The 70674-nt window shown below is 50.7% G+C and overlaps 1 protein-coding gene across 1 annotated transcript; it reads left to right on the top strand.

Moving 5' to 3' along the window:
* The first annotated feature begins 27755 nt into the window (after positions 1-27755).
* On the top strand, positions 27756-69324 carry SYT13 (synaptotagmin 13). The gene is made up of 6 exons (XM_043581033.1): positions 27756-27980; positions 54638-54863; positions 57307-57441; positions 58612-58913; positions 63864-63993; positions 65654-69324. Exons 1-6 carry the CDS (start codon positions 27801-27803, stop codon positions 65956-65958), a joined length of 1278 nt encoding a protein of 425 aa, XP_043436968.1. The 5' UTR covers positions 27756-27800; the 3' UTR covers positions 65959-69324.
* Positions 69325-70674: the final 1350 nt, after the last annotated feature.

The raw sequence follows: 70674 nt of genomic DNA, 5'->3' as shown, positions 1-70674 counted from the left end.
GGAGGGGAGGGGACCCATCGGTCCCTAACAGAAAGCAGGCCGAGTGCCACCCCGGCTTCTTCTGGACAAACTCTGCAGGCGGGAGTCCATGTGACCCCATGAAGGCAGGAGCAAAGCGGTCTTCCAGGAGGCCCGGGAAGACTCGTCCTTTCGCGTGGGACCGAGAGCCCCAGGAATTAGCATGCAGGCTAAAAAGGTCATTGCCGGTAAGAGTGAGACTGTCGTATACAGTGCTGTGCCATTTCCTAAGTGCTTGCACGGGCGGTATCCCCCGGGGAGCCTCGCAAGCGCCTGGTGCCGCTGTGTCCGCCTTCCTCTATGGCTCACAGTGCCGCCCAGCGGCGAGACCCACTCCCAGCGCCACGGTTCTGTCCGCGGCGAGCCACGGAGGAAAGGGTCGATCTGATTGGAAGAACTCCAGAATCAGGGTCAGGATTCCAGAATTGGCTACCAGTTAACAGGGAATGTTGAGCAAGCCGTCGCCTGCTCGAAGGCTCAGATCTTTCCGCTGTGAAATGGGAGGATTGGATTAGATCAGAGTTTGCTGCACTGGGCTCTGTGGGACGCTATGTCCCAACAAGATGGGGCAATTTAGGGGAAAAGGTCCAGGGTCAGTTGTGGAAATTCTGACAGTGGCCTGTCTTTGCAATTCAAGTGCACATTAGGGTATTAGGAACTCTAAAAAGCCCACAGTAAAGAAACCTCTTTAGTTTCTTTCATCTGGTATCTCCAAGCTATTTTGACCTCAGAACAGTACCCTCCCTATTTTGTGGGAAATCAATTAAGATCTTGAGGAATATAATCTTTGACAGATTACTCTGGGAAGTTATGAATGAGGTGATCGCTAAATGCCTATTAAGCTTTAAACATCATAGTTTTGGAAATCGAGAGTCCAACATGAGGGGATAACATCTCGGTTCAAAAGAACTTGTTTTAAGATCAATGGCCAGTTGAAACCAGGATAAACATCAGTGCAGAGCCCGCCAGCAGGTGGAAGGAGACGCCCAGCCCAGCTCCGGGAGAGCAAAGCCCAGCCCACACGTCCCAGGTCCTTTCCTGGCTCCCTGCCACACCATGTCCCCTTCTCAGTCAGGAGTCTGGACAAGAGAAGGAGAGAAAGAGCCACCTTTGTTTCTGCCTAGTGTCCCAGAAGGTCACCTGCTTTCATTTTCATAAGAACATTGTTGTAAAAGGCCCTTCCTTATTTAAACGATGATTTTACAGAACTGATCTCAGTTGGGCGTGTTCCCATTTGGGTTTCTTTTTCCTACTGAGAGAATTGTTTTACGCTGACGTGTGAACTAGACCGCTTTCATCGTTCTTGTTCCTTAGCCTGCTGTGTGGCTGATTTCGCTCATTCGTTCATTCGCAGTCAATACCTGGTTAGATGTGAAATACACAGAGAATCATGATGGCTTTGCAGAATACGATGAAATCTATGTCCCGAGAGGTGTGGCCAAGCAGATCTTTTATTGTATACAAAGTGGATTTTTGACTGTTACTCGTTTAAAAACACAAGCATTGGAACAAGAAGATGTGAGCCTGAGAATAAATTCGGAACCATCGGGAATGAATTCTCAGATGCCCACATCGCCTTGGGAGCACGTTACACAGAATCCCAGGGCTGATTCTTACCCTGTGCCTTCTTAACTAGTGATCTTGGGCACATCGCTTCATTTGTCTGTCCTTCTTTTTCTTAACCTAAAATGGGGATACCGATACTCCCTTCCCAAGGATCGTAGTGAGATTACATAAGACTGTGTACAGAAGAATCAGCATATTACATGTACAGAGCATATTAATTCTGCAACTGAACTATATGAGCAGGTCAAAAAAGTCTAAAGGAGGGCATGGAAGGAAAAATCCCTCCCAATTTAGGATAAAATATAATTCAAAAATATAACAATATAATATAATCATTCTTTGGAACAGGAGAAGTAATTTAAAAACTCAGATGGAAGAATAAATATTCAAGAATGCCAAGAAAAATTTTGAAAGGTAATAGTAAGGAGGACCTCACCCTAGGAAATAATAAAACTTAGGCCTTAAGGTATCACGAAAAAGTAAGTCTGATTTTGGCACCAAAATACACAAATATATCATTGGCTCAAAATCTAGAGTCCAAAAAGAGACCCAAGGGTACGTGAGCACATAATGCATAATAAAGGTGACATTTCAGCTCACTGGGCCGAGTAGTTTATTTACCAAGTGGTGCCAGCATAAATGGTTCTACACCTGCATTGAATAAAGTTAGATCCTTTCTGTCTACTGTCTGCAATAATAAATTCCACACGGGTTAAAAACTTAATGTAACCATCTAAAACTTTTAAAAATTAAATTAAAAGTAGGTGAATAATACCTAATTAGGTAAGGTATGGACACCCGGGAGCCGCAAAGATAAGGCAGACCGATATAGTTTGGGAAGTACTCAATTTTTCGCTGTAAATAATAACAGCACAGAGTTGAAAGACAAAGACGGTGCTTGGGAGGGTAAGTCGATAATATGTATGCTAGTTAAAAGAGTGACTTGTAGAGATTTCCTACAAAATTATAGGAAAATGACAAATAGCCCAGTTGGGGACAAGAGGAAGAAGAAACTTCCATTTTCATAAATGTTCTGGAACAAGTATCAAAACAAAAACAAAAACAAAAACAAAAACAAAAAAACAAAAACACCACTTCTCGGGACACAAAGACCTAAAAGTGCTTGAGACAGCGTAAGTAAAATATTTTTGAAAGCATGAGTTAGCTGGCAGGAAAAGTCAGGGAAACCACCAGAGGGCAGGAACGACAAGAAAATGCTAACCAGAAGGTAAACAAATGCTGGAGTCCTCAAAAAATGTTCCTCGAAAACTGGAAACTAGAACTTCCATTCGATTCAGCAGTCCTACTCTGGATATATGCTCCCAAGGACCGGCATCAGGGTCTCCAAGAGATCTCGGCACCCCGTGTTCTCTGCAGCATTATTCCCAACAACCCGAGGCGTGGAATTGACCTAGGTGTCAGTAGACAGATGACTAAGTAAAGGAACTATGGTATCTACATGCCGTGGAATACTATTCAGCCCGCAAAAAGGGGGAAGTTCTGCCATTTATGACAACATGGATGAGTCTAGCGGACATTATGCTGAGTGAAAAAAGGCACGTTAGGACAAAAGCTACACAATACCACTCATGTGAGGAGTCTTAAATCGTCAAACTCCAAGAAGCAAGCAGTAGAATAATGGTTGCCAGGCCCTGGGGAAGGGGAAATGGGGTGGTGTTAGTCAAAGGGTACAAAGTTTCAGTTATACGAGATGAGTAAGTTCTAGAGATCTCCTGCACAGCGGAGTTTCTATAGTTTAACAATGGTTTTTTTTTTGTTTATTTAGAAAGCTGCTAAGAGGGGCGCCTGGGTGGCTCAGCCGGTTGAGCACCCGAATCTGGGTTTTGGCTCAGGTCATGATCCCAGGGTCGTGGGATCCAGCCCCGCGTCGGGTTCCACACTAGGCATGGAGCGTCCTTAGCATTCTCTCTCTCCCTCTCCCTCTGGTCCTCCCCTGCTTGTGTGCAAGCACTCTCTTTCTCTCTTTCAAAAAAAAAAATAAAAAAAATAAAATAAAATAAAATAAAAAAAATAAAATAAGTTAGCTAAGAGAGTAGACCTTTTGTCATGTTCTTATCACAAAAAATAGTAATTAATAATAATAAATAAAGAGGGTGGGAGGAAACTTTTGCAGGTGTTGGAGTATTTATGGCATAGATGGTGGTGGTGATGTTTTCATGGGTATATATTTATGTCCAAACTCATCAAGTTGTATAGATTAATTACGTACAACTTTTGTGTGTCAATTACACCTCAATAACATGGCTTTAAAAATCAAATTAAAGGGGTGCCTGGGTGGCTCAGTCGGTTAAGTGTCTGACTTCGGCTCAGGTCATGATCTCTCAGTTTGTGAGTTCGAGCCCCACATCGGGCTCTGTGCTGACAGCTCAGAGCCTGGAGCCTGCTTCAGATTCTGTGTCTCCCTCCCTCTCTGCCCCTCCACCACTTGTGCTCTGTCTGTCAAAAATAAATAAAAATGTAAAAAACATTTCTTATACCAAATTAAAAATTTTTTTAAGTCTTATTTATTTGAAAGAGACAGAGGCAGCGCGAGCAGGGGAGGGGCAGAGAGAGAGAGAGAGGGAGAGAAAATTCCAAGCAGGCTCCACACGGTCAGCGCAGGGCCCGATGCAGGGCTTCAACCCGTGGAACTGTGAGATCATGACCTGAGCCGAAACCAAGAGTCAGACGCTCAACCAACTAAGCCACCCTGGTGCCCCACATTAAAAACCTTTTTGAAAAGATATCTTTTCATCCTTGGTGGCTAGAGACTGGGTTTTAAGAGACCAGGAAATAACAAAAACAATACACAGGACCTGGAACCCAAGCAGGAGAGATGGCATGTTAGAGACCCCACATGAAGCCAAAATTCCAGAAAGGAAGGTATGGGCTAGAGCATACCTTCAATATAGAAGTCAGAACGTTTAGGTCGTGATCTTGCGGATCGTGAGTTTGAGCCCCACATCCTCCGGGGATCCTTTGGTCCTCCCCTCTCTCTGCCTCTCTGTCTGTCTGTCTGTCTCTCTCTCTCTCTCTCTCCATCAAAAAAAAAAAACTATTAAAAAATATCTAGATTATAAATAAGAAATTCCCTTCCTAGGTATATGTATCTGTCCACCAAGAGACATGTACCGGGATATTATTAGCAATACTGTTAATAATAGCAAAATACTGGAAATCACCCAAGGGCCCACCATTAAAATGGGTGAACAGATTGTGAAAGATCCGTGTGCTATAGAACACGACAAGGCAATAAGGGTAAACGAACTCTTGCTACATGAAATGGGATAGTTGAAGTTCACAACACGCTGATCAATGAGAGAAGCCAAGTCAAGAACCGAGGAAGATAAGGAAAACTACTGTAGACTAGGGGAGGCAAAAGAGACATAATAGCCAAATCCAGTGGGTGGAATCTGATTGAATTCCAGATTAAAAAAAATTATTATATACGTATATATAATATGTACATATATTATGTAAAATTATATATATTATATAAAATTATATATATATAATATATATAGTATGTTTTGAGGATATTGGAGACTTTGGAGTAGGGACTGTATGTTGGATGAAGTTACTGAATTAATATCAATGTTCTTTTTAAAATTTTTTCTTTACATTTACTTATTTTTGATAGAGACAGACACAGCACGAGTAGGGGAGGGGCAGAGAGAGAGACACAGAAGACACAGAATCCGAAGCAGGCTCCAGGCTCCGAGCTGGCAGCACAGAGCCCGACGGGGGGCTCGAACTCACAAACCCACGCCCAACCGACTGAGCCACTCAGGCGCCCCAGTATCAATGTTTTTAGATGAGGTTGTATTGAAAAACTCTTATTCTTGGGATATGCACGCTGCAGTTTGAGAGGTGAATACCTCGATGTTTGCGGCTTACTTTTGAATAGTTTGGTAAAAGGAAAGTGTGTGTGTGTGTGTGTGTGTGTATTTATATACATACAGGTGGAACCAGTGTGGCAACATGTTAATAGTTGATGAAGCTAGGTAAAAGGTGCGTGGGTACTGATTGTACTGTTCTTTTAACTTTTCTAGAAGCTTGCATTTTTTCTAAAGAAAATAAAAGGAAAAGTGAATGCAACACATGCCAGTTACAGAAAATGTGTAATATAAAACATAAAGAAAGAAAAAGGAAATAGAGAATCCAAATAGACTTTTTATGGTTATAACCTAAAAAGAAATTGCATCCGTAGAGAAGAGTGTCTTTATTCAATACTCAGTTGGAGGTTCTAGTCATGCAGTAATAAAAGAGAAACGAAATATAGATTGAACAGGAAGAAACAAAATCATTTACATAGAAAACCCCAAGAGAATCCATAGACAAATTATTAGAACTAAGCGTTTGGCAAAGATTGTTGCATATAAGATCAATAAGCAAAAATAAAATTCATTTCTATGTCCTAGCACCACTGAGCTAGAAAAAGTAATTTTAAGATTCCATTTATAATAGCTACAAAAATAAGTAAACACAAAATAAATCTAACAAAAGCTTTACGAGATCTTTATGTAGCAACCGGTAAGACTTGATTAGAAAGCATTGGAGAGAGCCACAGTAATGGAGAGGTAAGCTGTGTTCATGGATGGTAAGATTCAACAGTATAAAGATGTCAGTTTTCTCCAATTAGTTTCTAAATTCAATTCCAACCAGAATCTCCAAAAGATTTTTCATTGTACTTGACAAATAGATTCTAAATATATATATATATATATATATACATATATATATGTATATATATATATATGTATATATATATATATGTATATATATATATATACATATATTTATATATGGAGGAGGAAGCCAAGATAATTTCAAAGTTAGTGGAGTTTGTCCTGGCAGGTATTAAGATTTAATGTAGGGGCGCCTGGGTGGCTCAGTCGGTTGAGCATTCAACTTGGGCTCAGGTCATGATCTCCCAGTTTGTGGGTTTGAGTCCCGCATCAGGCTCTGTGTTGACAGCTCGGAGCCTGGAGCCTGCTTCAGATTCTGTGTCTCCCTCTTTCTCTGCAGCTCCCATGATCTCTCTCTCTCTTGCTTTCTCTCTCAAAAATAAACATTAAAAAAAAAATTAAGACTTAATGTAAAACCAGTGTCATTAAGATAGTGTGGTATGGGAGCATGAATAGAAATGGATAGAAGCATGGATCAATGGGACAGAATGGCAAACCCAGAAAGGTATCCAGAACTTTCTATTCCTGCCTGAATATGGAAACTTTATACTTGCCAGAGGGGGCATTGCCAATCAATATGAAAAGGATGGGCTAGCCAATTAATCAACGATCTTAGTGGAAAAAATCAAATTAGATCCTCACCTCCCACCAAACACATAAATACATCCCAGGTGGATTCATGACTTAAATGTGTGTGGGGGAAATAGTTTAAAACGTCTAGAGTAAAATATAGAAAAAGGTCTTTATTATTTCAGAGTAGGAAAGGTTTTCTTCGACAAAACACCAAACGTATGAGCCATGAAAGAAAAAATGGATAAATTTGACCATCTTCACATTAAAAATGTTTGTGTACCAAAATGAAAAGATGGTCACTAATTGGGAGAGGAAAAGTGCCATATACACAACAGACACAGAGTTGGGATCAGAGACATATAAAACAACTATGAAATAGTAAGGAAAAAAAAAGACAAATCCAACAATAAAATGGGCAAAAATCCAAAACAAGACATTTCTCAAATGAATCATAAGAGTCACCTATGAAAAGGCGATCAGTCTCTTTGACAATTAAGGAAATAAAAACTAAGTCTAACTATGAGTTCCCATTTTACTCCCCTTATTAGTGAAAATTAAGACTCGGGTAACAGCCGGGCGCCCAGGGTGGTGCAGTCAGTTAAGCGTCCGACTTCGGCTCAGGTCATGATCTCGCGGTCTGTGAGTTCGAGCCCCGCGTCGGGCTCTGTGCTGACGGCTCAGAGCCTGGAGCCTGCTTCCGATTCTGTGTCTCCCTCTCTCCCTGCTCCTCCCTTACTCATGCTCTGTCTTACTCATGCTCTGTCTCTCCCTCTCTCATAAATAAATAAAGACTCCGCTAACACCAAGTGATGGCGAGCATTTAGAGCTGCAGAAGCCCATTCACTGCTGGTGGGGACAAGCCCGTCAGACCGCATTGCACAACAACGTAAGGTGTGCGTGTCTTACAGCAGAGTGCCATCCACTCTTGGGCACGTTCTAGAGAAACTCATGCGCAGAAGGAAAACACACAAGAACGCTCAATTCAACATCATTTATTATAGCAAACATTGGAGACAACGTCACTCACCGTTCACTTTGTGACCAAGGAGGCGGAGAAACAAATAGCAGTTGAAAGGAGCACAGTTTTTGCCATCAAGGTGACAGGCTGGAGGGGAGGCAATGAGCCTTCCGCTAGTGAGCAGGGAAGTTAAGTATGTGTTTCCAGATCGTGACAAGTGCCATGAAGGAAAACCATGGAGTGCTCGGAGAAAGCCTGAGAAGGGATGCAGATCCGGGTTGGGAGTCAGGAAAATTTGCTGAGGGAGGGACATTAGAGCTGAGATGTGAGACTGGAGAAGGAGTTAGCCCAGTAAAGAGCAGGTTGAGGATCCTAGGCAGAAGGCTCCAGGCAGGAGGAAGCACCTGGAGATGGTGGGGGAAGGGAGAGGCGGAGGTTTTGCCCAGAAGAGGGCAGGGGCGAGAGGAAGAGCAGGGCCAGAGCAAGACCATGCGAGGTCTCCCGGGACGTGTAAAGATCTTTAGCTTAAAAGCAATAATAATAATAAAAAAAATTAAATCATGCTGAAATCACCGGATTGGCACCTTTACAGGTTCATGCTGGCCAGGATCCAGGGCACCTAGAACCCTCCTGCATCGGTGTTGGGAAGGCTAAATGGCACAGCCACTCTGGAAGACAGCTTGGCGGGGTCCTGTCAAGTTCAGTATGCACTTGCCATGTATCACCCAAGAGAAATGAAAGCTTATGCTCACACAAAATCCCGGACACGAACGTGTTAGTCGTAATGGCTAACAACTCAAATGTCCCTCAGAGGATGGCTGGACAAACAATCTGTGGGACATACGTAGACCACAATAAGCAAAATTAAAGGAATAGACTACTGGTCTATGTGACTATACAGATACATCGCAATCGTACTTGGCTGAGTGAAAGAAGCCAGATGCAAAGGACTTCATTCCGTACGATTCCACTCATGTAACATCCCGGGGAAGGCAAAACTATAGGGCCGGAAAGTAGACTGGGGATCCCCAGGGGTTGGCGTGATGGGGACGTTCTTTATCTCGATTGTGAGAGTGGCTATACAAATGCATGCCTCTATCAAAACCCATAGGTAGAACTGGATGCTAAAAGGGGGGGGGGATTTTGTAACTAAATAAGAATGTAAGAAGGAAGGAAGGAAGGGGAGGGAGGAAGGAAAGAAGGGAGGGAAGGGGAAAGAAAGAAAGAAAGAAAGAAAGAAAGAAAGAAAGAAAGAAAGAAAGAAAGAAAAAGAGAAAGAAAGGGAGAAAGAAAGAAAGAAAGAAAGAAAGAAGGAAAGGAAGGAAGAAAGGAAGGAAGAAAGAAAGAAAGAAAGAGAAAAAGAAAGAAAGAAAAAGAAAAAGAAAGAAAGAAAAAGAAAAAGAAAGAAAGAAAGAAAAAGAAAGAAAGAAAGGGAGAGAGAAAGAAAGAAAGAAAGAAGAAAGGAAGGAAGGAAGAAAGAAAGAAAGAAAGAAAGAGAAAGAAAGAAAGAAAGAAAAGAAAGGAAGGAAGGAAGAAAGAAAGAGAAAGAGAAAGAAAGAAAGAAAGAAAGAAGAAGAAAGAGAAAGAAAAAAGAAAAGAAAGAAAGAAAGAAAGAAAGAAAGAGAAAGAAAGGGAGAGAAAGAAAGAAAGAAAGAAAGAAGGAAAGGAAGGAAGAAAGGATGGAAGGAAAAGAGAGAGAGGAAGGAAGGACGGAAGGAAGAAAGACAGAAAAAAAGAAAGAGAAAAAGAAAGAAAGAAAGAAAGAAAGAAAGAAAAAGAAAGAGAAAGAAAGAAAGGGAGAGAGAAAGAAAGAAAGAAAGAAGAAAGGAAGGAAGAAAGAAAGAAAGAGAAAGAAAAAGAAAAAGAAAGAAAGAGAAAGAAAGAAAAAGAAAAAGAAAGAAAGAAGAAAGAGAAAGAAAAAGAAAAAGAAAGAAAGAGAAAGAAAGAAAAAGAAAAAGAAAGAAAGAAAGAAGAAGAAAGAGAAAGAAAAAGAAAAAAGAAAGAAAGAGAAAGAAAGAAAAAGAAAAAGAAAGAAAGAAAGAAAGAGAAAGAAAGAAAAAGAAAAAGAAAAAGAAAGAAAGAAAGAGAAAGAAAGAAAAAGAAAAAGAAAGAAAGAAAGAAGAAGAAAAAGAAAGAAAGAGAAAGAAAGAAAAAGAAAAAGAAAGAAAGAAAGAAGAAGAAAGAGAAAGAAAAAGAAAAAGAAAGAAAGAAGAAGAAAGAGAAAGAAAAAGAAAAAGAAAGAAAGAAAGAGAAAGAAAGAAAGAAAAAGAAAAAGAAAGAAAGAAGAAGAAAGAGAAAGAAAGAAAGGGAGAGAAAGAAAGAAAGAAAGAAAGGAAGAAAGGAAGAAAGGATGGAAGGAAAAGAGAGAGAGGAAGGAAGGAAGGAAGAGAAAGAAAGGAAGGAAGAAAGAAATCCAAGCCAAGCCAAGCCAAGAAAGAAAAAACCCCACTCTGGCCTGCCCACGGGGAAGTGATTAGAGAGACTTCTGGTCAGCACGGCGGCCTGCGTCCAGTTGGAGCTCCCCTCCTACTCCACAACCCGGGAGCAAGTCAGAGGAGCCGTGAGGGAGGATGGAGGGGAGGGAAATGCCCTCCTGGAGGCCCTGGCTTTCTGCTCATTAACCAGCCCGCAGGCATGGGGGGGAGGGTGTCTGGGGACCAAGGGGTGTTTACAGGTTGCGGTAAAAGTCATTTGATGGCTGGGGGTGCAGGCAGGAAGTTGGGGTTTTATGGGTCACTAAGCATCAATAGCGATTAATCTCAGAAACTCCATGGCCCCTCAGGGGTCTGAAGCACTAGACAAACGCTAAGCAAGAAAGTCATGTGTTCTACCTCCCACCTAGAAAAAACACGTCTGCCAAGTTCTCTGAAGCTAAGCCTTCCTCCTTCCCGTGGGAGCCGGAAGGCTCGCGTCGGTTTAGTTAGGTTCGGTTCGTTTTTGTTTCCCAAAGAAACAAAGATTACGCGATGCTTTTGCTTCGAAAAGAAAAACAAACCCCTACCCCACCACAAGGTTCAAATGAAAGGATGAATCCTTACGACTGCTTACATTTTATAGGATTTTACGGTGTTTCATGGGGTCATCACCCTCAGCCCCTCATCGGTACCCTTGAGGAACTCATCACCTTCATTTTACAGATGGGGAGACTGGGTTGTAAACGGTGGAGGGATTTGCCGAAGGTCCTTGATCGAGGACAGTGAGACCAGGTTCACCCATCAATAAGTTATGTATATAGCTCCTCAAGAGTTGCTTCATCCTAAAAAACGAGTAAGCCCTGGGGCACCTGGGTGGTTCAGTCGGTTAAGCGTCCGACTTTGGCTCGGGTCATAATCTCGAGGTTCGTGGGTTCGAGCCCCGCGTCGGGCTCTGTGCTGACAGCTCGGAGCCTGGAGCCCGCTTCGGAGTCTGTGTCTCCCTCTCTCTCTGCCCCTGCCCTGCTCACACTCTCTCTTCCTCTCCCTCTCTCTCAAAACTAAGTAAACATTAAAAAACAATTTTTTTTTTTAATTAAAAAAAATGAGGAAGCCCTCAGGGAGAAAAGAGAGAACATTTTGTACATTGGATCAAGAAAATCTCCCAGAAGATAGCACCAAAAAACAGAGATGGAAAATACGAGAAAAATAACAGACATGAAAGACTGATGGAAGAAGTATAACATCTGACCGATAAGAGTTCCAGAAGGAGAACTGGGACAAGGGAAGAGAATAAAAGCATTCCCCAGGGCTAAGGACACAAGTATGTACTTTTTTTTTTGAATGTTTATTTACTTTTGAGAGAGAGAGAGCGTGAGCAGGGGAGGGGCAGAGAGAGAGGGAGACACAGAATCCGAAGCAGGCTCCAAGGCTCTGAGCTGTCAGCACAGAGCCCGATGTGGGGCTCGAACCCATGAACCGTGAGGTCATGACCTGAGCCAAAGTAGGAAGCTCAAATGACTGAGCCACCCAGGCGCCCCTAAGGACACAAGTATTTAGATTGTAAGTGCCCATAGAATGGCCAGCAGAGTGAGTGGAAAGAGACCCACACATGTTGTGGTGAAATTTCCAAACACCAGGCAAAAAGAGTACACCCTGGAAAACTTCTAGAGAGAAACAAACAAAAAGGAATGAAACTCAGACCAGCATCAAAAACCTGAATGCTACGAATACAATGGAGCAAGCCTTTAAAATTGTGAGAGAAAATGACTTTCGATCTGGAATTCCAAGTCCAAGTCATCAGCAGTTTAATAGGGTCGGAAGTTAAAAAAACAAAATAAAAAAAGACATTTTCAGATTTACCAGGACTCTGACCTTGAGAGGCTCCCACACACATTTTTCCGAGGAAGTTACTTAGAGGATGTGCTCCAGCAAATTGCCTCCTCTTTCTTGGACCAAACAAAGAAAGGAGAAAATGTGGTGCGTGAACTACAAGAGGGATGAGAGGAAGCTCAGGTACCTCGAAAAGCAGGGATTGGAGAGATTGTATATATCCCGAGAATTTGGTGCCACATCAAAGAGAATATGACAAGTAATCAGTATACAGTAAGAAGTAAGGCAATGAACTTTAGGAATAGGGGCACCTGGGTGGCTGAGTCGGTTAAGGTCCGACTCTTTATTTGGCTCCGGTCATGAACTCAGGGTTGATGAGATCAAGCCCCAAGTCTGGCTCTGCACTGACGGTGTAGAGCCTGCTTCAGATTCTTTCTCCCTCTTTCTCTGCCTCTCTTTCTCTCTCTCTCAAAATAAATGAATAAACATGAAAAAAAAATTAAAAACTTTAGGAATATAAAACCCTGAGATGTTTAATATCGACCAGAGGCAAACGAGCTCAGAGCCAGACTGTCTGAACTTGTAAAATCCAGTTTGGAACTTCCCAGTTGGGTGATCTTACATAACCTCTCTGTGCCTCAGCTTACTCATCTGTATAACGAGGATGACATTAATGCATTTTGGATTGTTGCAAAAATTACGTGGATTAATACACGCAGAGCCATTAGCGACGTGTCTGTCACATAGCAAGAGCTCAGGAGATCTCAGCCGTTATTATTGTGGGCTTTTCTGCAACAGTCTACTTGTGGCTAAAACTAACCGTTAAAAAAAAAAAAAACCCCACAGAAGTGGAAAAACTGTAGTGATTATGGCGTCCATTTAATTGTAGGGGAAAAAACCAGATACTGACTGAGGTCATGCTAACCACCTTAACAAGCACGCCCCAAATATAGAAGGGCTCAAACATGATGCAACATTATTTCTGGGTCATTTAACGCCAACGTAGTTGTTTTCTGATTGGCAGGCAGCTCTCCTCTCAGCGGGGAGTCAGGGTTCCACGGGTCTGTCATCCTGTGGCCGGTCAGTACTCACGTGTACCGGGTTCCCACGCATCCAGCCAGCGGGCCAGGAAGGAGCACACAGGATGGCCCACGGAGCTTTTCACGGGCCACGCCAGCCAGCGAGCGGCACTCCGCTCTGCGGCTCCCGGACCATCGTCTAGAGCGCAGGCGCGTCTGGTCGCAGAGGAGGCTGGGGACTGTAGTCCGTCCGTGTGCGGGAACAAAGGCAGAGCAACTGGCTTGTGTTACAAAAGGCTTTGCGGTGCCAGAACACAACGTCAGTGCTATAAACTTGGACAAAGTAAATAATAACAGTATTCAGCGATGAGGAAGGAAGGTGGGAACATTATCAAGGGTTATTAATTTCTTCCTCTTTTTTAGCAGGGCACCAGTCTGCTGCTCCAAATAAAAACATGGTGTTAAAAAACAACTATAGGGGCGCCTGGGTGGCTCAGTCGGTTGAGCGTCCGACTTCGGCTCAGGTCATGATCTCACGGTTCGTGAGTTCGAGCCCCGCGTCGGGCTCTGTGCTGACAGCTTGGAGCCTGGAGCCTGCTTCAGATTCAGTGTCTCCCTCTCTTCTCTCTCTGCCCCTCCCTGGCTCACACTCTGCCTCTCTCTTTATCAAAAATAAATAAACATTAAAACAAAAATTTATGTTAAACCCACAACAACTATAGTGACTCTAATCTCCTAAATTTTCCACACTCTATTTTTTCACCATAAAAGAATAGTTTAAATTAGTATCTTCTAGAGAAGAGCATTTATCTGAAGTTCAGAATATCTGAACTTCAGATACATTTCCTTTTCTTTTGTTAAATTCGAGTAAAATGAAATGTAGCACTTGACAGTTCTTTAAATGAGTGCACAGCTTGATGGCAAAGCTTACTTTGCCTTTCCCAGAGCCTGGAAGTAAGGACCAGCGCAGACCTGCACCCTGGGAAAGCCCGAGTGGGACCCCATTAGCAACATGGAAATCCGTCAGCCATGGCTTGGCTGGACCATGCTCTGGGCTCCACTTCCAAGGCCTCTCCATCAGTCGCTGCACTGTGGGCTCACGAGGAGGTTCATGGAGGTGCTTTCCAAGGACAGCACCCCGCGCCTCTGCCCTGCACCCTCCCCGCGTTCTGGGTTTCACTGCCCTGTGAGAAGGAACAGTCAGCGTCAAAGGGAGAAGTTGAGAGGGGGAGCACCCCAGGCTCTCTGCCGGCTTGCATCCACGAAAGGGATGCTAGGCCAGAGTTAGGGGATTGCTGGAATTTGCTGATGTGGATTCTTTTCTTCTTAAAATTGCAGAAATGCTAGGGAGGTAGCACTTTCCAGGGCAGGAAGTAATCACTACATTAAAAAAAAAAAGGGGGGGGGGCGCCTGGGTGGCACAGTCGGTTAAGCGTCCGACTTCAGCCAGGTCACGATCTCGCGGTCCGTGAGTTCGAGCCCCGCGTCAGGCTCTGGGCTGATGGCTCGGAGCCTGGAGCCTGTTTCCGATTCTGTGTCTCCCTCTCTCTCTGCCCCTCGCCCGTTCATGCTCTGTCTCTCTCTGTCCCAAAAATAAATAAACGTTGAAAAAAAAATTTTTTTTTAATAAAAATAAAAAAAAAAGAAGAAGAAAAGAAAAAGAAGAAGAACCAGGGAACTGCTAGAATCAGCAGACTCCAGAGGATTTGCCCTGAGTGTTTTGCAAAGCTACCCTCGCACCATCTCCAGCCCCCACTAGGACAACCCAAAACTGCTGAGGGCTCCTAGGGGTCTGCAGCCCAGAAGGCTTCCATGAGCCCTGAGGGAAATCGCTGCTCAGGATGGCCACTGTGTGTGTGTCTTCTGACTGCTTTTCTGGAATGGGATGCCTGAGGTGGACTAAAGAACCTTCCATCTACCAGCCCTTCCACCCTCCCCTCCACCCCCCGCCCAGCCTTGGGATCCTTTCTCGGGAGTTTGGAGACTCCTCAGGCGGGGAAACAGGTCTGCACCCAAACATGAGTCCATCCAACTCCACAGACACTCCGCCCCCTGAGAAACTTGACTGTCACCCATTCATTCAACGAGTATTTATTGAGGACCAAGTTGTCTGCTGTGGTGTGGGGATACAGCAGTTGAGCACAAGCAGCAGTCCGTGCCCACATGGAGCTTAGATTCTAACTGGGACGGGGTTCCTCAACTTAGGCACTTTCGACATTTTGGGCACAGGAAGTTTGTTGGAAAGTGAAGGCTGTCCTGTGCATTGTAGGCTGTTCAGCCCTGTTGCCACCAATTAGATGACAGTAGCCACTCTCCCTGCCCCTCCCAACTGCAACCACCAAAAATGTCCCCAGACTCTGCCAAATGTCCCCTGGAGGGCAAAATCGTTCCAGTTGAGAAGCACTGAGTTGGAAACACACACACACACACACACACACACACACCTAACAATACATCTAGCATGAGGCTCACCATACAGAGGATTACCTAATCTGTTCCTGACGACATGACAACCCCCATATTAACCATCCTCCCCCCATGCTACACATGAGGAAACTGAGGCTTAAAGGTAGGTAAGCACCTAGTCATGGCTCTTAAGCGGAGCCGCTGAGATTTGACCCTGGCAGTCTGACTCCACACTGACCTCGTTAAGCTCCAGACACTCTGTAAATAGCGGCGTGTTCCCCTGAGCGGCGGCCCCAGGACACCGAGAAGCCGCAAGGACATCACGGGTAAGAACGCATAGGGAAAATGTTAGGGAGCGAGGTGCAAGGCAAAGCTGAGCTTTTCAAATTAGGGGGCCGGGCTGGCCATGACAGAAGGAACCTGGGGCCAACTTTTGTTTCTCCTTTTGGTGCAATGCAAAACACTTTATTTCGGAGCCAATAAAAATCTACGGTGGACAAGAATGCAAAATCACATAACTTTTTTATGGTAAAGCTGTAAAGGCTTCCAAGAAAATGCATGTTTGCTGCTATTACTTCCGTCCTTCAGGCCGATACTAGGTATGGGGGGAAAGCTGGAGAAACGCTGATTCATAATCATAACAACAATAGTCGTAACAGCTAGTATTCATGAGCCTCTTCGTAGCAGCGACTGCCCTTTACTTGTGTTAATTCATTTAATCCTTAACAGAGCCCATTAAATTCGTGCAAGTTTTTTTGTATATCAATTATACCTCAATTATGCTGTAAAAAAGAAATGAGGGTTAAGCAATTGTGCAGTGTCCAACAGATACACATGTCTCACGACTGCGTGATTGTAGTTATTTACCTATAAATAAAATACTGTGTTTCTTTTTAAATTTTTTTTTTTCAACGTTTATTTATTTTTGGAACGGAGAGAGACAGAGCATGAACGGGGGAGGGGCAGAGAGAGAGGGAGACACAGAATCGGAAACAGGCTCCAGGCTCTGAGCCATCAGCCCAGAGCCTGACGCGGGGCTCGAACTCACGGACCGCGAGATCGTGACCTGGCTGAAGTCGGTCGCTTAACCGACTGCGCCACCCAGGCGCCCCTGTGTTTCTTTTTAAAAAGCGCTGTGGGGTTGACTAGGGAAAGGGCTTGGAGAGGAGAAATGACTTTGCCTGAGGCCCCACAGTGAGACTGACCCACAGAGACAGGGCTAGTTCAGGCTCTGAGTTCAGCAGGTGGCTATGGATAGACAGCGTGGTAAGATGCCCGGAATTGAGCCAAGGGCAGTGGTAGCAGCAGGCAGTTGGGGGGGTGGGGAGAGGTGAATCTGGTCCTTGATTCTCTCCTGAACCCAGGTGAGTTTCCTTAGGGGCGGGTTGTAAAAGGCTGGAGAAAGATGCAGGCAGCTCCCCAGCGTGGTGTGCGAAGATGTAACTAGAAAGTTGGTGGCATGTAGGGAGACAACAAAAAAGAACCCAAGGCCCTGCCCTGCCCCTGAGGCACAGCCAAGGTCATGATGTCTCCCAAATTATTGTCCGCGGACCACCCACCCCAGTGCCATATATGAGGACTTGAGAGATATGTACAGTACTTCCCATGTGAATTTAAATGACAAAGGACTCTTCACTTACTTATTAAAATAAGAAATCTAATGGAATCATGGGCTTTTATTTTGTCCCCATTGTATATGTGGGAGAAGAAGAACGCCCAATAGCAAGAGCATCTGACAAATATTTATGCTCTTTGCAAATACAGAGACGCCCATCACAGCCTTACCACCAGAGAAACGGCTGGTCCAAATGGCAGGTTTCTCTCTTAAAGGTTATTTCCGCAGGACGCGGCGGCAATCGCGTTGAAGTCTGGTGGCCCATGTCCTTGGTCCTCCCAGAATCTGGAAGCCCATCACCTGTGAGTGTTCCAAGAGGCCCAGGCAGAAGATGGGAGGTTTAGCGCTGGGCGTCACTTCTGTGCATTCTGTTGTGCAGCAAACGACCAAGACCAGCCTGCTTCTATGGTGTGCGAAATGCACGCATTTGCACATTTATGGGGAGGAAAGGAATCGATGGGCATCTTTGGAGATTATCAACCACATCCCACCAAGACTGATATTCTCACGAATGATCTCAATGTCACAGGGCATCAAATCAGATTATTTGGAATAATAATAATAAAAAAAAAAAGACCTTGCCCGAATAATAGGTATAGAAGAGGGGCCATCACTTTCATTGGTTTCTGAGATACTTTTGTTAATTATGAACCCTTCCCGTTTTGAGAGTGAGACCTGGGATGTAATTAGTATTATAAGAAATCAACGAGTAACTCTGAACCCTAAGAAATGGGGCAAAGGAAGGAAGGGATTTTACTTAGGAGCAGGGATGTGGGGCACAGATTTCATTGCTCTCCAACACGGCGCCTACCAGTGACCCCGAATCAGCCTCTCTCCAGGTAGGGCCCAGAAATTGGCATTTTGTAACTTTCATCCAGGCCTTAATGCTTCTCCTGCTAATTAGAATCACTTGCAGGCCTGTTGACTAACGTGAAGGGTAATGATGATATTGACGACAATAAACATCTTGTCATTTACTTAGCACTTAGCAATCTACAAAGTACTTGTCGCTGATGCTTCGATTCTGTTTTCATAATCATCCCCCAGCCTCCTCTGGTGTCTTTGCTCCCTGACACCAGATTGACCCTGGCTTCGCCTACAGAGCCTCTCAAATCCACCCACTTGCTTTTGCTTCCGAGACCTCCTCCCTCGCACGCCATCAAATCTTCTTCAAAAACCTCCCTAATTCCTCCCGCTCCACTGGAAGCTGTGATGTAAATGAGGGGAAGGGAGATCACCCCTCCTGAGATCCCCTGGGGAGCTTTACTGACCAGCCTAGAAAAAACGTTGGGAGGTTTAGGGGGTCGCAGAGAGCCTGGAGTGGACCCTGGTCGTGGAGTCAGAAAGTCTGGGAGCTCGGCCCAGCTTAGCTAAACCAGGTGTGGCCTGGGCAAGGCCTCCTTCTCTCTGGACCTCGTGTCCCTGGCTGTAAAAGGAGGGTGTCAACTACCCTCAGGGACTTCACAGGAGTGGCTTTGAAACGCCTTGTGGGTGTGTCAGGTGGGGAGAGGGAGGCCTGGTGATGAGGGGTCGCAGGTTGATTCTCCTCATCCCTCCACCAGAGCGGCTTGTCTTCTGTTTACAAGTTGAATGTCCACAAAAAACTATAGGGAAGGGGGGGGGTGTCTTCAATAACAGCAATAAACAATGTTTCTCCTGGACCGTATGACCTCGGGTTTTCCTGTCCGTCCTCACATTTCGATGTAATGCTAATCATTTCCCACAGCCCAGCATTACCCACGTGTCAGGCGTGGGGCCAAGCCGTTCCCACCCGTTAGTATTACTTTATTCTCTCCATTTATAGAAGTCACGGTCAGGGAACCTCACTAAGATGAAGTGCTTTGGCTGGAGGCCACCCGTTCGGTTCCCCGGCTAGAACCCGGATTCACTCGGGGCAGACTGGTGCCACAGCCCTTCCGGCTGGACCACCACATAGTACAACTGTCCAGCTCATCTGGCCACTCACTGGCCCAGGCTATGACCGGGCGTCCCGGTCACAGCTGCTCCCATTCTCCTCAGCTCTGGTGTTTCCAGGGCCCCCTGTTGGGTGGGACTAGGGGTGGGTGGTGGGCAGGGACAGGGCTCCTCTCTGTCCACTCAACACATTTACTGAGGTGCTATTATGTGTCAGGCACTATTCTAGGGCTGGGGGTCACACAGATCCATATCCCTGCCTTCCTGGAGCCTATATTCTAAAAGGGAGACTCGGGCCATCAGCAAGGCAAACATGACAGGCAAGGAAGATTAGATTATATGGACTCTTAAATAATGTTAAAAGTAAGGCAGAAAGGGGCAACGGGGAGTGATGAGGTGAAGGACCGAATTCTGGTCATTTCACATAAGGTGGGCAGAGAAGGCCTCTTAGGGAAGGTGATGCTGGGAAGGAAGCAGGAAGTAAAAACCTGGAGGGGAGGGTCCACTTCCCCCTACATCCTCTAGGGGGCAGCATCCCCCCATCCATGCGGCAGCATAGCCGGAGCCTTCCCAGCCCCGGGGGAGTATCCCCTCGGAAACCTGCTTGAGTCTGACTCTTGTGGGAGCCAGGGCTGCTGGGCCCGCCATCTACAAATTCTGGTTAAAATGACGAATCCTGGCAAACAATGCATGAACAATCCCTGGGATGTGAGTATGTTCTGTTCCTTGATCTGGGTGCCGGATAGACAGATGTGTTCACGTTGCAAAAATCCACTAGGTTGTGATCTGTGCACCAACTGCCTAGGGTTACACTTCAACAAAGTTAAGCATGACGCACACACAGCTCAAGCATTTGCTTCTCAACCAAATCATAGTTTTAGTTATTTTGTGCATCCCTGGCTGATTAGAGCTCTATGCCATCATTTTTAAAGCTTATTATTTATTTATTTATTTATTCGTTTTTATTTTTTTATTTTAGAGAGAGCACAAGCAGGGGCGAAGAGGGAGAGGGAGAGAGAAGAGAGAATCCCAGGCAGGCCCCACGCTCGGTGCAGAGCCTGACAGGGGGCTCGATCCCACGACCTTAGGATCGTGACCTGAGCCAAAACCAAGAGTCGGATGCTCAACCGACTGAGCCACCCAAGCGCCCCCAACAGTTTAGCAAATACATTAGAACAGATAAGATGTTCAGACCCATGCCTGACACGCAGGAAGCTTTTCGTATTTAACACCATTTCCTTTCGTACACGTCACGATGCATCCTCTGTGAGACCACTCTTGCTCTCCTTGCGGTGGAGGAAGAACTTAGAAAAACTTGCCTAGAAGTCTACTGGCAGAATCCCAGAATTTTATGATGTTTCCCCACCTTTCCCAGGTAACTCGCCCATACCTATTTCAAGAGAACTTCTCTAAACGGCACTTAGCTTCATGGGTCTTTCCAAAGGACTCACCTTGGTTTTCGTGGAAGTAACTCTCCTTCATTCTTCTGTTTCAGTCGTTGACATATTAATTAAAGTATATAACTGAAAAATGAGGTCAGCTGGCGTTAAAGGATTTGGAGACAAGCACAACTAACCCCGAGTGGGTATACAACCCAGTTGGAAGGGGAGAGAAGGCTGAGGTCAAGTAGAGAGGGGACTGCCGGCCGTGAGACTTGTATCAGTGGGCATCAGACAGCAAGAGCTCCAGAAGGAGTGGAGGGCCTGGGCCAATCTGGAAAGTTGGTCCAGGGGAGGTTGAGTCGGAGGGCTACTGTTGCCCCCTTCTTAAGTGTCAGGGTCCCCGAGATCGATTCTTACACAATCACTATTAGCCTGGTGCACCCACTGAGCGTTACTGGAAGTATTCGGTCAGGCTGCCTTGGGGAAGCTGGAGTAATAATCACAGCCATGTACTGTGTAGCAGGCCCTGTGCTTCTTGCCTTACCTAGCCTGACAGTAATCTTACGAGGGTTAGATATCATTTAACACTTGAATCTGTTTACCTATTTATTTATTTATTTTTCTTGAGAGAGAGAGAAAGTGCAGGCAGGGAGGAGCAGAGGGAGAGGGAGAGAGAGAATTTCAAGCAGGCTCCGTGCCCAGGGCAGCGCCCAACGCGGGGCTCCATCCCACGACTGGGAGATCATGACCTGAGCCGAAATCAAGAGTCAGACGCTTTATCGACTGAGCCACCCAGGCTGAATCTGTCGATCTTGATGTGTAAGAAACACTGAAAAACTTAGTAGCAGCTTAACATAACCCCATCTGAATTTAGTTTGTAATTCTGTGACTGGCACTTTGTGGGGGCTCGGCTGGGTCGCTCTTCGAATTTCAGCCGGTCTCAGTCACGTGTTTGTGTGGAGCTCTGCTCCTGGGAACCGGCTAGCTGCAGGCTGGGGTGACAGAGACCCCTGGGCCACTTGGTGTCTCACCTTCTGGCAGACTAGCCCGGGCTTCTCCACCTAGGGACTGGGCAGGGGCCCACGACAGAGAGAGGAAGCTTCCGAGGTCTCTTGAAGCCGAGGCTTAGAACTGGCACGATGTCATTTCCAGCATAATCCATCAGCCAGGTCAACTCACGAAGCTAGCCCAGATTAAGGAGCGAAGCGATAGACGGCCACCTTTTTGCAAAGTTGTATTGCAAAGGGATAAGGGCACGGGCGGGGGAATAATTGTAGCCACCTTTGCAAACAATATACCTGAGGCTTTATACACGAAGACACTAAGGTTCAAGCGGGTTAGGCTGACTAATCTACCCAGGGTCTCTCAGCTAATAGCAACAGAGCTAGAATAACACACACCCGTGGGACTTCAATATGCACTCTTTCCCTGGGCTAAGTGGCTTAATTAAGAAATTAAAGGGTCTGGCGCAAATGATCATTTTAATTCTCAGATTACAATGAGTCGAGCATCCTCTCTTATTTATACAGCACTAGGCTTCGGGTCATCCTCACAGCACCTCCGCAAAGTAGAGATGATCATCCCCAATTTACAGATAAGGAAATTAAGGCTCAAGAAAGGTCACTCGCCGGTGCATCACGCAACCCTAGTGCACCTAAAGACAGGGATTCGAACCTATTTCTTCTGACTTCAGGCCCACTCTTCTTTCCGTCACATAAAAGACTACCCCTCTGGGGCCCACGAACTTCTAGAAGGTGTCATGTGGCCCGTGAACCATCTAGGCTTATATACAAAATTCCAAAAATATTGCACTCAAGCATTTTTCTGGAAAAAAAAAAAAGGAAATAGCTATCGTTAGCTTTTCAGAGGGCTCTGTGTCCCCCGCGAAGTTAAGCACCGCATCTCTGCATGGGTGCTATACTTCCTCCCAATGAGGCAGGCGGAACCCTTCAGACAAAGTCCCATAATCTTTGCATATTCTAGAAACAGAGAGAGAAAGGGAGCGTTTAGGCTTCGCCCAAGAAAAATCAGATGGAACTGAGGAGCTCCGAGAATCGGAATGTGTCGCCTCCACTGGTGTTGAGATGGCATCAGCCGGGTGAACGCACGCCGGGTTGTTGGAGATGATCTGCCGGGCTGGCGGTCACTAGCCGTGGTCACTAGCGTGCTGCAATTTGCTCCAACTCTAGAATATTCTTCTACCTTTTACGGACTTGGATTTCTGTATCAGGGGATCCCAGTCCCAACCCCTTTTTTCCCTTCTGCCTTAAGATGTGGTCCCAGAATTGCTCGGGGCCGGAGCAGGAGTCCTGGGAGTGGACCCGCTCCTGAGCCTCGACGGAGCGCCTTACCTTCTCGCCCGGCTGCCGGTCAGCTCTGCAGATTTTGCATTACCCTGCGGTGGGGCCCGGGATCTCCACGCCCTTATCCCAGGCAGTTTCCTCCTGCACATCCCACCTTCATCAGGGCCCAGGGCCGGGGAGCCTCGAAGTAGCTGCCGTCCAGCTTGGAGAACCACAGTCATCAGAGAAGAGAGTAAAGTGGGACCAGTAGAAAAGGGACTTGCCCACCATACTGCCCTCTCCTCACACCATCAACAACCTCAGCCCACCAAATGACTACACACGTCCTAGGGAAGCTTAGCATCCCTCTCCTGGATGCCTGCTATGGCAACGTGTCTGCCCACCAGCATTCACTTTGTCCCTCTCTGCTCTGTTCTCAATACTGCAGCCAGAAGGATCTTTTCAAAACACGGATCTGCTCATATCACGCTCCTCTGCCTAAAAATACCCAATGGCCTTCCAGGGTGGCCTACCAGCCCTGATGTCTGGCCCCTGCCTCTCCTTTCAGGATTTCTTTCTTTTTTTTTTTTTTTTAATGTTTATTTTATTTTTGAGAGAAAGAGACAGAGCGTGAATACGGGAGGGGCAGAGAGAGAGAGAGAGAGAGAGGGAGACACAGAATCCGAAACAGGTTCCAGGCTCCAAGCTGCCAGCACAGGACCGGACACAGGGCTCGAACCCACAAACCGTGAGATCACGACCTGAGCCACCCAGGCGCCCCATCTCCTTTCAGGATTTTCCCCGGGTCTGCCCTGGAGCTGGCTGCCACGGTTCACAGAGCCAGCTGGGAAATATTCAGGACTTCGTTGGTAGCCGGAACCTCACGATAGTGGGTTTCTTTTACACCAGAGAAATCAACAAACGCTGAGCATCGATTTTGCCCCGGAGCGCTGGCTGACGGGCACACTGCCCATGCCCACTGTGCGGTTCCACCACGGGGTCCTTGCCCCGTCCGCGTCTCTGCCCGGAACACCCCTTCTTCCTTCTTTGCTGAGTTAACTTTACTCTTTCAGGCCTCGGTCCAACTGTCACTTCCTCTGGGAAGGCCTCCACAAGTGTCTCAGAACAAGTCAAGTCCCAACCTCGAACCTGTCCTTCTGAGCTCGTAGTATAGTTGTAATTTCACAGGTATTCGTGCGATGAATCATAATGTTCATCTTCTCCACGTGAATGTAAACGCCACGGTGAGAAGGACCATGCCTGATTTTCCTTACTGTCGCTGCCCGGTCTATATTTCCCAGTCTCTTCTGTTGTTAGCTTTGTCGTGTTACCAGATCCTGGCCAATGCAATGCGGTGAGAGCTATGGACTCCGTTTCCAGCCGTGGCCTCTGCAAATGGCACACGCGGTCCCCAGTGGTCTCTTTCCTCCATCTGCATGGTGGGAAGCAAGAGCCCAGACTCCCGAGTCACTGCCTGGAGATGTACTTCCTGCTTGAGGCGCCTGACCCACCTTGAACTATGATAGGAGCAAGGGGTAACTTTGTTGGGTTAATCCCTGAGGTTTTGAGGTCATTTGTTGCTACAGCAGGACCTAACCTACCCTGACCTAAAAGACCTCAGCTCTGTCAGTAACTCCCCTATGGCAAGCCGCAATCTCTCTGGGCCTCGGTTTCCTTACTGGTCCAATGGAAGGATTCCACAAGGGGATCCCTGCTATCCTTCCAATGTTAAAATTCGGTTGTTCTGCCTGTTTATTTTCCTCCCTCCTGCTCAGCACTATATGCAGACAAAACAAATGCTTGCAAGGAAGAGAACCTTCTATATTTGAAAGCCTTTCTTCCCAGATAAAAGCATTTTAATACCTTAGAGATTCAGAGTGGATGCTCAGAATATTTCATCATCCAATGAGTAAAATATCGATCAAAATAACAATGGTGACATTTCATCGAGAGGTTAGGGAACCTCCTGAGATCTACGCCTCGGCCTTCCAGAAGCTCCCTCCAACCCCCGAGCATCTTGCCCTGTTCTTGGCAGTCTGGCGGCCCCAGAATCTCCAATTATTTGTGGACCTCCTCCTTAGACCATCTCAACCGCCTTTCTCAACAGACATGGCCCCATTTTTTCAAAGGAATCCACTAAGGCCTTTTCTTAGAAAGTTGTCGCTGGGGCGCCTGGGTGGCTCAGTCGGTTAAGCGTCTGACTTCAGCTCAGGTCACGATCTCGCGGTCCGCGAGTTCGAGCCCCGCGTCGGGCTCTGGGCTGATGGCTCGGAGCCTGGAGCCTGCTTCTGATTCTGTGTCTCCCTCTCTCTCTGCCCCTCCCCCGTTCATGCTCTGTCTCTCTCTGTCTCAGAAATAAATAAACGTTAAAAAAAAGAAAAAAAAAGAAAAAGAAAGTTGTCGCTAAAGGCTACTGCCTGGGTATCAGGAACCGAGAAGCCATAATCGCATCCTGGGCAGGATGTAGCAAAGGTGACACCGAGTTCTGATCACTGGGTTTCAAATTCCCTGAGGTCTACCCTAGCCCTGCCACGCGTTCCCTGTGTGCGAAAGAAGCCAAAGACAAGCAGTTCTCAGGCTGGGGTCCCTCTTCCCATTGAAAATGAAGGTCACTGCAGCTGCTGTCATCCCGGTAACCATAGTAACAATGAACCACATGACAGGTGTACGATCTCCATCAGACAATGTCTAAAATTAAGTGCTCATCCTTCCCCTCTCCCCCCACCCCAGATCCTGCTAGATGGTGTTAAGGGTCTCCCAGGGGAGCGGCTCAGGCATGGGAGATCTGGGCTGACATCATTAATTAAACCTTTGATTTCCCCAGAACATTTTGCGTTGCCAGGTCCAGGAGCCAAGAAAACCTCCCAGGGAAGCTCTTATGAGAGAGAATACCGAGTCTCCCGGAGGGACTTGAGTTCCGCGATTGGCAGCGAATGGAGCTCAGTAGGAAAATGTGCCTGGCATACAGCAGGCACAAAATAAATATTTGTGGAAGAGTCAGTTTAATCACATGGAGCTCATTTAGCAAATGGGATTCCCTCCAAGCCACTGGAAGTCCTCCATGAGATGATCAGGTGAACCGTTCCCTCTTTCAACAGTTACTGAGCACCTGCTGTTTGCACCCATGGGTGATGGTATGAAGGGTCCAAAGAGATTAGCTTGCCGAATGAATCCCAAGTTCCTGAGAGTATTGGGGGCTCAAAGGCATGTTGGGAAGTGTACAGAGGTGAGTCTGAAGGGATTGGCAGGAACCACATCACAAAGGGCTTTGGATTTTTTTTTCTTTCTTTTTTTTTTTTTAAGAGACAGACAGCAAGCGGGGGACGGGCAGAGACAGGATGGGCAGAGCAGGCTCGGGGCTAGAATTCGCCAACCTCGAGATCGTGTCCTGAGCTGAAAACAAGAGTCAGGCACTTAACCAACTGAGCCACCCAGGCGCCACTAGGGCTTTGGATCTAACTGGAGTCTTTGGGTTCATCACTGGAGAAACTCTGAAGGCTTTTATGCATGTGAGCAACAGGATCAGCACTGCATTTCAGAAACATCCTTTCTAATGCCTTGTAGGGAAAGAATTAGAGGGAGACTATTGCTTGACCAAAGGAGCAACGTTCTAGAACTTCTGAAGCCAGGCCTAAAGAGAAGTGGCCGCGCCCGCTTCCTTCCTCTTGGAACCTGGCTGCCGTGCAGCTCCAGCCACGTGGGGGAGAACCAAAGGGCACCCCCCTGGGGGACAGCCAGCTGTGCCCCCCGCGGCAGCCAGTGCCATGTGGTATGCCATCTTGCACGGCCCGGCCCAGCCGTGTGCAGTCGCGGGAGACATCCCTTGGAGCAGGAAGTACACCCAGCTGAGCCCAGTCAACCTGCAAGATCATGAGAAGCAACCACTGAGTCATGGGCGGTTTGTTACACGGGGGAGATAAGCCACGCACCAGGCGGTGGTCACTTCTGCAGGTCAGCACAGAAGGCCTGGCCAGAGCCATCATAGATTTAGGAGTCATCGGCGCCACGGGAATTTGAGAGCCCGGTTGTGGACGAAATCGTCCCCACTCCTTGTCACACGTGCCCAGCACGCGTAGAGAACTGCAGACACGGCAAACGCTTGCTGAATTCAACGAAACACTCCACACAATGCAATGCACTGAAAACCGTTGTTTTCTGCTCTAAGACGGTCTTCCTCGTGCCTGGAATTCAAATTTCCCTTCACTCCAAGCACAGTGCTTTTATTCCCCCCCTCTCCGGACCAGCTGTGGGCTCCTGGCTACTGCAAGTGACAGTCTTTGTTCATCCAAGATAAGTTCTTTCTCTGAGTGTGACACATGGACTTGGAATCTGCCAGCCTGCGTCTGGGCTCGGGATGACCGGATTTTTCTAGCTGCCCCCCATCCCCTGCCAGCCACAGCTTCCTCATCTGCAAGCGGAGATCCGCAGATCAGATGAGGTCATAGAGAACCCTAAAGGAGATGCGGAAAGCAGCAGAATTGTGGCGGTCCCCTTCGCCGGGACACGGGCGCAGTCTCCACGCCAGACAGAGACCAATTCCCTTCTCCCCGTCGCCTGCCCCTCACCCTCAGGGCATAGCCAACACCTGGCAAATTCGGCAGACCGGAAATCTCCAGCTTTTGTGTGTTTGAAAACCTCCTGGAGGACCCAAGTTCACAGCCTGCTGGGCCAGAGAAGGTGGGGAAGGAAGGGCTGGTAGTCTGGCAAAATCTGTACCCAGATGGAGCCCTGGTTCGCCAGCTCACACGGTGTGGCCTCCGCGAGCTCCCGCCCTTATCGGGGCAAGTGCCCGCCAACAGAAAGCGTGAAGATTGGCCTGGCACAACCCTAAGCTCGCATCCCTCTGGACGCTGGGCTGCGGTTGCGGTGGGGGTCCGGTCACGTGCCGGCGGGAGGGGGTGCGGGTTGACGTGGAGCCGAGTGCGGGCGCACCAGCCTGCTCCGGGCCGGCCTCCTCCTCTGACGTCCTCGCAGCCGTCCCCCCTCCCCGCCCCCCCCCCCCACCTCCGGCGGCGGGAGAGCAGCCGGCGCGCCCCGATCCCAGGAGCGGCCGGGGCGGCGGCGGGCGGCGGGCCCGGCCGGGGTAGGTGCGCGGCGGCCGCGGTGGCGGCGGCGGCGGCGGGGACGCGGGCACCATGGTGCTGTCGGTGCCCGTGATCGCGCTGGGCGCCACGCTGGGCACGGCCACCAGCATCCTCGCGCTGTGCGGGGTCACCTGCCTGTGCCGGCACATGCATCCCAAGAAGGGGGTGCAGCGGGAGCGGGACCCGGATCCGGAGAAGGCGAGACCCGGCGTGCTCCGGTCCGCACAACAGGTGAGCGGGGGCGGCGCCTCGGCCTCTCCCGGGCGCGGCGGGGTCTGGGCGGCCGCAGTCGCGGGGGAACGGGCTGGGGAGGGGGGGGGAGCGGTCGCCTTCTTTGCGCCACCGAGCGTGGCGGGGAGGAGGGCGGAGGACGTGCTGGAGCACCCGGCTAGGGGTCCGGAAGGCTTGGGCGCGGGGGGAAGGGTCGGGGAGAATAGTTAGGGGAGGCAGGCTGGGTGGGGGCGCGAGAGGAATGGGGAGCCTAGCGCTAAAGGGGAGGGGTGGGGACGGAATGGGAAGGGGACTTGGGTAGGAACAGGGGCCGGGAGGACAGTGGAGCGGCTGGGAGGAAACCGCGGGAGGGGGCTGGAGGGTTAGAAGCGTGCAGAATTGGGGGGGGGGGGAGAAATGGGGACCGGAGAGAGAAGTGTGTGTGTGTGGTGGTGGGGGGGGGGTGTCTGGAAAAGCACCAGCTTAGCTGAGAAGGGGGAAAGCCACGGGAAAACGAGAGGGGAGGTGGTTGCTGGACCCGTGGGAGTCGGTGGGGGTGCCTGGGGTCTGGGGAGAGGCTGGTGAATCTGGAGGGGCCCCCTCGCAGCAGCCCTCAGCTCCAGCCAGCCAGCCAGGGGGGCTTTGCTGTGCCCTCCCCTAGGATAGCTCTGAAGATGGCCCTGGACCCAGGAGGGCTTTATCCCATGCATTGGCTTGTACCCAGAGCCCTTTGTCCCCATTGTACAGTGTGACCCAGGGGGGCTAGGGAAGAGGTTTGGAAGGAGCCCCGGACGGGCTGTGCACTCCAGGAAGCATTCCCCGTGGTGGGGAGTGCCAAATGCCCTCTGGAGAGAACCAGAGAAAGTCCCGCTGGGTGTTTGAGGGAGGCTGGCCCTGGGTCAGGGGCTTGTCTCGAGGACTTCCCAAGGCCCTCTAGATTCTTCCTAGAGCTTGTAGGTCTGGGAGAGGCACAAGAATGCTATGATTCCACCTTCGTTTTTCCAATCAATTATTCAAAAGCTCTGAGACTCCGCGCTTGCTCCGGGGCCTTGTGTCAGTCACCGGCTAGTGAGAATGGAAGGAAATGGCTGCTGTCCTTGAGGCACTTACAATCCAAGAAAAGTGACATTGACGCTGGCAGGAATGGGAGCCACAGCTGGGCATCGAGACATGAGACCCAGAACCATCTGAGGTGGGAGTAGTGGGCTCTCCACCCACCGGGAGTTGAGGGGGTGGGGGAACCCTTCAGAAGTTGTAGCCGGCTGCCTCTCAACCTTCTGTCCCACCCAGCGTTAGGGGAAGACCATTCTGCCTGTCACAGAGGTGGCTCTTCAGGCGCTGTCCCCTCACCTCCCCAGAGAAAAGCACTGGAGAAGGACTGGGTGTAAATGACCTTTGGGATCCCTTCCAACTCTGACCAGTAGCCCATACAATGGCCAAGAACCTGCTAAAGACAACCGTCTCCTTGGCTCAAACCCTCCCACAACTTCTCAATGAGCATGGAACAAGTCATAGCAAACCATTACACGACATGTGCTCTGTGTCAGGCACCGTGCTAAGTGCTCTATTCTTAATGCATTGAACAACTCAATGAAGGACGTATTTGATCATCCCTGCTTCAAGATGAGGAAGCTGAGGCTCAGAGAGGCTAAGTGACTTGCCCGTGGCCGCACAGCTAGAGAAGTTTTAGAGCTGGATGGATTCTAGCCAAGCTGGTCTGCTTCTGGAATCCGTGCTTTTAGCCACTCCACTCCCTCACGTGCTTGACCTGGCAGATGTCTCCCTCTCCAGGCCAAGGTTCATGCCCTTCTCCCAATCATCTGAAATCTCACCCTCCCTGGATTTCCGATCCTTCTTAAAGACACCCCCCCCCCCAGCCCCCATGGCCATTTTCCTCTGGCTTTTCACACAGAGCTCCTCCCCATCCCTCAGGCTTCTTTCTGTTTAAACATTTTTTTTTATTGTTTATTATTTTTGAGAGAGAGAGAGAAAGAAAGCAAGCAGGGAAGGGGCAGAGAGAGAGGCAGACACACAATCGGAAGCAGGCTCCAGGCTCTGAGCTGTCAGCACAGAGCCCGACGCGGGGCTCGAACTCACAGCCCGTGAGATCATGACCTGAGCCGAAATCAGACACTCAACCGACTGAGCCACGCAGGCACCCCCAGGCTTCTTTCTGTTTAAATTTCACCTTCTCGGGAGGATTTTATCTCCTGCCACATGTAACGGAGTACCTCCCCCCCATTACCTTCTTCCCTATTGTTCCTTCCAATTCTTTCATAGCTCTTGTTATAACTGGGTGTGATCTTTCATACCCACTTACTATTTTTTTAAATTTTTTTAACGTTTATTTATTTTTGAGACAGAGAGACACAGAGCATGAACAGGGGAGGGGCTGAGACAGAGGAAGACACAGAATCTGAAACAGGCTCCAGGCTCTGAGCGGTCAGCACAGAGCCCGACGTGGGGCTCGAACTCATGGACCGAGAGATCATGACCTGAGCCGAAGTCGGCCGGTTAGCCGACCGAGCCACCCAGGTGCCCCAATACCCGCTTTACTTGTAGGTTATTTATTCCCAGCACCTGCTCAGTGGCTAGAACCGACTAGGTGTCCAGTAAGAAACGGTGGACAAATAAATGTATCGCCGTGTCCAGCGACTTGGGACTTTCGCTTGAGTCATTTCTGCACGTGTGAGTGCATATGCACCGTGCCTTTGTAACCCTGCGCTCGCTCTGTAGGGGCACAGTAAACATTTACTGACACACGAGACCCCTTCCTCCACATTCCCTCATCTGGTTCTCTCGGTGACAAGGATTTGGGCAAGCCGGATGTGGCGCAGGAGGCATCTCATGACGTTGGTTTGGCTGCCGTTGTGCTCAGATTCAGCACTGACCCAGATAGAGTCAACAGAGAAAACACGGCACAATTGACATTTCCAAATAAGTGAAGGAGGTAGTGTGAGGGGTGACAGATGACAGCGGGGTGATCAAAGTGGCACACATTGACAAGGAGGGGCGGAGTTGGGGAAGGCTCTCGGAAGGCGTTCTCTGAAAGGAGGGCGCAGGGCAGGGGAACTGGGCTCCAGACGCCCATACCCTGAACCGGATGTCTGTAGGATGCGGAGGGACTGCCTGTGACTCTGTAAGTCACTGGTTGTGGTTGCCGGGAAAGTCTCTTGGACGGTCGGGCCCCGAATGGTTGGATGAAGTTGAAGTTTGTAGTGATTTTGAGAAGAACTTGGATGTTTCCCCTGGGGGTTCTTAACCTGAGGCTCCCCAGACCTCCCCATGGGGTCTGTGGAGAGACATTCAGAGGTTCATGGTCTCGGACAGGAAAAAAGTACATCTTCATTTTCTAACTAACCTCGGTGACAAACACGTAGCATCTCCCCTTAGTAGGAATATTGGCAACACTCTACAGGAGTGTTAACGATATCTGTGACTTGGTCCCCGAGGGAAATCACACGTAGTTTCAAGGCAACTACAGCTGTAGCATCATGTACGTTTATCGCCAGGTCTAAATCATGGTGCTTATTAACCCCCCTGCCAGATCCCGTTAGGGAACGAGTGGACGAAGAGGCACCCGTACAGCCGTTTCACGAGCCGATGTGGTTAGACGTTCCTCTGTGGTCCGATGTCTTTTATTTGCACACATTCTGAGGAAGTGTCCACGGGGCCTCTCTGGAGAGCTGAAGGAATCCATGGAACAAAAAAGGCCCCGAATCTCTGCTAAGTGGGAGGAGAGAGAGGGCAGAGACCCTCAGTCATCACCTTTCGTGCCTCCAGCTGGCTTCAATTCATGGTTTTTCTTCGCTTTTCCAAAATACACACTCTGGACCCTTTGTTCTGCCTCCTGAGACAATCCCTCCCCTTTCCCCCCAGGTACAGTCCTTTGGGGGACGAGGGAGGTTCAGTCTCACTACATTGTCCGCTCGTGGTCTGGCAGGGTCACCCGGGGACCTCCCTCACTGTTGTCAGCCCAGCTTCCGAAGGTTGGTGATTATGCAGTGACCCGGCAGCTTGCGTGAGGAGACAGAGCGGCGAGCAGAACAGGTGTGTGCGTGTGTGTGCGTGTGTGTGCGTGTGTGTGCGTGTGCGTATCTTCCCTTCACCGCTGCTTCAGAATCTACTCAGTGAAAGGTGGCCAGACCCCTTGGTTCCCTCCCCCTGAGTTTCCTCCTCACGCTGGTCTGCACAGGCTTTCACTCCCCCTTACTTCTGGGTCCCTTCAGAAGAAACCCTGTTTTTGGCTAACCTAAGTAATAAAGAATGAGCAGGGAGAAGTGCCTTCTACCATGGCTCAGAACCCCTGACACCTGTCACTTAGCAGGAGTTGGGGTCCTGTTTTTAGAAAACTTTGGTTTCAGTGTCTGATTTTGCTCCCCACATGGTGCTTGCCTTGTTGCATTCTTTAAAACAATTTTTTTAATGTTTATTTTTGAGAGAGAGAGAGAGAGAGAGAGAGAGAGAGAGAGCATGTGTGGGGGAGAGGCAGAGAGAGAGAGAGGGAGACACAGAGTCCGAAGCAGGCTCCAGGCTCTGAGCTGTCAGCACAGAGCCCGACGCGGGGATCGAACTCGTGAACGCGAGGTCATGACGTGAGCTGAAGTCGGACGCTTAACTGACTGAGCCACCCAGGCGCCCCACTCCTTTTCTGATTTATGCACTTTTCTTTGTATGGTTACACTCCGGTAAAGTTGTCGTTAAAAGTTTTCATGTTGTCATACACAGTTTGTAAACATCAATTTGGTATCAAGTCACAATTGTCATCACCAGGAGGACTTCCAGGCTGTGAACAAGAGGCATGGCCCTCCTTTTCTTGTGATCCATCAGATACTACCTCCCTGGCCCCGTCTGTTTTCTGCTGTTACTCCTGTGGCCGCCTCCTCCTTGGGACTGGGGCCTCGAGACCATCGGTGTGGCCGATGTGTGTGTCAACCCTCCTGCCTTGCCCTCCTCTTCCTTAGACCACTGGAGCAAGTCCTCTCAGATCCCGAATCTGAATTCATACTTATTGAGAGCGAGGATGAACCAGAACCCATATGCTGCATTCATTAGCTAATAAGTTCATTCATTAAAAGTTAATGAGCACACGCTAGGCCCTGGGATACAGCAAGGAGGAGACGGGTGTGTGCTCTTCCTGATAAGTGAGGAGACAGACAACGAAGCCAGCCAGCAAATCGCCATGAATCGTGTTACGCTTCTGTCGGGATAGGCAGGTGCAGGGGCTTGGGAAGCCCTGGGGGAGGGGGGCACCCCCACCTTCAGCCCAAAGAGCTTTCTCCTGTTCTGGCTCGCTGCCTTGGCAAGGTCTCCCCTGTGCCTCGGTGGTCAGAAGAGGCCCCATGAACTGGTGTGATTCCGGGCCGCTCCACGGTCTGCCCCCCCATGCATTCTTACCCTTTTCAAGGATTCGTTTCTCAGTTGATCGCCTGTCTGGCAGACTCTCCAATGCGTGTTAATACACAGACAAAAAACTTAGAAGCATCTCCCTAGAGGAGTGAGCACTAGCGATGGCATAACCAACGTTTTGCGGGCTCTTTGGGTGCGTGCCGGGCCGTCTTGAGTCATGTTAATTTTGTCCTCACCGTAGCCCTGTGAAATATGCGTCATTATTATTTCCATTTTACAGATGGGAAAAACAGAACACAGCACTCTGAAGTCACACTTGGTGGCAGAGTTGGGAATCAAATTTAGGAAGCCTGGCTCCTGGGCCCACACTTTTGAGCAGGAGGCTGGAGATTAGCAGAAAAGGGCTAGTCACAGTTATACTTGGGCCACTGTGTTTCCCCAGATATGGCATAAAAGTGTCAAAAATACGCATTGTTGCAGGTCAGCTTGAGAAACCTTTCCCCGAGCCTTGGGCGGCTTTGTCTCCTCTTACGTCCATCACGCTTCAGGCACTGGGTGCAGCCCAGGGCCCTCCGGAGAGATTTACACAGTAAACATGTTTGGGCTGGTTGCTTAGCAACATGGAAGACAGGATGAATCTTTCATCAAGAAATTAGCATAGATTATTTGAGAGAGATGAGCACACAGCCACCGGAGACACCAGGCCCTTCCTGATACGATGTGGACCCTAGGTCTCTGTCCCCAGTCCCTTCCCTGGGGTCAGGTCCCAGACCATCCCATCCCCCTCCCTTCCTCATTTCTCCTCTGCCCGAGCGTATAAATAATTCAGGTGCCCGGCTCTTCTCTTTGCGTTAACTCCAGGAGTGAAGATTGCTGTATCTTTAGACATTTTCAGGTTTTCAGACACTGGCCCCGGTTACCATCGAGTACCTGGGTCGTAAGAAGGGGGAATAGACAGGCCATCAGAACCCCATGGAAGAAACACCCAAATGAGAAATCGGAGGGGTGTAAGGCAAAGTCAGAAGGAAGAGGAGGGACCGGTCAGATGGGAAAGCAGCAGAGCCAGAAGACAAAGAGGAGGCAAGATAAAGGGTGACTGGCCGTCCCAGAGTCGGAGACCGGCAGGAGAAATCCGAATCCCATAGACGATCCACGCTATTTGACCTTCCAATCTCCCAGTGACCGCTAACAGTTCGTCTCTCACTTCTTCCCCAGTGTTCCTGCATTCACTATGTCCACAGCTGATTTCTTGCTAACAAACACTGGGAAACGTTGCTTTGAGGTGGAGGAGAATAGCTTCACAGGGATAGGTTTTAAGAACTAAGGAATTCTATAGGGACATGTCAGAATCAACATACACTTGCATACAAAGGGCTCTTTGTAGCCGATCTGTTAAGAAATCAAGTCTTAGTAAATTTCTTTTCTTTTTAAGTTTCTGTCTTTATTTTGAGAGAGGGAAAAAGAGAGGGAGAGGGAGAGAGAGAATCCCAAGCAGGCTCTGTGGTGTCAGCACAGACACGGATGCGGGGCTTGATCTCACAAACTGTGAGATCGTGACCTGAGATGAAATCAACTGACACTCAACTGACTGAGTCACCCAGGCTGTCTGGTGTTTGTAGGTTTCTAAAGGAAAACAGATGAAAAGGGTGGATATATTCCTCCCTCTTGCCTCCATCCTTCTCTCCCTCCCTTGATTATGTTTACTGAGCACATACTATGTGCCAGGTACCGTGCTTGGAGATGGGGATACAGTGGTAGCTGCTCCCTCCTCAACAACACAGTGACCCATTCTTATCCCTCATGAAATTTATGTTGGGTAAAGGAGACCAGAGTTAGAAGAAGAGCCCAGATAAATGAAGATGTGGTTGTGGCAAGTGACCTGAAGAGAAAGTTCTAGTGCTAGGAGAGGGTAAGGTGGAACTGACTCAGTCAGGAAGGTCAGGGAAGGCTTTTCTGGAAAGAGTAATGGCCAAGCTGAGAGCTGGACTAGAAAGGAAGTTAATCAGGGCAATGGGGAGGGAGGTGAGGGGCTCCGGAAGAATGCAGCCGTGCAAAGGTCCTGTGACAGAAACCTTACTTAGTGCTTAGGAGGACCTAGCAAAAGGTCAGGGTGCCCGAAAAGCAAGAGCAAGGTGGGGCCTGATGTACAATGAGGCTGGAGAGTGGCCTGAGGCAAGCAGGGCACTAAAGACCAGGGTTCACTCTTTCATTTATTCATTCGTGTATCAAACAGTGATCAATGCCCATGTGAGGGGCGCTGGTGATAGGAACGTTACAGTCGTTTTCAAAGCCTTTTTTTTTAAAAAATAGAGGTGAAATTCACGAACTAGTTTAAAGAGTACGAATCACACTATCAACGTTGTTCTCACCTTCATCCAGCTCTAAAGCATCCTCCTCGCCCCTGAAGAAAACTCTGCACCCATTAAGCAGACACGCTCTCTATTTCTCTCTCTTCTCCAGTCCCTGGCAACCACCAATCTGCTTTCTGTCTTCAGGCATTCGCCTATTTGGGACGTCCGACATATTTAGAATTGTTCAAACATGCGACCTTTTGTGTCTGGCTTTTTTCACTTCGTATAATGTGCTCAAGGTTCATCCATGTTGTGACCTGTATCAGAACCTTATTTTTTGTGGCTGAATAATGTCCCGTGATGTGGATATCCCCAGCTGGTGGACGCCTGGCCCTCTCTGTGTGGAATGGCCATTACAGTGAACCTACAAGGGCACACCTATAAAAACATTTCGTTGCTCATGAGTCTTCTGCGAGGAGTGCTGGGTGTGGCAGCCCTTGGCTCCCCTCTTGTACTAGCCTGTTTGCACCTGCTGCCCCACCCTTTAAATAAACTGCGTGTGATCACTGTCGTGCTCCCCACCCTCTCCCCCCCGGAACTTTAGCCCTTCATGGGTCCCAGTCGGCTTCACTCACGTACCCGGGGGGTCCTACAAGCCCAGGTCCAATCGAGGTGCTATTTACTATCTTTCAATAGCATCTCCTTATGTATTCACGTTATCAAGGCCAGTGCGATTCCAGGAGGAGGGGCCTTGGTCCCCTACGGTATTAATTGGCTACACACACGTGCAAACCTTCCCACCGAGGAGTTTCCTGAGTGCTAATTAAGTGAAGGGTGTTTTAATTGATTTATAGTATAGAAAATTCCTGAGAGGTTTTTTTTTTTTTTTTTTTTTACATGGCGTTTAAGGGTGTTACAGTGGTATTTTGGGACGTGGATTGAGGTTTTTGGGTGGATTTGGAATGCATTAAAACTTGTCTCATTTAACAGAGTACGAGTGACTGCTCTCTGAAAATGGCTGGCCAGCGTGTTTTCATGAACAGATTAGAGTCAAATAGCTAGTCGTTGCATACATGAATACGGATACGAATGGATACAAAGGGGAGGAGCAGCCTATGGGAATTTTGCGAAGTTGAATCTCCCTCCGTCTGGCGTAGACGTCAGGGTACTTTGATGCCTTTCATGGGCGCCCCGCTCCCTGCCCCCCATTCATTAAGTCCAAGATGGACTGTTTCTTTGTAGAGAAAACTGAGCAGGACTGGCAGATGGCCAGAGATGTGAGGAGAAATGTTGAATGGCTGCCTGAGTCAGAGGATGGATGGATGGATGGATGGTCTCCATTCTCTTGGCTAATATCAGAGACAGTTTAAAAACCTTCAGCCGCGAAGCCAATGGGCTAATGCCCACGAAGACAGCGTTTTACTTGAAAAAGCATCATATACCACAGTTTTGGACGTGCTGCTAAAAAAATTATGAAGATAAACGAGCACGGCTCTTACCTTGCAAGTGGACGGACCCTTTAAGTAGCACCGTGACTTGAGCTGCCCTTTGTTCGACAGCCTCATCGCCAAACACGCGGAAACAGAGAACAGAAAGGAATGAACATCCGCAGAACCGCTCCACGGTAGACTTGCATTTGATTCTGGATGGCCACCGGAATTAGCGGGCTTCGTAACGATCCAGGGTTTTGAGATCACTTGAAAGGGGAAATTGCCTCTTTGGATCAAAATGTTCACTTTATGAGCAAGCTGCTGAGATAGAATAGGCAGCCGATTAGGCAGAGAGCCCAAACCTGAATTTGAATTCCTCCTCCACCATGTTTTGGGCTCAATGACCTCGACCGTCCTGATTCCCGCTTTTCTCCTCAACAAGCAGGGATGGTGATAAGGTTCTCTCAGGTCACATTCAAGACTAAATGAGATGACTTTTGAAAGCACCCGACAGACTCGGCACCTGGAGCTACTCAGGGTATATTTTAAGTATCTCCAAGTCGTTTTCTTATTTATCTTTTGCGAAAGCAGTGACTTGCGTGTAGGCTTACCATGTAGGAAAGAGAGAGTCCGTTAAAAACATTCCAGATGTGAGACATGAAAAGGCTCCTGTGAGGATGGGAAGGAGAGCACGAACATTCCACTTCTAGGATATTCATTCATTCTAAACATACCTCTGGATCACTCACTATACATAAGGCACTGAGCCCTGGGGACGACACTGCAGGAACCAGACAGACAACGGCCTTGACCTGTAGCTCGGATTCTAGCAGTAGAGACGTTCATCACACCAGTTGTCTACAGCTGTGTTAGGTGTGCCAAGGGTGGCAGGAGTCTTCCCAAGAAGTGAGAGCTGATTACTGCTCTGATCGTCAAGATTTTTGGACTCCTTTCAGTAAAAAAAAAAAATTTGAGCGTGTACATTATACGTGCATATCTAATTCTTCATAAGCATATATATACTTAAACATACGTTACTCGACCAACATATCATGTGCCTAATAAAACATGCACAAGATGGACCTTTCAAAACAATGAGATAAAAATAAATTATGAAATGAAATTCTGTTATTTTCTTCGCATACCCCGAATGAACGGTCTTGCGTATCCCTGTGACAGGTAGTGGTATTTTTACTAGGTGAAGGTGTTGGGGATGACATTTGAAGTCTTCTAGGCATGGGGCACGTGCAAAGGCCCTGTGGAAAGAAGAAATACCACTCAGGAGGGACTGGATGAAGGTCAAAGTGGGTAGAGTGTAAAGGTCCCGGGAGGGAGTAGAGTGAAGGAGGCAGTCAGACTAAGGCAGGGCTACCCAGGGTCTTCTGGGCCACCAGGACTGTTTGGATGTTTATACCAAGAGCAGTGGAAGCTATGGAAGGATCTTCAGTAAGGTGAATATGGCCTAATGGCCATATTAGGGCTGTGAAACCATCCTTCCAGATGGGGAAGCGTGGAAACAGAGACCAAGGGAAGCCTTGGAGAAAAACTACGTTGGTTTGGGCCGCTATGATGGTGGCAGATGTTTAGGAAATAGATCGTTGGGCGTGGGTTTCAGGGAGAGGGAGGAGTTCGTGGTGACACCTGAGGTTTTCACTTACCCCACTGGGTGGTGGTAGCAATTAGCGAAACAGGGAACCCTCAACAAAGATGAGGTCATGGGCTTGAAGTCACGAGCTCACTTGTGTGCAGGCAGAGCGCGAGGAGTCTTTGTGCTTTCTGCACGGAGATGTCCGCGGTGCCAGCGGCTGGGCACGTCCGGAGCTCACAGTACGGCTGTGACGTATACCGGGGAGCCGAAGATGTGCGCCGGGGAGTCGTCTGTCGTAAGCAGCAGTCACAGCCAGGAGCGTGGTTGAGACCACCCAGGAAGAGAGCAAAATGAGGGGGAAAAGTGCCTGGGAAGTCCTGACGGACATCAGCATTTCATTTGCCAGAGGAGTGGCCAGAGAGGAAGGAGGGGAGCCTGGAGAATGGAATGTCAGAAGAAGAAGAAGAAGAGAAAAAGCCGTTTAAGAGGAAGGGAATCATCCACTGAGAACCTGCCACCGGAAAGTCAAGTCAGATAAGACTGAAAAAATCCATAGGAATCAGAGGGTGAAGGTCATCAGTGACCTCGGAGACTAACAGTGACCTTCAGTGGCTGACGGGACCCTTTGGGAGTGGCTTGCTGCGCGGATGGAGAGTGAGGAAATGAGGAGGGTACCAAGCACAGGCGATTCTTTTGAGACGCCTGGCCGGGCAGAGAGGGTGAGGACAGTGGCCGATCAGGGGACAAGAAGTCAGTGCAGAGTGTTGAGCGTATTTAAAAACAGGCGGGGAGGGGCGCCTGGGTGGCTCAGTCGGTTAAGCGGCCGACTTCGGCTCAGGTCACGATCTCGCGGTCCGCGAGTTCGAGCCCCGCGTCGGGCTCTGGGCTGACGGCTCGGAGCCTGGAGCCTGTTTCAATTCTGTGTCTCCCTCTCTCTCTGGCCCTCTCCCGTTCATGCTCTGTCTCTCTCTGTTCCAAAAATAAATAAACGTTGAAAAAAAAACAAAACAGGCGGGGAGGGGCAGGCTGGAAGAGAAAGGTGAGCATTCAAGAGAGAGGAGGAGAGAGAGACGGAAAATAGCTGAGGTCGGGCTCCCGCAAATAGCAAGGCTCGGAAGGAAGGACTGGTCTTGGAGGGGGAGAGCGAGGGGTGCACCTCCCAAGGCGTAACGGGACAGGGAAGCCACAGCATGTGTCCAGCCAGGGTTTACGTGAATGGATCTCCATTCTCTTGGCTTCCTTTTTGTCGGTAGAAGAAGCCCGAGGCAAGAGAGAGATTCCAAAATGTGGGCTCGGGGCAGGAGTTAGGGAAACAGTAGGATTGCCAGGCGGGGCCGGGAGCCATTTTGAGGTTGTTGACCGTGAATCGTTCATGGAACCTCGCCAGGTGCAGGACGGTTGGGGGCAGGCATCGTGCTGTAGCGAGTTCACCAATGGTGGGGTTTTACCACACGGCATCAGGGAAGGACGGGAAGACGGGGGGGGGGGGGGCGGGGGGTCTTTAGACCCCCAAAGGTGTTGTTGAAATGATGGACCACAGAATCAAATTGGGAAGGTTGCAGAGTGAGGGCCATGTGCCCAACAGGGTCAGAGGTGCCAGAGGGATCCTTAGTGCCCTCACGAGGCCAGCAGGGGGCCGATGAGGGCCAAGTGGTAGAGTGAGTCATTGATGGCCTTCAATTGTTAAGAAGACCGGACGAGTCGGCAGCTGGTGAAGTCAGCAGTTGCCTGCCCTGTGGTGTTTCTGGAGTTCTTCACTTCGGGGAAACGTGAGACCCTAAGAAAGGAGCGCCTCGACTCCATTACCTCGAAGGGCCACCGGAGGGACGGGGCAGGACACTTGTCGCGGTGAGCTGAACCTGTGGCTCGGTGTCCGGAAGGCAGGGTTGAGGCCGCTGCTGTGTTTGTAGTTCCCTGGGCCACTGCGTGAGCTCCGGGCAATGAACACAGCTGCACAGGTCGTCCCCGGCGGAGTCACATCGGGGGCCCCCCGCCTCCTCGGGAACAGAGGAGGATGGTGACTCTGACTGTGGCCACCACTGGAAACCAAGCTCCTATAACTCCCCCAGGAGGCCTTTGGGGGGCTGCACGAGTTGCAACAGTGCACGAAATGACTCTTGGATGAACAAGGGGTATTAATAATTCAGTTGTCATTGAAATGACTCTAGTAAAATATTTGATGTCACATGCTAGATGAGTGAGGACAGGAAGTGCTGGGCTTCCAGGTCCAGTCCACCCCTGGCCTGCTGTGGGATGGCACGCTCGTGACCTCGCCTGTCTGTGCCTCAGTGTGGCCATCTGCTAACTGTGTCATTGTCACTGAATTGTGGGGATTAGATCACATAATCCAGGTAGGGCAGTGCCCGGAACTGAAGTGCCGGGCTGGAAATCGTCCCTTTGCATCCAGACCACTCTCCGCACCCTCCTCCCCTACCTGCCACTCCCGCCCAAACCTGACCCCATTTCTCAACTTCCCCTCCCCATGCCCGGCTACTCCTGGCTGCAGGATATTCTCCATCCCAAGGTGTTTTCCTTAACCTCCCACACTCTCCTCGATGACCTAGTTCGTGACTTCTGTTCCCGCCCAAACCCTTACTGATAGGGTACTCAGTAAATGTTCGCTATTATTACCGAACCTAGTAATTAATAAGAAGAGAGGTAGAGTCTGCATCAGAGGGAGGGTGTACAAATGGGCGAAGGTCAGGGGCAATGATGATAAAGCCCGGTTTGCACAAGGCTTGATGTTTAGAAACTGCTTTGATTAGCCTCTAGCAGGGTTTCCCTTTGGTCCACCCTCCAGCAGGGTGCTCTGCACATCTTGAGGCGTCTGAGACGTGCTTGGTCAAACAAACACATCCGTGGGGAGGAAAGTTCAGCTGTTTTTCTCATTTCCAAAAGCTTGCAACGAGCTGAGCAGAACTGTTTGACGTGTGTAGTAACTTAGAGCCAAATATCTGATATCACTGACCTTCCACGGTCCAATCATATTTTCGTGACCGTTGGTAGACCACTGGGTCTACAAATGCAAATCCATTTCTCCAAACCCAGTGTTTCTCTTTGGCTGGTTTGCCAGATACCCCATGCCTCGAGTGTGCACCCCTCTGTGCCCGCTGCTCCGCTCTGTCTGTTTGAACTCCCCCTGCCTCTCCTATCCATGACTGTCCCTCCTTCAGGAAGCCTTCTCTGGCCTCACTAATGATAAGGACCTCTTCCATAGTCTTTTATAGAGCACATAGTCTAGACATATGGCCCTTTAAGATTACCTTTTATACTTAGTTATCTTTGTATAACTGTGCGTCAGGGAAAGCATATAGCTTTCCCCTCGTGTACCAGTTTCTACTCATTTGTAGTCGCTTCCTAGAGCCCTGAGCAGAGCAGGAAATAATGCTTTAACTGATTAGTCATGTCTGCCGTGGGGACAGGAGAGTTCTTCTAGGATAGACAATTCATATTCCTGTTGATGGAATATCTCATCTCCACCATGGCACGGTAAACTTCCTGAGGGCAGGGACTTATTCGTGGATCTTCCATGGTTTTAAGGGTGGGTAAATACATAGTGGGCGACAGGTGTGTGCTGATTTCTGCTTTATTGGGTAGAAATTGGAGGGTTGGGGCTTAAAACCAAAATATAAGGATAATCTAGTAGAACGGTCCCTGTCCTGTTTTGAAGGCACACTTTAAAACTTGGCTGTCGTTTAAACTACCAGGTTGGAACATGATGTGCTTTCCAAGTGTCTGCACAGAAGTGGGTGGATGTCTTCAGTTAGTGGCTCTCTCTACTTCTATTCCACGCTGTATCACTTTTGATGGATGATATTCACATGCTCAAGGGTTCTACCGAATTTACCTCCTTTCTCTCCCACTAAGAAAAGCTTATCAGAATGCAGATGCGTGAAGGAGGTATCATTATAAGAATAACCTTGGGGCGCCTGGGTGGCGCAGTCGGTTAAGCGTCCGACTTCAGCCAGGTCACGATCTCGCGGTCCATGAGTTCGAGCCCCGCGTCGGGCTCTGGTCTGATGGCTCAGAGCCTGGAGCCTGTTTCCGATTCTGTGTCTCCTTCTCTCTCTGACCCTCCCCCGTTCATGCTCTGTCTCTCTCTGTCCCCCCAAAAATAAATAAACATTGAAAAAAAAATTAAAAAAAAATTAAAAAAAAAAAAGAAAAAGAATAACCTTGAATGTGCTCTGATTTTTTAAATGGGTAAAAAAAAAAACAAAAAACAAAAAACAACAACAACAAAAAAAAACAAGCATCAAATTTTAGTACCTTAGCTTTTGTTTGTAATATATTGGCTTAACGACAAGGTTAAAAATTGTTGCCTTTGTCCATAGTTTCATCAATTGTCAAGCATTATCAAATCAAAACATCCTATAGCTGGGGCGCCTGGGTGGCGCAGTCGGTTAAGCGTCCGACTTTGGCTCAGGTCACAATCTCGCGGTCCGTGAGTTCGAGCCCCGCGTCGGGCTCCGGGCTGATGGCTCAGAGCCTGGAGCCTGTTTCCGATTCTGTGTCTCCCTCTCTCTCTGCCCCTCCCCCGTTCATGCTCTGTCTCTCTCTCTGTCCCAAAAAAAATAAATAAACGTTGAAAAAAAAATTAAAAAAAAAAACCATCCTATAGCTGTTCAGAAAGAAGATTTTGAATTCAACGTCAAGAAATTGCATATAACCAGATTTCTCAGACTTAAAAAAATTTTTTTTAATGTTTATTTATTTTTGAGAGAGAGAAAGAGAGAGAGAGAGAGTATGAGCATGGGAGGGGCAGAGAGAGAGGGAGACAGAATCGGAAGCGGGCTCCAGGCTCTGAGCGGTCAGCCCAGAGCCCGACGCGGGGCTCGAACTCACGGACCGTGAGATCACGACCTGAGCCAAAGTTGGCCGCTGAAGCCCCTGGGAAACCAATACAGTGGTGGGGGAGCAGGTGGAAATTCTGAAAGATAAAGGCCAGCTGAGATTGTGCTCTGAGTCAAACCCATTGCCAACAGCCCTGCTATGGCGGCTGCAAAATAGAGGATAGGATGGAGTGGATGGGGTGGCAAGACCGAGTTTGAGCCCCAGACTAGAGGGCTTTTCTCTGACCTTTAAAACATCCTGGCTTTGAAATAACATTTATGACCGATGTCGATTATGTGAGGTTACAACATAGTCTTGCCGTTGTCTTGGCTCGTGGAACAAATGAAACACACTTTCTGTGCAAAGAATGTCAAGCCCAGACTCAAAACTGAGAGCAGTAACAAAGCGGATGCCCAAACGTCCAGACGGTTCATTAAAAAAAAACCCAGACAACCGCGTGGGGATGGGAGTGGGGTTATTATCAGTCTAACCATAGGGAATGTGCCGGCAAATCAAAAGCAACTAGCTGGGCATTTCCACTTCCACCTGTTGATGGCTGGCATCCAGAGACCCAGGGAACCATGTCATGTAGTGTCGTGATAGGAGCACTGGCTTTGGGTGCACTTGGCTTCCAAGTCCAGGGCGGTCGTATACTGGCTATAGGATCCTGGACAAGTTGCGAATTCTCTGAGCCCCAGTTTCCTCCTTTGTAAAGAACTGGGCTGTTTTTATTTATTAAAATTCGGGTGTAGAATAGAGAAAATATTGGGCACTTCCCTATAGGGTTGTGTGAGGCTCAAATACAGTGAAGTCTGTAGTGCTTCGAGAAGCATCTGGTACATAGGCAATGGTCAAGAGGCGGCAGCCATATTGCCCTTTCGGGCATCGTGATGTGACTAATGAAGTCAATGCAGGGAGAAGTACATCTCTAGGCAGGAGCTTGCCATGTGGCGGCTTCCAGTCCCACCGATTGGTTTTGTTTTGTGAATTCTGTTTACTCTGGAAATGTTGGGAGATTGGCAGAAGTCATTGTCCCTCCTCTTCTCGCGGGGTTTTAAGCCTTAGCTGTATCCACTGGTCTCTGACCACACTCAGACTTTCAAGGCACAGCCTTGGTCCGGAATGCCCTTCTCCCATCTCTCCTCCATCAAACTGCTGTCCCTACTTCAGGGAGCGCCCAACTCAAAGTCCGAGCCTCTGCATCTTCCTGAAAATCTCCCTTCAATGCACACAACCCACCCCGAGATAATGATTGGCTGAATGAATGAATGGATAGCTGGCGTCAGAGGGCAGAGGTGGGCATGCGCTTGGTTTCGAATCCCAGCTCTGTATCCAGTTAACTGTGTGACGTCAGCCGTAAGTCCTCTGTGCCTCAGTGTCCTCCTCTGTAAAGTGGGTATAATAACAGCCCCTCCTTCATGAGGTTGTGGGGTGTAAATGGAGGTAAAATGCTTACACCTCTACCCAGCACATGACTAACGTTCGATACGATTTTTGCCCCCAAATTTTAGCTCAGAAAACCTTTCCTGACCCTCACATTTTTAGTGGACACCACTTCCCCTCCCACCCACCCACCCCCTCACCATCTGTCCCTGAGATTGCTTGTTTCCGCATCTAATGGTTTCTTGCTTTCTGCCCCGCTGGCGACACTCACTCCACAAGGGAAATGACTGGATGGTGTTGTTCCTGCAGTTGACCGGCATCTAGAGATTTAACAAATGACTGAATGAGTGACCACCAGCAGAGAAAAGGGTTTGCCCAGGGCTGGCTGCTGTTTTCAGTTAGGTTTCATTCTTCCCCGGTTGAGAGGCACATTTACCCAACTGACGACAAGGCTGGTTCCGGGACAAACCTCCTGGTCTGTTGCCTTAGATACCAGGGAGGAGACAGGGAGTGTCCCCGTTAACCACAAACTAAGCTTTCTTGATTTTAAAATAACAAAGGAGGGGAAAGAAAAGTAGCGGCAGGCTAGTCCCAAGGGAAGGGGATTTGAAAAGGGATTGGGGCACCGAAGAGGATGTATTGGAAGGGATAATGAGAGACCAGCAGTGGCTGGGTCACCATGGAAACGCTGTGTGGCGCCTGGACCGGAAGACAAGCTGCTGCTTCAAAGTGAATTTCGACTTTGCAGCTTGGAAGTACACGCTCCCCCGGGGCCCGACCCTGTGGACTTGCCCGTGAGCCTCTAAGACGTAGAGATTTGGTATCAGCGGTTTTCGTGGCGTGGGAGATCTACCACAAGTAACTGTGGGCGCCGAGGGACCTCGCTGAGAAACGGGGAGTTTGTGCCCAGGGAGCAGCTCACCGCACAGGAGGATATTTCTACACCTATCCTACCTGGATCTCTGGGGGGGTTCCAAAACCGGGGTGTCCCCCCAGGGGCCACAGGGACCCCCCCACATCGCAGTCAGGCTGGGAAGCTTGTTAGACATGCATGTTCCCCAGGCTCTACCTAAGACCTCTCAGCCAAACCTCTGGGCCTTGGGGTTTCAGAAAATTCTGAATTTTTCACTTCCGCAGGTGGGAATTAGACGCACCCAAGTGTGGGAAGCAGTCGTAACAACCCCGTTCCTCGGACTGAAGGGTACGCAGGGGCAGGGGCGGGGGAAGGGGCTGGGTAGTGGGGCCATCCAGTGGCCTGGGCATGAGTCTATGTGGCAGGAAGACACCAGTGAGCAGTAAAGTATGGCTGGAGATGCGAGGAGATGGAGAAAGGGGCTGGAAGCAGGGCAGAGCGGCTCAGCGCCGGGCTCTGGAGTGAGTCACCCTGGGTTTGAATGGAGCCCCCAGGGCTCACTAGTTGGCAGTGCAACCTCATCTGGAAAATGGGATTGATCCTAGTAGTACTTCCTAATAAGGTTATATGGGGACTCAGTGAGCTCATATCTGAACAGTGCCCGGCGCAGGTGGGCACAACCACAAGGTGGAAGAGGCTGGGACTCCAGGTTTGGAGAAGAGCTAGTAGACCCTTTAAGACTGTAAGAAATCAGCTTTTGTTATGTTCAGCCATTTATGTGTGGGGCCTGTTTGTTACACGGCAGTCGGCCTTGCCTGACTAATACAGGGCTGGTAACAAGTAGCCCGTCAGCCGTGAAGCTTCGACCAGTTGTGCGTGTGTGCAAGGATGCCCTCTGCAGGGAATGGGCCGTGGGGATCAAGCCTTTGGGTTGGTGAAGAGCTTCTGTGGCTGCACCCCAAATTCTCTCTGGGAGAGTTCTCTATATGATTGGAAGGAAAGCCCAGACAGAGGGCCATTCCCACTCACAGACTCAGCCTCTAGGAGTAGTCCTTTCCTGGAGACAAAAAGACTATTTCTGCCCAGTAACTTCTAGCTTGACCTAATGGACTTACTGCCGGTTGTCCAGACATTAGGGACTCTAATGTCTACTAGGGGAGAGCGTGTGTGTGTGTGTATGTGTGTGTGTGTGTGTGTGTGTGTGTGTGTGTGTATCTATATCCATCTCGGTCTTTCTATCTAAATTATTAGTGGGGTACAGTTTGCATGCAGTGAAATGCACATATTCTAAGCGTATAGCTTAATTAATTTTGGCAAATATTTATACCATAGGCTGTAACCGCACCCTCTGACATGCCTCTGACCATGCCGTTCCCCCAGAGGCAACCACTGTTTTGATTTCCATCCCCATCGATGCATTTTCCGTGTTCTAAAACCACATGCAAATCGATGTTTCTCAACCTCTGCACCGCTGCCACTCTGGGTTGGATAATTCTTTGTTGCAGGGAGCTGGCCTGTGCACTGGAGGATGGTTAGCGGCATCCCCGGCCTCTACCCAGGAACAGCCTCCGCCCGCCAGCAAAATGTCTCCCGACCTTGCAAATGTCCCCTGAGTTAAGATATTAGTTGAATGCTGCAGGATATGTTCTTCTGCATCGTGCCTTCTCTTGCTCAGCACGTTTTTGTGATTTTTTTCTGTGCTGTTGGTGTACCCATCATTCATTTCTTTTCACTTTTGAGGAGTATTCCATCATGAAAAGAAGCCACCATTTACTTATCCATTTTCCTGTTGATGGACACCTGGGTGGCTCCCAGTGGGGAGCTACTATGAGTAAAGTCACTATCAGTATTCATGGGTGAGTCTTTGTGTAAACGTGTATTTTCATTTTCCTTGGCTGGATGCCCAGGAAGGCAACTGCTGGGCCATAGGGTAGACAGAAGTTTAACTTGTAAGAAACTACCAGCTGTCCAAAGTGGTTTACTATTTTCCCTTCCAAGCAACGTATGAACCTTCCCATTGTTTCCCATCCTTGCCGACACTTATGGTTGTCGTTCTTTATTGTAAAAATGTTTATTTTGAGAGAGAGAGAGAGAGAAAGGGAGGGTGTGCGTGAGTGAGTAGGGGAGGGGCAGAGAGAGAGAGAGAGAGAAAGAGAGAGAATTCCAAGCAGGCTTCACGCTATCAGCACAGAGCCCGACTCGGGGCTCGATCTTGCAAACCACGACTTCATGACCTGAGCCAACATCAAGAGGCAGACGCTTACCCGTCTGAGCCACCCAGCTGCCCCAATGTTGTCATTCTTTTTAATTTTAGCCATTCCGGTGCATGCGTGGTAGTTTCTATGTTTTTCATACTTTAATTCTCCTGAACAGATGTATCAGTTATATAGTGCCGCGTAACAAATTCTCCCCAAAATTGGTGGCTTAAAATAGCACGAGCTCACCGTTTCTGGGGGTCAGGAATCTGGTCCTAGCATAGCTGGGTCCTCCGGCTCAGGGTCGTGCTGTCCAGGGCTGTGGTCATCTTGAGGCGTGACTGGGGAAGGGCTTACTGCCAAGTTATGGGCAGGATTCGGTTCCCCAGGGGCTGCCCTCCCTCCCTTGTCACACGGGTCCCCCCGTAGGGCACCCTCAACGTCACAGGCTGCTTGCCAGAGAGGCAGACGAGATGAAATCTAATTCTTTTGTAACCTAATCGCACAAGTGACAGCTCATCGCGTATTCTTTTCATCAGGACCAAGTCACGAGGGCCAGCCCACACTCAGGGGAAGAGAATTACACAAAGGGGTGCACGCCAGGAGGTGAGGGGCCCTGGGAGCCATTGAAGAACCACCTGCCCCAGCAGCTCTTGTGGGAGAAGTGCGGTCTACCCCAGAGCTTCTCACACCATCCGTGGGAGAAAAAAACCTGTTCGGTTTGGCTTTAGCATCTACGTACCTTCTCACGCGCAAATTCACGGACAGGAACTCAATGCACGAACCCCACTTTGCACAGCACTGCTCTAGACCTCAGGTTCAAACAAGTATTTCCAACATCTGTTGAGGGTTTGTCATGCTAGCCTCGGTACCAAGGGCTTGACGCTGGTTTGCTTAGCTCATCCTCAATCCAAGCCCAGGAAAGAGGTGTTGTTAACATTTACAAATGGAGAAGCTGGGGGCACAGAGAGGTTAACTAACCGGTCCCAAGATCACACAGCAAGTAATTGGCGGAACCTGGACTCCAACCACGCTGTCTTGTTCCAGACTTTGAACGCCTGACCACCGGGCTACATTTCAAACTGTTGTACACGAGTTGGTGTGCGTGGTTATGGGTACTGGAGTCCAGAGTGACAGAAGCTGGCAGGTCCCTTGCTCCAGCCCAGCTCCCCGCCGAGGCGGGGGCTTTGCTGAGCTTAGCTGCAGTGGCCTGTGCTTGACATCATCCAAACACTCTGTGTTTGAATCTCTCTCCTCTGCCCTCTGCTTTCTAAAGATCAAGTATAAAGGATAAAGCCATCTGTCCCCCTTTCCAGCCGAGTCTGCTTGGCTCCTCCGCAGCTCCCAGGGTGACGTGATGCTTTAATATGGATGCCCTAGCACGAGAGCCCAATTTAATAAACAGTCTTTAGGTGAAAAACTTAATCACGTTTGTGACGTTAGGGGTCGCCTGACGCCTCTGGTAAGGTTAAGCGTTTGTTTACAGATCATTAGCTGCATAATGAATTTCTCTTTTTCCCACACCAGCCCCCTAAGGGAAGGGCAGCATCTGTCTTGTTCACTTCTGTGTGCCTAACACTTAGCATAGGACCTGCTCTCTAGTAGGGCTCAATAAATATTTGTTCGTTAGCTGAAGGGTTGTCCCTCCCCCCATGCCATCTGTCTCAGCCTGGGTTGGGGAAGGCTGAGCCCACCCTGAGGCCACTGAGCTGCTCTTAGGCAGGAAGTGCCATGTTGGGATGGGATGCAGCAGGGAAGGGGGGGGAGGGGACACACAGAGGTGTTACTGAGCCGGCCACCACCTGGCACCAAGGACAGTTGCTGGAGGTGTCATCTTCCAAGGGGTGACTGAAGATACTTTGGGGACGGGTAGGAAGGAGGAAAGGAGAAGAATTCAGGTCTGGCTTCCAGCTGACAGTGGTCAAGTCCCCCCCACCCCCATCCCATGGAGTGTTAATTCTTGGCACATCTGGGTTGCCCTTGGGCAGACCCACAGTGTCCCTGGATGTCCCACTCGCCTCAGCAGCCACTGAGAAGCCCCCGGGGAGGTGGCAAGACGGGAGGGGCGTGACCCAAGGCGCCGTGGGGCTGTGCCTCATGAAGCTGCTCGGGGTCCACACTCTCGGCAGGAGCCAGGGGCCCAAGGGGACAGGTGAGAGGCAGGGACAATCTGCAGAGACTCAACAGAGGGGTCTCCCCTCTCTGTACCTGCCATGCCAGCACAATTAGGGGTGCCTTAATCGTTGAATGTCCGCCCCACCGGGAACCTTCCCTGACTCCTTCTGCATCGACATTGCCAGGCCCTTCCCCTGGGTTCAAGGGACATTTGGAGAGACAGTCCCCACTTCCAAATCCCGCCCCTCGCACACTGCGGTGCTAGGCTGGAGCTCAGGTCCTTCTCCAGGGGTCCGCTCCCCTGGTGCCTCCCTCCTCCCAGGCGCTCTCGCTTGTGCCCCACTCATAATTCTTTCCCAGCGCCCCCCCCCCCCACCCCACTCCCAAACCTCTTTTCTGCTCCTGGGGCACTGAAGTTCCAGCCGTTTAAGTGGAAACATAGATGCGTTTGAAAGATGCAGTGGTGGGGCGCCTGGGTGGCTCCGTCGGTTAAGCGGCCGACTTCGGCTCAGGTCACGATCTCGCGGTCCGTGAGTTCGAGCCCCGCGTCGGGCTCTGGGCTGACCGCTCAGAGCCTGGAGCCTGTTTCGGATTCTGTGTCTCCCTCTCTCTCTGCCCCTCCCCCGTTCGTGCTCTGTCTCTCTCTGTCTCAAAAATAAATAAACGTTAAAAAAAAAATTGAAAAAAAAAAAAAAAGAAAGATGCGGTGGAACCAGGGTTTTGAAATGCAATGAATACGGTTGTACGAGAGAACGAGACAGGGAACCAGCAGCTGTTTTTGCTACTTGAAGGGAGTAGTGTAGCAGGCATCAGACCCTGCCCCCAGGGAAGGGCGACAAATCGCTCTCCACCTCAGGGAACCATTGCCACACAGGACCTTACCAGGGCAGGGCAAGGACAGACCGCAAATGAGGATGCCTTCGGCTGGATGCAGAGACGTTCGGGAGGTGGGAGAGGCGTCTCACCCCAGGCAGTTTCTCTTCACCAGTCATGGCATCCTGTGTGCTCATGACAAAGGCAGTGTCTCAGTTCAGGATGCTCCCGCTGCCAACCACAAAGACCCCAACCCAAACCGGCTCGCACAGGAAGGACCACATGGCTCGTGCAACTCAGAAGCGCCGAGCGGGGATACCGGGCTTGGTTGATTCGGAGGCTCCATAACACTGTGACCAGAGAACACAGCTTCCTTTGTTGTCCCCACCCTGCTGTCCACCATGTCAGCTTTGTCCCAAGACTGGCTCGTCTTGCAGTCACCAGATGGGGCCACAGGCTACCTGTCCAGCAGGGGAGAGGATCTCTTCTACTTGCGTGCCATGCCTGTCTGGGTTCGCTTTCCGGGACAGGTGCCCACCCCTGTGCTGAAAACAGTACCCAGGAGCCCATGGGATCACGGTAAGCAGGTCCCCCTGCCCCAACCCAGAGCTGGGGCCGGGGAGGGATCCCGAAAGCCAGGGAATCTGGAGGAAAGGCAGAATAGAGACGGAACGGATGTTGGAGGACGGCCAGGAACACCCCAACTTTGTGCTCTGGCGATGCATTTTAAGCTCTTGTCACAGGCTCTTGAGCTTATCAAGGGGCTCACAAATTCAGAGCCAGCGAGCAGGAAGGCGCGCCGACCCAGGCTCTGCGGAGGCTTGAAGCAACATGGAGTGAACCTCACTCAGAACTGAGCCCCGTCGTTCTCTCTTTGCGTCCAGCATCCCAGACAAACAGGGACTGTGTTTTTGAGAAGCAGGTGCAGGGCAATGGAAGTGACACAAATTTGGAGTCAAAATGTCTGAAGGCTCAGTTGTCAGTTGTATCACTTGTCAGTTGTATGACCTTCAACTTGCTCGAGCTTCTGATTCCTCGTGTGATAATATAATAAATGTAATTTTTTTTTAATTTATTTATTTTGACAGAGAGAGAAGGTGTGTGTGTGTGTGTGTGTGTGTGCGTGCGTGCGAGCAGGGGAGGGGCAGAGATCGAGGGGGAGAGAGAACCCCAAGCGGGCTCCACGCGGTCAGTGCAGAGCCTGACGTGGGGCTCAATCTCATGAACCATGAGATCAAGACGTGAGCCGAAATCCAGGGTCAGACACTTAACGCCCTGAGCCACCCAGGCGCCCCGATAGTGTAATAATTGTAACTCGGGCTTGGGTGAAATATCGGAGGTGGGCACCGCTTTGTGGTGGATAAAAAGACGTGGAGACGTGTCATTCCTGTCTATGTGTGTGTCCGTTGGGGGCCCCGGGCTCCAGTCAGGGGCACAGCCTTCCTCCCCCAGCTCGCTGCCCTGCTTTCTCATCCACCCCTCCTTCAAGGTCTGGCTCACGCCCTGGCCCCTCCCCGAGGCCCTCCCAGACTCCCGCTTGCCCCCTGCACGCACCATCCGCTCTCCCCCCAGGGCTGTTCATACAGACTGCCCGATGCCTGCTTCTGTACTGCGGCCCCAAACTGCCAAATATGCCTGCTGTTTACTCTCTGGCGTGTGATTGACTCCCCAGCTCCCCTGTACCTGCAGATAAAGAGCTGTGTCTCTCACCTCTCTGTCGCTCAGAATGCAGGAGTGGAGCAAGCCTTGAAAATCACGTGTCACTTGAGGTGACACACTCAGAGAGGTGCGATGACCTCTGCCAAAAGTTGCTCAGCTCCGGTGGCACGGTCACTATTAGAGGCCAGGTCCCTCGATGCCCGGGGACACCGTCGATGGAGTGAGGGCGCAGAGGGGACCTGAGTGTGCAAATCGCACAGGTCCCTCTGCGGGTGGTTGCTGTGCATAGCGGTGACAAACGTTTCTGATGAGTGGGTGTTGTGCCAGGCAAAGGCTTGAAGGCGGGAAGGGCGTCGGGAGCCGAGGTGGCAGCGGGCTTTGGGGTCAGGCCGATCTAGATGTAAGTGTGCGGCCACCCCGCTGTCTGCTCCTGGGCGGCTGTGTTCCATTTAAGTCAGAAATGCTTTTCCAGCCTGTGCGAGCCGGGCACACTCAGCAGAGACCGGGACAGTCACGGTTGCGCTGCAGTCTGCTGGGCGGTGTTTCCGAGAGAGGAAGGAAGTGTTTTATCCCCTCTAAGCCCTTTAGGGACTTGGGAAGAAGAAGAGGTAAAGCAGCAGCAGGCCACCTGCACGGCGGCCGCCTGTGGCCCCTTTGAACCCCGGTGCATTCCTGGATAATTAAGGTCACCGAGGTCCAGCCTCCCTCGGGGACGGTCGGAGACAGAGGGTCAAGGAGAGAATGTCCGGGATTTATCCCGGGAGAGTGAAACGTAGACTGTGGAAACACTCTAAGCACGCACTTGGAAACCACGTGAACTTCTGAGTGCTGTCCCCCTCCAGGACTGCATCACCCCCACTGCCACCCCTGCTCGACACTCCCCAGTCCCTGGGTCACAGAGCAACCTTGACCCCTGGCCAGCCCCTCCAGCAGCCACAGAGAAGGGAGAGACAGCAGGGCCAGCGAGGAGGGCAGGAGGCTGCTTGGGGGACTCTGTTGTGGGTCTGCACCTGCCCCAATTTGAGGGTTATTTTATGGGCTACCCACCGAGCATTTTGAGTTCTAGGTCTGGCCATCAGTCCCTGACTTCCCGGGGACTAGGCAGACCCCTGATATTGCTGCCTGGTATATGAGTTGGAATCCCTTAGGTAGAAGAGATCTCAGTCCCTAGTGGAGGGAAAGACAGAAGATTCCACTGGTCTGTGTGACGCAGCCCTGCATACTTAAAGCTTCACAAGCAAGCAGGCCTTTGTGTAGAGAAAAAGATGCCCTTTCCTCCAGGTGGACTAAGACCCTACCTCAGGGCACACAGCTGGGCATGTGGTGCACACACTGCATTTCAACCCTCACTTGCCCCTCATCGGGGCTCCTTTGTGCAGTGCACAAACCATACAACTGAACATGGCAGCCCTAGCCACGGGTTTATATTGCATCCTCCCTGTGAGCAGACGCTGTGCAGGCACCAGGGATACAGAAGGAGCAAGATAAGACATAATCCCTGTGCTTATGGAGCTCACACAGGACTGGACACAGACAGGCCAACCTATGAAAAAAAAATAACAATATAGGGGGGCGCTCAAAGCTATAAAGCAAAGAGCAGGATGTGGTGAAAGGGAGGGACAGGCTTGGGGGAGGGACTTAATTTACAGCAGGTGGAGGTGGGGGGGTGGTTTGGGGGGAGGGGTTGGGGTCCAGAAATCAGACTCAGAAAGAGTTCAGCCCTGTTTGAGAAGCAGGGAGCCCAGTGACGGGAGCCGTGCAAAGGGAAGATTCTGGGACAATGTCAGAAAGGTGAGTAGGGCCGGGTTGGGCAAGTGCTTGTAGGTCTCTTGAAGGGGGGGAGGGGGAGGGGCGGTGAGAGAACAAGAAGCAGGTGGCACAGGTGATGGGCCTGGATAACCCCAGGGGACACAGCAGAAGACCACTGGGCAGGGGGAGGAAGGGGGAGGACGAACAGGGCCCAGATGTCATCGCCACCGCGGTGTTGTGGATTCTGGTGTGTTTGAAAGTGACATTCTGGCTGCTTGGGTGGTGCCTCTCGGAGCATAAAGGGACCCCGGCCCTCCCTCTGCCTCCCGTGAAAGGGCGGGTCATGGCTTCTCCTTTCTGCGGGGAGAAAACAGGCGGGAGGTCTTCTCGTGGACTAATCAGAGTGACGTGTGTTTGCAGTTCAATGTTAAAAAGTCCACGGAGCCCGTCCAGCCCCGAGCCCTCCTCAAGTTGCCAGACATCTACGGACCCAGGCCGGCGGTGACAGCCCCGGAGGTCATCAACTATGCGGACTATACCCTGAGGACCACGGAGGAACCTGTTGCGCCTGCCAGCCCCCAGGCCCCGAATGACAGCCGCCTCAAGAGGCAGGTCACAGAGGAACTGTTCATCCTTCCTCAGAATGGTAGGGGTCTCCTGCCCCTCGTTCTTCCACGGGCAGGACTCAGGGGGGCTCACGGCGTCTCATGGCCAGCCCCAGCATTTGACGCTGGGCAAACACGGGGGCCCAGGGCCTGGGAATTATAGTCCTTTATTCCTGTGGACCTATTGCTACCCGGCTTCTCTCTGAGGCCTCCAGCTTCCGACTGGGGAGTGGAGAGTCCTTTTCAACTCACGTGGAGGGGCCGTGATTGAAGCGTGGGCTTCCAGAGTCCCGGGGCCAATTCTCTGCCCTTCTACGTACTCCTCGTGGGGCCTTGGTCATGTGGCTAACCTCTCCGGACCTCAGTTTCCTCGTACCCGAAGTGGGATTCTGCTGTTGTCTTCCCGGGAGGGCTGTTGCAAAGCGTAAATAAAATAATGCATATAAAGTGCTTAGCCCAGGGCGTGGCAGCAAAGGTGTAAACCAAAGCGTGTTGTTATCATTGTTGTTTCTATCCTGCTTCTCATCAGCGTCCGCTTCGAGATGCAGCAACCTTTCGGGGTACGGGGCTGTGCTGGGCGCTGGGGCAGATACGCGAAGCAGGCACAGCCCCTACCCCAAAGAGCATGCAGGCTGTCCTAAGGAGGCAAGAAACACATCCAGGAGAACGGATTCTCGTGTGGTCTGGGGTTTTATTTGTGTGTGGTCGGAGAGGCAGACGGGACAAGGGGAGGCAGGGTAACTGGCTCTGACGTTGACCCCAATATTTACGCATCTCCTGGCCTGGGTCCAACTGGAGCGCATGCTGGCCGGTGAGCCGGTGCCCCCGCCCCCCACCCAGAACCACAGCGATTAGCCTGGCGTTTCTTCAAGAACAGTTTGCAAGGTGCCTGTGGCAGGAACGCATCTGCCCAGCTCTTAGCCCCGCATTTTAAAAAGATGGCAAATAGACCCACTGAGGACCCGACAGCTTAAGATCCGAGGGTGAGGAAAAGCTTGCACGCGGAGCGCTGGGGGTAGTAATCCTAATCACAAGAGGGCTCCCCTTTCTCGGGAACCCCAGGTTTCCCAAAGCTCGGGGGGAGCCAGGATTGGATGCTGCCCACCAGGAAGAACAGGGCAGCGTGTCAGAGCCTGGAACTTTAAAGAACTCGGAACATGTTAGTTTGTCTTCTCTTTGCCATCGTTTGTCATTGCTCCCCACCCCAGAACGCTGGTTCCATAGACATCTATCAGGAGTTGATTCTTCAGCAAATATTGACCAGAGGCAAGGGAGTGCAGGCGACGAGGGTGCCAAATTCATCGGACACTGTTCCCGTGATGGCCGACGTGTCCGGCTTCCACCAGTGATGATCCTCAGCCCCCCGGGGAGCTCAGAATTCCGTTTCTGGAAGCAGAATCTATTCTTGCATTGCCAAGCCGTGCCAGCTTTGGTCTGGCTTTGATTTGGTTTTGAATTTGAAGGCTGAGGTAGCCTGAGAGGGGAGAGCTGTGGGTGCCAGGCAGGACCCTTCTGGCACTGACCCTGCTGTGATCATCCCTGTGGCGCCCCTGGGAGCCACCTGAGTCCTGTGTTCAGGACGGTCTCGCTTTACGCATTGCTCACATCCTGGTCAGTCTGTTCCTTACTTACACGCACCAGAGGAATTTTTCCCCACGCGCAGGAACCCCACAACAAGCCATTTTGGAAATTAAATAGGCCTTTAAATTTCTACCCTCTAAAGTTGTTCTGAGAATCAAACCTTTTTCAGTTCCAATTTGCTCGAAGTGGAGTCGGCTACAGCTGCTGGATCCTTTAATTCTCGTATTATGTTTGACTAACGAGAATCTTCCAGATGTTTGACTCCTGTTCCAGTGAGGGGCACAGTGAGCGATATTTGTGGGTTGGGGGGAACTTCTGAATCATTTAATGCAAGTAACTCTAGGAAGGAGACACTGTTATCATTCCCATTACAAAGATGAGGAAACTGAGGTTCGAAGAAGTCAAGTAGCTTGTCCAAGGTCACAGAACTCTTTTTTTTTTTTTTCAACGTTTATTTATTTTTTTTAGGACAGAGAGAGACAGAGCATGAACGGGGGAGGGGCAGAGAGAGAGGGAGACACAGAATCGGAAACAGGCTCCAGGCTCTGAGCCATCAGCCCAGAGCCCGACGCGGGGCTCGAACTCACGGACCGCGAGATCGTGACCTGGCTGAAGTCGGACGCCCAACTGGCTGCGCCACCCAGGCGCCCCAGTCACATAACTCTTAAGTGGCAGCTCGTGTGTGACACCAAAGGCCATGTCTTGAGCACTGGGCTGTGACGGTCCCTTAACATGTAATCCCAGGACCGCAGGTGTCACCCTGGGGTGGCCACCATGACTTGGCCCCCGGCTAGAGCGCTTTTGGTTTCCATTCGGGGCATGGGTAGCACATGGGAAAGAGAGGATCTAGGAAAACAAGGACCATAGTGCGGGTGGCAGTGACGGCCTTACCTCTCTGGACAGGTGTGGTAGAGGATGTGTGTGTCATAGAGGCCTGGAACCCAGAAAAGGCTGCCAGTTGGAACCAAGCCCCCAAACTCCACTACCGCTTGGACTATGACCAGCAGAAGGCGGAACTGTTTGTGACTCGCCTGGAAGGTATTAACTTGTATTTGACTTTCATGGGCTTCCGTGGGTGCGTCTCCCCTGGAGGAGCTGTACAGGAGGAATGGGAGCACCTGAGGCTGGAGGGAGCACTCAGTGCTGGATTAGCACTCGGTAAAGAACGGACCGTGAAGTGTGTGTGTGGTGGGGGGTGGGGGGCGGAACCCACTCCCCTCTCGTATAACATTCAAAGTGGAGAATCCTGGTTGGCCTCTTTCTCTTCCAAATGGGGATTCGAACCTCTTTCCTCCTCCAAACGGTGATTCAGGGACCAGGTTCCTTCCATCAGGGCCCCCGTTATCCTCTCAGGCCCCCTTGTCATCTGTATCTAGCAGGTGGAGAGAGAGGGAGAAGAGGGAGGGAGCACAACCACCCCTTGAAAGCCATGACCACACAGAACATGCATCACTCCTGCTCAGACCCCATTGGCTGTAACCCAGTCACATGGCCACTGAATGCAAAGGAGCATGGGAAATGTGGCTTAGCAGGTGCTCAGCAAAAAGAGGAAACGGGTCTTTGGTGAACAGCTAGCTATCTCTGCCACAGGTGCCTTTGACATTGAACGGGGTTTTGTGGGGGATAAAGAGGGTGTTCTGAATGGTCAGCAAAATTTCTGTAATCCAAGAACTGGTCCAAGGGGTCAGGATGCCCCTGGTCTCTCTGCCCCAACAATTTTGCCAACAGCAAACAGAGCTAAGACTTTGCAAAGGAGTTGGGGCTGACAGTGGGCCATTCTGTGGCTCCCTCTCTCTCTGCCCCTCCCCCACTTGCACTCTGCCTCAAAAATAAGGTAAACATTAAAAAAAAAATTAAAAATTACAGTATCAGAGCATAAAAGCCCTCAGCAGTTTGCGGGCCCCGGCATCTTGGGGAAACCTCAGAGTCATGAGGTGGGAAGGGCTCCGGGAAGCAGCCAGTCACGTCCCTGTTCTCCAGGGAAAGACCAGCATGTGCTGACATTGGCCACCTCGGAGGGTCTCCCATTGCCCAGTGTCTTACTGAAAGGCGATTCCGCAAAGCCGAGGTGGTCAGCCCTGGGGCTTTCGTACCCCTGAGGTCATGGCCATTCAGCTGGATGCGGCAGCTCAAAGCAGGCCTGTGTTTCTCCTCTACCCTTGTCCTTGAGAAAGTCCCACGTCCGTGTTGCTATCTCCTTGGCTGCAGCTGTGACCAGTGGCCACGATGGAGGCTGTGACTGCTATGTCCAAGGCAGCGTGGCCAACAGGACGGGCACCGCAGAGGCCCAGACGGCCCTGAAGAAGCGGCAGCTGCACACCATGTGGGAGGAAGGCCTGGCGCTCCCCCTGGCGGAGGAGGAGCTCCCCACAGCCACCCTGCTGCTGACCCTGCGGACCTGTGACCGCTTCTCCCGCCACAGCGTGGTCGGGGAGCTCCGCCTGGGCCTGGACGGGGTGTCTGTGCCTCTGGGGGCCGCCCAGTGGGGTGAGCTGAAGACTTCAGTTAAGGTAGGGTGACCTCGCACCAGGAAAGTTGAAGCCTGTTAGGGGAGCATGCGGCGGCAGGACTGGGCCAGGGCTCGCGAAACAAGCGTCACGGACCTTCCCCCGGTGTGCGTGTGCGTGTGTGCGAGGACGCTCGGTGTCGTGAACAGGGTGGAGGGCTGGAGCGGACTCGGCCCAGGCTGTGGAATTTCTGGAGTCTGGTTTTGCTTCTAGCTTCCCATGTAAGATCCCCCTGCCATCATGGAAAACACATTATGTGTGATTTGGCTCTGATGCTCGGGGGGAGGGGGGAGAGTAAGTGGGGGAGGAGCAGAGGGGGGGAGAGAGAGAGAATCCTAAGCAGGCTCCACACCCAGCACGGAGCCCGACATGGGACTCGATCTCATGACCGTGAGATCGTGACCTGAGCCGAAATCAGGAGGCAGATGCTCAACCAACTGAGCCCTCCAGGCGCCCCAGTAGTGGCCCCATTTATCTTCACGTATATTCCCTGTGTCTCTGCTGTGTGCCAGGCACTGCTGGGGAGATGAGCACCGTGTGGAATCCTGCTACCCAGAACTTACAGGCCAGAGGCATAAATTGGAGCAGACGAGTGACATTGACAAGGACAACGATGATATTGGACATGCATTGAATCCTAAGACATGGAAGAAAGGCCTAACCTAACTCTGATGGAGAGTTCTAGAAGGCCTGGTGCGAAATGGCGTTTGTACTGGGATTTGGAGGATGGACTGGGCTAGGGACAGCCCCAGAGCCCGGTGCTCTCTGTTGTCACCAGCCCTGGCATGGTTCTCCCCAGCCCTCTGCTGTCAGGGGAGCCGAGGGTGTGAGAGGAAGGTCTGCTGAAAGGCTGCACTGCTCAGAGAGGGGTCTCTTGGAGAGCAAACCATCGATCCTCCCAGGTCAGGGCAGCGAGGGGTCGGAGACATCAGGGCTGTAGGACGGTGTGTGATTATTTAGGCTCTGGGGTCGAGGCCTTATCCAAGGGCTGCCACAGTGGAGCCTAGAGAGAACCTTCTAGAAGACCAGTCTCAACCTGCTGGCCGGCGCCTTCTCGGGGAGACTGGGTGGCCTACAGAGTCCTAAGTATTTACTACCTGACTTTACAGAAGAAGTTTGCTGACTCCCATGCTAGAGTGATAAAATACTAACAAAGCGCATTCATTTGGGGGTACTTATCTATCAGCTGCTGTGCTTGGAACTCTACCCCAGTTCTTTCCCGGAGCAGCCTGGTAAAGGTGACACTGTGACTCATTTACAGACATGGAGCCTGGGGCTTAGAGTAGCTGGGTGACCCTTGCAGGGTCACCCAGCTGGGACATTGCAAGCGGGACCTCGGGACCGGGTTGGTCTGGCTGTGAGTCCTGTGCTGTCCCCTCACCACCGTGCCACGTAAATGCCGTCTGAGTGCCCGATGGTGTATGAGGCTCCATCAGCTAGAGCCTTCCCTGACGGACGCCTTCAGTCCCCACCTGCCTCCCTTTTTGCTATAATCTCTTCCTTGCCTTATTTTTCTTTCTTTCCCAGCCTCAGAAAATGGCCAAAAATTTGCAGCCACTCTCAGCTGGAACCAGGCGGTTCTGAAGCACAGTCCCTCATTAGCGCGTGGTTTGGGATTTGTGTGGAATCACAGCCCGGGGGGCCTGGGAAGAAGATCGCACACTTTGGTTTATTCGGCTGGTAGAGCAGCTTTCTCTGGAGGTGGAGGGGCTCCCCTAGGGCTTTGGAGACTTTGGTGCCGCCAGGGCCGAGGGAGCCTATCTCTCTGGAAGTCTCAGACCTTCTATCCTTCCCCCTAGCAGAGCAAGACACGTTCGTTCATCCCACAAACACCCTGCCCGGTTTCCAGCCTGTGCCAGGCACAGCGCCAGGAGCTGGGGACACAGCAGAAATTAGCACCGGGCCCTGCCCTCACAGTGCACGCATTCTAATCCTCATCATGCTCAGAGGGGTCGCTGTGCCTCAAGGACACTCTCACACCCTCGTGGCCCCCTGGCCTGCCTCCACACACGTGAGCAATGACTACAGTATGCCGTCCGACCTAGGAGCTGGCGCCCCGCGGCAGGGGAGGGTGGCCCTGGCCCCAGCTCGAGGGTGTGGGCTGACGTGAACAAGGCGGGCAGAGCCTTCAGTGGCTGCTTCGCTCCTCTGTGGGCTAGAACGGGTTAACGGAGGGGCCAGCCAGGTCTTGCCGGAAGACATTCAGCCCGAATGTGGCGTGTGCGTCATCAGGGATCATAGAGCAACCCACTCGGAGGGCATCTCGAATGATTCGCTGAGAGCCCAAGAGAAAGATGGGGGGCAGGGTGTGGGTGAAGAAGGTTATTTTTGTCAGCAGGTACTTGGAGCAGCAGAGTTGAGCTGGCAGGTGCTGCTAAAATTGTCTGGCTGGGGTGCAGCCGGCCGGGCTCATCCAGGGCCTTGGCACCCTATACAAAGGTGACGAGCCCTTCATGAGCTGATGGGACCAAGCTCCTCTTGCCTGGTCCAAGGGGAGCAGGATGTTTAAGCCGGATCATCCTGTGGCTACAGCACAGGTCACCCATGGGCCTCCAAGAAGCAGCCTTGAATCGGGAGGCTGTGGTCCACCCTAGTCTGTTGCTGCCCCTCTGGGTGCCCGGACAAGTCCCTGGGCCCGGCTCCTTCACCGTGGAATGAGAGGTCTGAAGAGCCCTGGCTTAGGACCTGGTCTTCAGTATCAGACCAGACCTCCATTCAAGGCTCAGTTTTGCTACTTCTCTTACTTTGGCTACATGACCTCAGGTGGGGACGTGCTCTCTGAAGCATCAAGATCTTATGCTTAAAATGGGGACAAGATTCGCCTGGGTGGCTCAGTCGGTTGAGCATCCGACTTCAGCTCAGGTCACGATCTCGCAGTTCGTGGTTTCGAGCCCCGCGTCGGGCTCTGCGCCGACAGCTCGGAGCCTGGAGCCTGCTTGGGATTCTGTGTCTCCCTCTCTCTCTCTCTGCCCCTCCCCCGCTCATGCTCTGTCTCTCTCTATCTCTCCAAAATGAATAAATGTTAAAAAAAAATTTTTTTTTAAATGGAGACAAGATTGGTATCTCTAGGACTGTTGTCAAGATTCAGTAAGACGTCTCACCCTTCTCTCTCACTGTGAGAAATAAGTCCACCGGCCCCATCAGAGGAGGGACACCGAAACTCAGAGTACAGTGGAGTGAGGCTTTAATCAACGTTCTTGCAAGAGCGGGTGTCTGAGGGACAGGCACACCCCGGGGCAGTTACAGCAGACGATTTATCTCCTAGCGTGAAGTCCCGCCCCTGGTTCCTCATTGGCTGAGGACTACAGAGGTTACAGCCTCACTCAGACGACGTCTATGCCCATGTAAGGCAAAAATCAGTCTCATTGGAGCAGATGTACATTCCCTGAGGTGACGCAGAGACTCTCAGTCCCTCCTCCCTTTGTTCTTTGGCACACGCTCATCGCAAAGCCCGCGAAAATAAGCCCGAGACACGGAGAGGGGAAGAAGAACCAGGAAGTGAAGCGTCTAAGCGTTTGGGGCTCCACTGTGGGGGGCTGGGGTTCACACATATTTCCAATAGGTTGTAGACCTACTGTTAACGAGACGGCACAGCTTTCATCTGGCGTTTCTGAAAATGAACCCTCTCTCTTCTTGCACTCACAAATAGTTGACCGTGTGTCAACGGTAGGCCGGGTCCCGGGAGCGGCTTTACGGACCTTGCATCCTAGTGGGATAGATAACGTAATCGCGCCTCGCCCATAATAAGTGTTTAATTAGCCTTCGCTGCGGTTACTCGTGTCATTGCCAACGCTCCTGGCAGCTCCCAAATCATTCTGTCGTGTGACTGGTTACTTAGGGCTGGTGGGATCGATGCAGTCACGTCAAAGACATTTTTCCCGGAGGAAAGGGGTGACGGGGGCAGAGGGCCCAGCCAGCCTCCTCCAGCCTCACTCCCAAAGCCCAAACTGTCTCTTCTTCGTCCAGAAACAATATGCCTGCTTCACAATCTCAAAAAGTGGTGGCTGTCCTTCCTGGATGACCGGTGGCGATAACCCCAGCCAACGGTTCCCGTTCCACAGATGAGGAAACGGAGGTGGTGTGGGGAGTGAAATGATGGACCGGAGGGCACCCAGCTAGTAAATGGTGCTCAGCCCTGGCTGGTCTGATGCTGGAGTCTGTCACGCCACCTTTCGACCGTGGCACGCGTCTGTCTGCCTCCTGTGGGGGCCTTTTTTGGGTCATTTTTGTCCCTCAGTCGATTTGTTGAAATTCCAAACAGATTCTTGTAGGAATTTCAGCGGAGACACTCTGTAGAGCCCCAGACGGAGGACAGGCATGCTGGCTGTTTGACAGGGGGCGTCAGCACCTCCTGCAAAGCGAGGTTATTGCCGGAGGTCTCTGGTGCCCCTCCTAACGTCGCATGCCCGGCTTTTTTGTTGACCCAGTTGGCCGTTCTGTTGACCAGGCAAGGCCCTGCTCCGCATTCGTACATCCTATTATTGACTCTCAGCCCTCCAGGGGCTGGAAGGAATTATCTTTTCAAACAGAGTAAGGAATTACAACTCCCCACTGCCGCAGGAACCTGGCGGGTCGATGCAGCGGTTCTCAAACTGTGTCCCCGAGAACCCTAGTGTTCTATAAAGATACCCCAAGAGCTTGTGGGGGATGGCGAAGGCTGAGAAGGGGTCCAGACCCTCTGCTCCTGCCACATCCTAAGTGGCATCTCTTTGATGTGTTTTGGAAGTTGGGTTTGAACATATGATAATTTGGAAAATCACAATTTGCGGCAACTGAAAAATTCTTACGGAGGCACGCGCGACTTAGAATTCCTCGGGGCCCTCCTCCCTCTGTAAGAAAGCAGCCTCGATGGGTACATGGTTTCTAGATGCCTATTGGATACGGGTCCAGTGTGACCCCAGGCTGAGCATTTAGTTGATGGGTTCCCTTCCTGTATCCTCTCTTCTGTTTCAGGAACCATCTGCAGGAACTGGAGAGGTCCTTCTATCCATCAGCTATCTCCCAGCTGCCAACCGCCTCCTGGTCGTGCTCATTAAGGCCAAGAACCTCCACTCCAACCAGCCCAAGGCGCTCCTGGGGAAGGGTGAGTGAGGACACACTCCCTTCTTTAAACTCATATCCGTTTACTCCTGGGCCGATCCCTCCATCGGGCCCAGGTGTGAGCTGCCTGGAGCTTCCTACCTTCCAGATCCATCCATGAGAGGAACCCGTCTTACCCACGGGTCAGAGGAAGCCAAGGATAGGACCGTAGCCACGGACTGGAGCATCTGGGCTAAGAAGAAACTTAGCTTAGCCCATCACCCACACCCAGCTGGACTCACCTCACCAACTGCTGTCTGGAAGGCTAGGTCCTCCTGTCTCAGCTGGCCGTCACCGTGTGCCCCACGCCCACCCCCCCCCCCAAGCCTCTTCTCTCTTCTCAGTCTTTGTCAACCTGCCACCCCCACACCAGCGGAGTGCGGATGCTGGCAGAAGGTGTGTGGGTGCCTGGGCTGAGGCGGCCTGAAGCTTCGGGCATCTGTGCCCCATATACCCAAATAAGCATCTCTTCAACGTTCTGGAAGCCTCAGGTTTTGCTTCTGGATACCCCAGCACAGACCCCGAGTCTGGGGACCGAAACGGGCTCTCTTGTCAGGGCCGGAAACGTAGCAGTATGCAGCTTGGACCCAGAACCAAGCGCTCATAGCAGGGGATAAATAAATAGATATTTATAGCAGGACACAAACTGAGAATTGCCACCGCATTCATTACCTTTGAGCAAACGATTTGGGGCAAAAGAAATCAGAACTGGTTTCACCGACAGATTCCTGAGCCAAAGGCCAGAGTTCAGTGCTTCCTCTCCTCCCCTCCAGACAATTCTTTGCCCCCTACTCTTTTTTCATTTGTCCTGTCAGGACAATCACAGCACAACACTTTGTCTCTCAAATCTATCGGCTGAAATAACAAACTAGCCCCCCCCCCCGGGGATGATAATTATAGCAATGAATACCGAGTAACGATTATTCTCACATTAGCTTCGGGAACCTTGACAAATGAAGACGTCGTCCGGGTCCTGAGCCTTGTGATGTTCCGTGAGAGCTTGTCCAGTGACCTGTGCCGCTGTCTTGGGGGACAGTTCCATCGGTGCAGTGCCCCTGGGGGGCCAAGGCAGTGTGCCCTCGTCCTCCACGTGAAGCCGGGGCCCTCAAGTGAAATTTATAAAACGGAGGAGAAGACCTTCTATCTTCATAATCAGCCAGAACGCTCGCGTGGACAGACCAATGGGGTGAAGCCATGGGGGTGGCTTGGTTTTTCTGGTCCGAGTTTAAAAATCAAGCTGAGCCATTATCCTGGGCCTGGTTTGACGTGGGACCTGAAGACGCGTGGAAAGGCTCAGGGCAGGTGGTGGTTCTAGCTTGACCCAAGCCTGGGCCACCAGACGACCACCCTGGATGTACTATGCTATTGGGTGCTTTCCACAGCACAGCCTAAGTTCTGTGGAGGCAGGAACTTCTGCCGTATCCCCCGGTCTAGTGCCACACGGGGGCCATTTAACGATTGAGCGCAGGGCCTGGTGAGAGCGGGGCGTGCCCAGAGGGAGCCTCGATGTACATCTTGAGCCGGAGACCCCGTCTCTCCAGCCCCGAGGGGGAGCCTCATCCTGGGCCCGCTACCCGCCCCCCCCGCCCCCCCCCCCCCCCCCCCCCCCCCCCCCCCCCCCCCGCCACCACCAGCTTACCCTTCTGTCTCTCTCTTTCCTCCAGATGTCTCTGTCAAGGTCACCTTAAAGCACCAGGCTCAGAAGCTGAAGAAGAAGCAGACCAAACGGGCCAAGCACAAGATCAACCCCGTGTGGAACGAGATGATCATGTTCGAGCTGCCGGATGGCCTGTTGCAGGCCTCCAGCGTGGAGCTGGAGGTGCTGGGCCAGGACGAGGAGGGGCAGAGCTGTGCGCTTGGCCGCTGCAGCCTGGGCCTGCACGCCTCGGGCTCCGAGCGCAGCCACTGGGAGGAAATGCTCAAAAACCCCCGGAGGCAGATCGCCATGTGGCACCAGCTGCGTCTGTAGCCAGCTGCCTGGGCTCCTCCCTTGTCGGGCACAGCCCCGCCCCTCCAGCCCCGCTGTCCTCCGCGACGTCTTCTTTGTGCCCCATCCTCATCCCGACACCCGGGGGGGACAGATGTGTTTGCAAAGGCCAGGACCCCTCCCCTCTCTTCTTACACTCTCATTTCTAAAACATGAGCGAGGCAGGGCCGGGGGTGGACTCGGGACATTTGGGTCCCACTGAGGAATGCGTTTGGCTCCTCTGTGCTGTTGAAGAGACGCCTGTCAAATACAGCCCACGGGCAGGTTTGGCCGGTGGGGTCCGGCCGGATGCAGAGAGAGCTTAAGGCGGGGAATAGCGTGCGTGCAGAAGGTGGCTCTTTAAAAAGAGGCGTGTCAAAAATGATGGAGGAAATAAAGTATCCTGGATCAACTCGGAGGATCAGGGATTGTCGGGGTGGGATGAAATCGGCATTAAATCACGCCCCCGGCCCGGTCGCGGCAGGAACCCAGCAGTTCTCAAACCTTAGCGTGTAAAGAATCACCAGCACATTCCCCGGGCCCACCCATCGACATTCCAAGTCGATCTTCCCGGCCGAAACGCAGGCACCTGCATTTTTAACCAGCACCGAGGGGTTTTGATGCCGAGGTTGGAGCACCGCCTTTGGAGAAATCCCTTCTACAGCATTCCGGACAGGTTTTTCACAGTCCTTGTCGGGGCTGCAGTCCCCAGGGGCAGCCAGTTCCAGTGCAGGACATCTCAACGGGCAGTGTGAAATGTGGGAGGCCTGTCCGTTTCTTTCATCTGACTATTTTAATGCTTAATATTTTCATCTGTGCCCTTCAGATCCTGTTCTGGGGCTGAATTCTGTGCTTTTTGTTCAATAACTCCCTATCGTTTTATCTCAAACTCGGTTCACGTTATACTTGGGGAGATCTTCCGGGACGAGGCTGTTCGTCACGAGGCACTAGTTGTCATATCCACCGACATCACCCAAGTGACCCTCTGAGATGCATCTCTCAGCATGCCAGCCCTTCCAGGAGGAATTCGGGGGGGGGGGGGGCGGGGAGGGGCGGGGCACATATTAACTTAGTCTATTATGTCTGGCTCCGTAGATGTGGAGAAGGAAGGTAACTTGAAAGAGGGAGAGAGAGTCTTTTGAGAGTGTGCCTCCCTTCCCGAATTTTCAGGGCCTGTCGCTTGAATCAGTAAGTAACCAGCAGCCTGGGTTTCAAATCCCTACCTTCTTATTCCAAATAGCTGTCCACATCGTCAGTTAAAGGATGCGTCTTGCCGAGGGGGTGGGATATTTGCCCGTGAACCAGGATCCCTGGGTTCCGTGGTTGGCCATCTGTAAAACAGGACCAGCAACGTGGCAGTTCTGTATCTGTGAATGAGGTGGTAGATGAAATCGTGCTCCGAAGCCGTCGGCATTCTCTGGCCAAAAAAACAAACGCTCGGGCCACCCACAGATCATCTTGACGCTTCAAGATGGCAGCTGACCATGACTGGAAAGCGCCAGAACCATCCCAGGCACTTCCAGAACCATGGATTCTGCAGCTGAACTCTGCTACGGGACATCCAAACTCTGGGCTTTCAAACGTCACCCGGTCCTATGACCCACAAGGGACCCCGAGGCGAGATGGGTAAGGGCGGTGCTTCTTTCCCGCAACAAGTCAGGCCATGCTTGGCCTCTCCCTGAGAATCTGAGCAGGGGCCTTATCACCTTCTGTCACGATCTGCCCGTCCCGTGCAGAAGTAGAAAAGCATCCGAAGAAACGGAAAAAAATATCGAATCCCTGTTTAATTGGAAAGGCTTTCAGAATTGGAGGTCTTGCTCATTAAGGTGGACCACCCCCCCTGCCAAGTGCTTTTGAGGCAAAGCATTTGCTAGCGATTTCCTATAACACGTCGTTGAGGCTCCCCTCACGCCCTGGTCTGCCTGTTGGGGTTGGCATAGCCACAAGGAAACAAAACATTTCCTACGCGAGCTGACCAGTATTCTCTTCTTGGCAACATCCGCTACTCCAACGGACAACACTCTGGATTCTAGACTTAAAGTCAGGAAACACGGGTTCTACTTCCTTATAAATCTATGCACCTGCCTCACAGTCGCACTGAAGGATGTTTGAGGTGGGCCGGAGAGGGCCTCGGACGCCAGAAAGATCAACTCTGCCTCTGGTCATTCCATCACGAGGCATCCGTTCTTTGTACCTCAAGCGTTGCGCTTTCCAGAATCCAACCCAAAGGCTGCCCCAGGAAGAGTCAAACGCCACCGTAGCACATCGTAGTGTCACCCACCACCTCACGGAGCAGGCCTGCGCAGAACGAGATGGGTTTTTGCGGGAGGTTTTTCACCTGTGTGTTCCGAGGACCCAGAATGAAGCTAGCTCACGGGCCCCCGATGAGTATCTGTTGCGTGAATTAATGAATGAAGGATGGATAGGGGGTGGGCAGGAAGAGACACCTCGAGTGGCACAAAAGTCCGTCTGTCCTGAGTTCTCAATGGCAAAAGCAGCAGACACCTCAGCCGTCGGCCTGAACATTCACATGTAAGTGCTACCATCACCTAATGACAAATCCCAGCCACCTGTACATGTACCTAGTGACAGAAGAGACTGTAAACGGCCGTGCTTTTCCAACAAAATTCCGTCTTGGTGCATTTTCAATCGCCCAGAGGTCCCAGACCGCCACGTCGACAGACTTCGGTGATCTTCGCCTCCGCGTACCTTGTAGCAGACACGCGTGCAACTCACCCCCCCATTAGAGTAATTGGGCCCGTGTGACTTCGGCCGATCATTCCTGAAAGGAACACCTTGTGCTTGGCCAGGGAGCATTTTCGAAGAAGGGCATGGAGCGAGATGGAAATAAGGCGAGAACCCATCGCGGACCGGCCTGTGGCCCCCAAGGTGACCTGGATGGCGATGGGAGTCCGCCCGCGTTCATCTGTGACTCTGCCTCTTACATCAAATCAGTGTGTATTTGCTGAGTGTCTATTGCTCGAGTCCTTGTGCGTGTCCGTCCATTTCAATTTGAGATATGACTCTGGGTGCGGGTTAAGTGACATAGCGCTCCAGATGAGGCTGGGTAGAGAGGGTAGGGTTGGAAGAGAGGCTCCCCAGGGGCAGTTCCTTTGGGGTGTAAAGGAGTCCTGGAGGGAGGTAGTCCCAGCCCGAGCCAGATCGAGGCGAGGACCCCCCCAAAGACAGACCTAGTCTTCGTGATTTGTTTCTGCCGCCTGTGTTTGCTGTTGTCAGTGCTAAGCGTGTGTCTGTTTCGCAGTCATGAACTGAAGTACAAAAAGACGCATGAGACGTTGTAGTCATACGTCTGGTGTCACATTGGGGAACACCGACCTTTCAATGGTAAATAAATAATTTCCAACCAGGTCAGGTGCCTGGTGTCTTGTTTCTTTCTCTTCACTTAACATTTTAGACCTATATGCACAAAAAACAATCTGGTAAACACTCATAAGCCGCTGCCGAGTTTTATAAAACTCGACCAAGGTAGTCAAAGTCCTCTCAAGTCCTTCACTCAGGAGACCGCCATGTTTCTCCCCCCAAGCATTTCTTCATCCTTTCGCAACGCGTGTATGTAAACCCTGAGCAGCGTCAGAGCGTGTTTGCGTGTTTTAAACTTTGTTTAAGTCACATCCCGCTATTGCCCCCCCTCCAAATCGTTTTAAGTTTTGTTTTGGTTTTTATTTACTTATTTTGAGAGAGAGAGAGGGAGCAAGGGAGGAGCAGAGAGAGAGAGAGAGAGAGAGGGAGAGAGAGACTCCCAGGCGGGCTTCGCGCTGTTAATGCAGAGCCCGACGTGGGGTTTCATCTCATGAGCCGCAAGATCATAACCTGGGCCAAAATCAGGAGTCGGATGCTTAACCGACTGAGCCACCCAGGCACCGCCCCCCGCCCACGTTAAAATTTTGAGCTTGATCCATGCAGACCCATGTGGCTGTAGTTCATTCATTCACTCGTTCACTCGCTCATTCATTCATGCATTTGCTGCTGCATAACATTCCATCGTATGGAGATGCCAGAATCCCATCCTCCTGCTGACGTGCGTTTAGATGTTTCCTTTTTTTTCCTATTACAAGATTGCCGTGGACATGCCTGTGCATATCCCCTTGTTCACATGCACACGTTTCTCTAAGATATGTACCTAGGAGTGAGTATAATGCTGAATCATAAAGTGCTCTCTGTGTGTGCATGTGTGTGTGTGTGTGTGTGTGTGTGTGCCTTGATGGCTTTGCTTGAGCATTGAATCAAAGGGGCTACACGCAAGCAGGGGTACTGGCCTCTCGGGGCTCTGACTTCATTCTTGAGAAGAAAAAAAAAATGAAGTAGGAACTAGAGAATTCTTTCCCTAACATCCCCCAAAGAAACACTCCCATCATTGGAAGATCAGTGCAGCAGCCAATAGTTCTCCTGTGCTCCAGAAGGTGGGCAGGGACAAGAGGACTCCCGGAGGCCCGTCACCAGAGGGCCTCCTGGTGGCCACTGCGGCCCTGGCCTCTGGAGGAAGAGCCCCTGGCATCAGGCAAAGGCTGGGACTTGAATTTCACAGTCCGTAGGGAATCAGCCAGGGCTGATTAAAAGCAAAGCTCTTATACAGGATAAATGATCCATGAAGAAAACCATGAGACGTCTTTGCTTTCTAAGGCTGCGCATATAATTCCTTATTTTATACTATACACATATTTCTTATATTTTAATGACAACCTGGATGTTTATTTTCGT

The sequence above is a fragment of the Prionailurus bengalensis genome, chromosome D1, assembly GCF_016509475.1.
Source record: "Prionailurus bengalensis isolate Pbe53 chromosome D1, Fcat_Pben_1.1_paternal_pri, whole genome shotgun sequence".
Taxonomy (NCBI): domain Eukaryota; kingdom Metazoa; phylum Chordata; class Mammalia; order Carnivora; family Felidae; genus Prionailurus; species Prionailurus bengalensis.
Note: the sequence above shows the minus strand (reverse complement) of the source record. Positions and strands in the feature narration are given on the sequence as shown.

What these genes read in the sequence shown, in the direction of transcription:
- SYT13 (XM_043581033.1), top strand. Translation starts at nt 27,801, where the DNA reads ATGGTGCTGTCGGTGCCCGTGATCGCGCTGGGCGCCACGCTGGGCACG. An exon ending in GTTTGTGACTCGCCTGGAAG is followed by an intron (nt 57,442 to 58,611) that starts GTATTAACTTGT and finishes CCTTGGCTGCAG; the next exon opens with CTGTGACCAGTGGCCACGAT. An exon ending in AGCTGAAGACTTCAGTTAAG is followed by an intron (nt 58,914 to 63,863) that starts GTAGGGTGACCT and finishes CTTCTGTTTCAG; the next exon opens with GAACCATCTGCAGGAACTGG.